At 43.3% G+C, this 71,753-nt stretch overlaps 2 protein-coding genes, 1 long non-coding RNA gene and 3 pseudogenes across 6 annotated transcripts in view; 2 read left to right on the top strand and 4 right to left on the bottom strand.

Annotated features, from left to right (window-relative positions):
• Positions 1–2,728, bottom strand: part of LOC136309404 (GTPase IMAP family member 6-like) — a 5,446-nt gene extending 2,718 nt beyond the window's left edge. Inside the window, 2 exon segments of the mRNA XM_066237560.1 lie at positions 1,936–2,017; positions 2,324–2,728. Coding sequence (XP_066093657.1) covers positions 1,936–2,017; positions 2,324–2,728 — 487 coding nt within the window.
• Positions 2,729–7,436: 4,708 nt separating this feature from the next.
• Positions 7,437–10,110, top strand: LOC136307819 (GTPase IMAP family member 2-like). Of its 4 annotated transcripts, none has more exons than XM_066234715.1 (3): positions 7,437–7,658; positions 8,115–8,174; positions 8,790–10,110. In XM_066234715.1, the coding sequence occupies exons 2-3, from the start codon at positions 8,144–8,146 to the stop codon at positions 9,803–9,805; spliced, it is 1,047 nt and encodes a 348-aa protein (XP_066090812.1). In that variant the 5' UTR covers positions 7,437–7,658; positions 8,115–8,143; the 3' UTR covers positions 9,806–10,110. The 4 variants fall into 4 exon arrangements, with proteins under 4 accessions (XP_066090812.1, XP_066090813.1, XP_066090815.1 ...); XM_066234716.1 differs by lacking the exon at positions 7,437–7,658 and adding an exon at positions 7,902–8,011; XM_066234718.1 differs by lacking the exon at positions 7,437–7,658 and adding an exon at positions 7,944–8,028.
• A 1,722-nt stretch (positions 10,111–11,832) lies between these two features.
• On the bottom strand, positions 11,833–16,403 carry LOC136307823 (GTPase IMAP family member 7-like; annotated as a pseudogene).
• A 4,156-nt stretch (positions 16,404–20,559) lies between these two features.
• On the bottom strand, positions 20,560–22,165 carry LOC136308609 (GTPase IMAP family member 5-like; annotated as a pseudogene).
• A 1,834-nt stretch (positions 22,166–23,999) lies between these two features.
• LOC136309686 (small nucleolar RNA U3) lies at positions 24,000–24,108 on the top strand (annotated as a pseudogene).
• Positions 24,109–50,949: 26,841 nt separating this feature from the next.
• On the bottom strand, positions 50,950–60,465 carry LOC136308756 (uncharacterized). The gene is made up of 5 exons (XR_010726172.1): positions 60,386–60,465; positions 59,075–59,159; positions 56,946–57,230; positions 56,092–56,224; positions 50,950–52,006 (listed from the first exon to the last, which is right to left on the bottom strand). It is a non-coding gene; the product is annotated as an uncharacterized lncRNA (long non-coding RNA).
• Positions 60,466–71,753: the final 11,288 nt, after the last annotated feature.

The raw sequence follows: 71,753 nt of genomic DNA, 5'->3' as shown, positions 1-71,753 counted from the left end.
CTGGCAGGAGGGACAAAGGTCAATATCTGCACCGTGGACCTGCCTGGGGCTCACATTCTTCTCTTTAAACAAATTTTTTTTGTATTGTGGTAAAATATGTACAACATAAAAATCAGTGTTTTAACTGTTTTGAGGTGTACAATTCAGTGACATGAGTGCCTTCACATTGCTGTGTGGTCATCACTCTTATGCATCTCAAGAACTTTTGATCAACCAGAACCGAAACTCTGTCCCCACAAAATAGTAACTCCTCATTCTTTCCTCCACTGAACCCCTCTAACCAGCAGTCTACTTTCCATCTCTATGAATTCTCCTGTTCTAAGGGCCTCAGATAAGTGGATATCTGCACATATGACTTTCTGTCTCTGTTTTGTTTCAATTAGAGGAGTGTTTCCAACATTCAGTTGTACTGTATGTAGCGTGTGTCAGAATTTTCCTCTTTTTCATGGCCAAGTAATATTCCATTCTAACGGATGGACCACATTTTGTTTATTTATATATGGACACTTGAGTTGTTTCCACTTTTGGTATTGTGAATAAGGCTACAGTGAACATGAGTGTACAAATGCCTGTTTGAGTCCCTGTTTTGAATTCTTCATGATGTGGCCCTGTGTACGTCTTGTCCTCAGGTGACTGACCACATCACCTCTGTCATCTTTTCCAACAGAGAACATGGGGATGGTGGGACTTAACAGCCAGATCCCCAGCTCTACAGCACAGGGGCACACTGTGTCCACATTCTTAGGCTACATCCTTGGCGTTTGGGGCTGAATAGTCCCACCCAGCAGAATATAGGATCTGTTGGCCAACAGAAGACTTTTTGCTGCCAACCTAATATTGAAAAACCTAACGGTGAGATTTTAGGAACAAGGGGCTGAAGGAGGGGAAGAGAGTTCCTTCACCTGGCCTTTCAGGTTTCTGACCCAGAGCACATAGATACCCATCAAAGGGCACCTCTGGTTTCCAAGTCTGTGCCTCACTGGCAACATTGATGTGTCTGAGTGACAGCCCTGACCCTCCCAGAGGCAGGACTGGCATCCTCGGCTGGCTGACCCACCAGCCAGTTCTGACTGAGGATGCTGGCTCCCTCCAGTCCCCCAGTAGGCTCTGAGAGAATTGTGAAGGTGGTGTGTTCACTTCTGCCTCCCTGCTAATCGGAAGCTGGCTGAAGACAGAAACCCCCATCCGGGCAAGCCTGAAGCCAATTCACCCCAAATCTACTGCTGCAGCTCAGAAGACGGTTTTAGAAGCAATATTTAACCTCGATTGCCACGAGAAAGGGCAAACCAGGTGTCAGCACCTATGTTGGTAATTTTCCCATGAGGTTTATTAATATAGCTCTCTCCCAATGACTCAGGCCACTGACGTGCATATAGTGAGAAAGTCATTTGTGTTCAAATACATAATAAAGCACAAGTCATTTCTTCTGGCCAGGAAATGGATGGGTTGCCAGCACTCCTAAACTCTCTCTCCCCAGGTTAGACAGAGGATGGAGTTCAACCCATGACTGTTAAGCGCCTGACCCTGATGCAATAGGTATAGGGGGAGAACCCCTGAGAAGGCCCAGCCCTGTCTGAGGCTGCTGCTTGGTCACAGCCCCTGTGACCTTGAACGCTGCCACATCTGAACGTGCTGGGAGCCCCCACAGGGCCTGTTGGCTTGCAAGCCTTGGTCAGGGCATGTCATCTTGTCACATCTCCTTCCTGAGGGCATGACTGATGCCCTCTGTTACCTCCTTTCTCCTACTGTGCCTGCCGGGGGGAGGGGGCCTTTCCCTCTTACTGGGTCAGGGTAGGCCAGGCCCCATGCAAAGGCTCTCTGATGGGGGCATCCTGAGTGCGCAGTGCCCCGCTGCCTATCTAAGCACACCCCTGCACCTCACAAGGCCCTGCCTACATGTCGCTCAGGTCCCCGTACCCTGGGAAGTCGTTTCACCTCCAGACACGTCTTGCTCAGGGCGCTGGGGCAGCACAGCTGTGGGACTGTCCGGGGGAGTCAGCTCATACTCTTCCTCCACCTGGAGAAATAACAGGTCTGCTTGATGGTTCATCTGAGTTTTAAGAGACTCCTGAATTTGCCATTCTCTTGCTAGAAGGAAGTTTCTGCATTGCTTTGGGCTAGGGGTGGACTGAGTGAGGAGTGGGGAGGAAGGCCTGAGACATTCTCTACCTCCTTTAGGGAATGGTCTCTCTCTCTCTCTCTTTCTCTCTCTCTCTGTCTCTCTCTCTCTCTCATTTCTGTGTCTGTCTGTCCCATCCTTCTCTCTCTATTTCTCTCTGTTTGTCTCTCTCTCTCCTCTGTGGTCTCTATCCTCAATTTATACGATTGCACGGGTAAGGTGCAGTCGCCCTGCAGCCTGAGGAACGGATGGTATACAGGTGGACCGCGGGTCCGGGGCTGCCCTGTGAGGAGGAGGAAGGGGCAGAGATGCAGAAGCAGGTCTGCAGTCGTGTCCCGGGGCGCTGGGGAGATGTCCCGGGGCCATGGGGAGATGTGTGGCCAGCAGTGCAGAGGGCATGAGTGGTAGGCAGCAGTGCGGGGCTGGCTGCAGGGTGCTGGGCATGCTGGCGCCGGGGCTGGTCCCTGGGGAAGGCCTGGCAGTGAGGATGGCGGAGGCCCAGGTAGTTGGGAGGGCGCTGTGGTGAGGGGGCCAGTAGCCTCGGAACAGGAACTTCACAGTTTGGAAACACTCCTGCCCGGAGCCAGGAGACTTCAGTCCCATCTCCATGACCATCAATTAGCATGGTCATCCTGCCTGGGTCTCAGTGTCCCCATAAGTGCGAATGCTGGTCCTGAGCTAGATGTCCCTGTGCTCCTTATAAGATACTAACACATTTTCTGACATTTTCTAGAGCAACTCCTAGTCTTGGCAAAGAGGACCGTGTCATCCGACCAGGAGCTCCCATCCTCCTCCTGGTGACAGAGAAATGTACTCTGCTGTGACCCGTACTGCCTCGTAGTTCCCTGCCCCATCCTGTGTGTCTGCTCGAGCTCCTCTGTGGGGTTGGGACGGAAAATACACGGCCCCAGGGCTGTTTGCCAGGACATGCACGCAGGACACTCGGAAAGACACAGCCAGGGACTGTCTCCAGGTGAAGGCTCTAAGGTGTGGGGACACCTGACTCACGGGGTCTCCATAGGTCCTGCCCTGACCCATGCCCCCGCCTTGCTACACTCTGTAGTGCTGTGTCCACCACAGAACACGGAGCACATACGTCTTCCTGTTATGTTTCTCAGGAATTGAAGCTCACTGAAGCTTTGTCCCTGACATTCAGCAGTGACTTTGAGGGAGGGCATAAAGGGTACAAAGTTCTCTTTATTTTTTAGCCACAGCTCTTCCTAATATCACAAACACACACATATATGCAACAAACACACGTACACACAGACATAACACACACAAACCAAAACACACGCCGCTCACACAATGTACTCACAGACACAAGAAAATCTCATAATACATACAATTCACACACATATACTCACAAACACAACATACACAAGTACACACACAACACACACACTCACAAACATATAAAAACAATACACACATACACTCACATACATGATACACACATGCATAGACAACAGACACACAGAAACATAAATACACATATATATATACCCACAAACATGCAAACACATCAACTTAACACATATAAAAACGCAATACACACACACTCACACTCCCAAACGCAACACATACACAAACATACACACAGACACAGGCACACTCACTCACACCCTGGAACTCACCACCCGGACTACTGTTGAACAAGAGGAATGGCCATGTCCCTCGACTCCCAGGACTGTGGGCTTTTGCAAGTTCTCAGTTTCTCCTTTTGGGGCTGACACATCCTAGGCTTCTGGAGGCCTTGACGGGATGAAGTAAGACAAGGTATTGCAGACGTTTGAATATAAAGAAAGCATTGTTTATATTCTTTAGCAAACCATGTTGGAAACCCCTCTCCTGCAGAGCTAGGGACAGAGGGCTGCCTGCTGTGCGGAGAGACAGGAAGTGGGTGGGAACACTGGGCCTGGCTGTTTGCAGAAACCCTGCTGTTTGCATGTCGCCTGCAGCCTCAGTAACAGAAGCAGGAAAAACAAGAGCAGGTCACTGTTATTATTTTGACGTTGAGCTAGCATAACTAGAACTCAGAGGCTGAAGGAAAGGATTTTATGTGAGGGCAATGGTTGTTAACTACTCCCCCACTTTGAAGAAAGGCCAGAGTCTTGTAGCTGTCCTACGCCTTCACTGTCGTGACAAACTCGGTCTCTTTTCTTCCCCCAGCTCCTCCTTCCTTTATATATTTTCTCTCAGAGCAAGACTTTGGACTTGAACTGAAATATCATAAGTCTCAACCAAATATTTTCATATGGGAACAACACCATTGGATCTCCTGAGACTCTGGTTTGCTGACTACTGATCTTCGGACTGTTAACTCCATAGTCACATGAGCCTATTCCTTATAATAAATCATGTGTGCCAATCCTTCATAATAAATAAATATTCTTAATAATAAATCTCTTTATATCAATATATGTGTCTACACACACACACACACATTCAGTGTCTGACCACTCCAAAATCTGTGTCCTATCTGAGTGGTGTCCTATTTGCTTTGTGTCTTCAGGTTGTATTTTTTCTTCTACCTGTTAGCATGCCTTGTGATATCAACAGCTGGATATTGTTGTATCTACTAAGCATGAGAACAAACGTCAGAGACTTTCAGGGGTTTAGATCTTACTTTATTGGCCAAGTTTAACCTGCACAGGGATGAACCCTCAAGGCGTCCAGAGACACCGTACCTACAAGGGGCTGCAAACGAGAGTTACGCCTGGCGCTTACAACTAGGTCCTTATATATCCTAAGTGAGCAAGCATTATACAGAAGCAGATGTGGCAGTTCGCTATTCGCTAGGGGGGGGGGGGGTCACGTGCAACATAGCAACAGGGAAGGGTTTAGCTCAGTGGCGAATTTCAAACATAAACTTCTGATAAGGGTCTCTGACCAATAGAATGCAGGATGTTTGCCCAACTTTGTGCTGATCTCTTTGTTCTTGGCCTCTCAGGGACCCTGTCAGCACTTCCCTGTTCCTGCTCCTCCAAGAGTTAGACTCTGGCAGCCACAGCACACCTCCCCGAACCTAACAGATATGACACGTCAGATCCTAGGAGCTAAAGAAAATAGGTCTACAGTGTTTTGTCTCACCTGATGTCAGTGAGTTTCCCATAGGACCCATGTTTTTGAGATTTAAAAACGTTATTGATTTCTTTAACTTTTTTTTTAAATTTACAGTTGACATTCAATAGTATATTAGTTTCAGATGTATGGCATATTAGTTAGATATTTATATACCTTAGGAAGTGTTTCCCTGATGAGTCTGGTACCCACCTGTCACCTTACACAGTTATGACAATATTAGTGACTATATTCCCGATACTAAACGTTCCATTCCTATGACTGTTTTGTGACCATCAGTCTGTTCTTCTTAATCCCTTCACCTTTTCACGCAGTCCTCACTCTCCCAACCCTCTGTCAACTGGCAGTCTGGTCTCTGATTCTGAGTCTGTTTCTGCTTTGTTTGTTTGTTTTGTTCTTTAGATTCACCTATAAGCAAAACCGTATGGTATCTGTCTTCCTCTGATTTATTTCACTTAGCATAATATCCTGTAGGTCCATCCATGTTGTCTCAAACAGTAAGATTTAATTCTTTTTTAAGGTCGCATGTACTCAATATAGAAAATTTTACTGTCAATTTTACCTCACTAAAGCCAGAAAATAAAATAAAAGAGCTGGAAAATATTTAAAAATGAAAACCAAAAAACAATATAGCCCAAAGTAATTAGGTTAATTATATAAAAGATATGTTTATATTATAAATTATATATAAAAATTAGGTTGCAGTCACACAATGGAATAGCATATAGCACTGAGAATATACAATCTATTGTTACATATTATATATAACGTGAACAAATCTCAAATGTAATGATAAGCCAAAAAAAAAAAAAAGCCAGATACCAAAGAATACAAAGCCCATGATTACATTTATATAAAGAACAATAACAGCTAAAATTAATCTATTCTATTAGAAGTCCAGCCCAGAGGTCACTGCTGGAGGGAACAACGTTCTGTTTCTTTACCTGAGTGCTGACTCCTCAGTTGTGTTCAGTTTGTGACAATTCAGAGAGCTGCAAACTTACACAAGCCCTTCCTTCTGTGTACATTACACTAAAACAAAAACTTAAAATGAAAAAAGGAGATGGAACACACAAGCACATAGATAAGAAAAAGTATGTAATATACGTGAGAAGGAAAACTATCATAAAAATGTCAGTAAATTCATAGTGCACTGAAGAATTTATTCAATGTAGATTATTTTTAAAGCCCCTGTAATTTTTTATTTTATATCAAAGAGGAAACTTGGTTTTAAAATGCAGATATAAATACACCTATAAGTACAGCCAATTTCCAGAAGGACTAACATAATCTAATACAATACAATGAACTTTGGGTTTGACATAGATTGCATTATATTTGTTTTGCATATCAAAATTAGGAAATAGTCCCTGTTAGTACTGTGATAAGGAATGCTGTATTTTTAGGGACAGACTACTGATATTAAGCAGGAGTTGACTATGTTGTGTTGCACTTTAAGCACACTAAAGGGACTGCCCAGTGAAGGACCAGAAGAATTCAAGACAAAGTGATACACTGTGTGACAGAGTGGTGTTCACACACGTCCTGGTCTCCCTGGTAGTGAGGTCAGGACCCTGCGATTTCTCCTCATGGAAGGCTGGAGACAGAGAGCAACACATGTCACTGCTGGTCTGTGAATTTAAAGGCAATCTAGTTTCCTATTCTCTCTCCCCTGCTGCAATGACTCTCAGATAAACAAGGAACAAGAACACTTGAAGGATTTCCACACTGACTCTTTGATTTAATGTTCCTGAGTGTAGACACTCCCGGCTATTACCCAAGACAGTACCTAGATGGTCATGTCCGAAAGGTGTGTTCCCTGGAATGACAGGGCTGGACAGGAAAGGGAGACAGGGCTCCCAGGGAGGCCAAGAGTGAGCCATTTCACATGGCTGTGAGGGTTGGTGACTGTCACTCTCCGTCTGACTGAGACAACACAGCTTCTCTCAGGCTCCCCCTCTGTCTCACTCTGTGCTGTCTCCTATCAGAGGTGTCCCCTGACCCATGCCTTCCCTCCTCCCCCATGTGACTGCTTTCGGAAAACTAGCTGCTAGTGATGAGGTTGGCTTCCTTCTCAGGGCGCCTTGACATTTAGGCACACATGTGCTGGCAAGGACACAGCCCCAGTAGGAAGGAACTGAATGGACCAGCTTCCCGGGGGGCCTTTCAGGCTTCCCTGTTCAGTTGAAGTCATTTTCTCTATTGACAAGAAAAGACAGTGGGTCCACAAGACAGCAAATCACTCCTGATTACACCTCCCACGTGAACTGTTTGTTTTGCTTATGTGGCATAAGTGGGAATGTCAGACTGACACACTGTGGGGCTCTTCTGCAGCGGGGAAGCTCAGCGGAGGTGAAAGGAAGAAGACTGACACGGGTTTCTGTTTTCTTTTTCTCTTGGCGCTGAGCTAGGAGGTCAACAGTTTGAACGGGGAGCCGACTGTGTCTTTTATCAGGTAAGCCCACCTTCTGGGAAAGTAGGGAAAGTTGTGCAGTCTAGTTCCCAGGTTATGCTCAAGTAAAATTATTTTAAAGAACACATTCACCCTATTTTAAGGGAAACAGTTTAGAGTGACTTCCTTCAGTATATGTGAAGCCAGTTTACAGGAACTGTGAGGTTAATATAATTTAGATTACACATTACTGGCAGAGGTTCCTTAGCCAATAACTAGCCCTCACTGGAAAGAGTTTGGGCGTTAACATGTGGCCAGGGTTTCTGTGCCTTTCACTTTGGAGGTGCTGCCGGATCCAAACAAGACACTCGCTGGGTGACTTTGGGGAAGTGACTTGTTTGTTCACCTTGTCAGCTGTGTGTAACAATATCAGGCATGCCAGTGAATGTACTAGAAAAATATAAGGGTCTTGCATGATTCAGAACTAAAAGTTAATAGGTTGTTTTTGCTGTTTTCTAGGTCTCTGGTCTCTCTGTCCCTCAGGATCAATGATGGACCAAAATGAAAGCAGGCACTCCGGTAAGGAAGTGACTTTACCTGTGCATGCTTAATTTCCCTTATTCTGTGCCAATTTTATATGCAGATCATGCTATCCTCTCTAAGCAGAATGCAAGCTATTAGCTGTTTATTCTTAAGGAAGAATCATTTTACACTGCCCTTTCCAATATAACCCCTGTCCAGCCACTGTATTAGCTGTTACGACCACACCCCTGCCCAGCTGAGATAAGGGGAGCGCTCCCTGGCCTTGGAGTAGAGTCAGGGTGCTTAACCCACCTGGGGGTGCAACCCACAGTCTTGTCTCCGAATCTCTCAATAAACCTGGTCTTCCAGAGGGCCAGGAGGAGTGATTCAGGCAAGCCTTGCACGATGACACCCATTTCTAAGTCCCTCTCCTGCCCCACCCCACCCCCAGTATGTTTTCTAGGATCCAACGTGGTAATATGCTGCAGTCTTAGAGAAAGCCAGATGTTCAAAAACCGTGATTATTTTCTTTTATTTGATCATGGAGTTAGTTTCTATTTCCCAAATGCAAAATATCGCGAGAATATCTTTTCCATGAGTGAGGATAACTCCTGATCATTAAAAATATTCCATCGACATGATATGTAGAATAATCACACTTGCGCTTAACAGGGCCATGTATGAAGAACAAGCCTGGCCAGGGGTCAGAGCTGAGGATTATCCTGGTGGGCAGAACAGGAACCGGGAAAAGTGCCACCGGGAACAGCGTCCTCGGAAAGAGAGCCTTTGCGTCCCAGCTGTGCGCCCAGCCCTACACTAAGACCTGCAGCACCAGTCGGGGCAGCTGGGGCAACAGAGACCTGGTCCTGATTGACACGCCAGACATGTTTTCTGGGCCCGGCCACTCTGATGCCCTGCACACAGAGGTGCACAGGTGCTACCTGCTCTCGGCCCCCGGACCCCACGTGCTACTCCTGGTGACACAGCTGGGCCGATTCACCAGCCAGGACCAGCAGGCCACGCAGAGGGTGAGGGAGCTCTTTGGAGAGGATGCCCTGGGACACACAATTGTCCTCTTCACCCACAAGGAAGACCTCGCTGGGGACTCCCTGATGGAGTACATCCACAACTCAGACAACAAAGCCCTACGCACGCTGGTGGCAGTGTGTGGGGGACGAGCTTGTGCCTTTAACAACCGGGCGAGAGAGAGTGAGCGGGCTGACCAAGTGGGGGAGCTAATGGGTGTGATTGAGGGTCTGATGATGGAGAAGAGGGGTGCCCACTACACCAATGGGCTGTACCGCCTAGTGACAGGGCCAGCGTGTGGGCCCCAGCAGTCAGAGGAAAGAGTAGAGGATTTCAGAGGGGCTCTTATACAGCACATGGAAACTCAGAGACGTCACACAACTGTGGCCAAAGAGGATTGCTTAAAAAGAGTCCTAGACAAAATATTAGTGTGGATTCTATTTTATATTCAGTTGTTTGTCAAATTGTTAATTCTCTTATTTTGTGTATTGCTCAGAATATGCTGTTTTTCTTACTGCTTACTCTGTTGCTTGTGCAGTTTGTTCTGTAGCTCACCATTAACTGTGCGCAGAAAATTAATGGTAATTCCTGGACAGAACATTGGTCCGAATGCAAGAGTCCTGGAGGACAGTGATGGACCAGTAACTATCACTGTGATATAGAGGGTGAGTCACCGGACCTCCTCTATATACTGTGGTGCCTGACGTCAGTCAATGCTTCAGATGCTGCAAAGTGTTTAAAACATTAATATCACTTCATTTACTAATGAACAAATTATTATAAAAGTTACTGTTTGTTTTGAAATAAAATACAAAAAATGTTTGAAAGCTGTATACATAAAATTTCTCCCATTTGCAAATATCTAAACCAATTTTATGTCCTTAGAAACTGATTTTTTTATTTAAAATGTTATGATATCCACTGAATTTTAAAAAGATAAAATTTCTACTGAATGTAATAACAATAATGAGTCCTGTAAAGTTCCTGAGATCACATTTTTAATACTGTTCTTTCAACAATGAAAACAATTATGCCCACTAACAACATATATCACACTCACATACCTGGTGACTGTCATGGGCGGACCCAGAGAAACACTGGGTACATAATTAGTATCAAAGAAAGTGGGTATCGTTAACATTTATCTATGAGAATTATAGCAACAGAGATGGCCACTTAATTAGGGACTTGGGAGAAAGTCAAGTGCAGGAACCTCCTACAAGCTGTGGACACAAGACATGGAAATGACAAGAGACACTGCTGGTAACAGTGAGGAAATTGTGCCCTAACCCCAAGGGGGTGGATGAGAACCGGAATCCAGATGGAGAGTTGGGTAGAGAAGGTGTGATGTCTGGCTTAGTGTTGCAGGTGACTTTACAGGGAGAGGGGCGGGAAAACAAACACCAGACCTTGCTCTTGTGCCCAGAAGGAATCTCCTGCTTGAACTTCCATTGGCAGAAGCCAATCAGAAGTCAGACAGCCAGAGATCCCACTGATCTTGTCCAATTGGACAAGGGCCTGAAGGTCTAGACCAGGGATCCCCAAACTTTTTACACAGGGGGCCAGTTCACTGTCCCTCAGACCGTTGGAGGGCCAGACTATAAAAAAAAAAACTATGAGCAAATCCCTATGCACACTGCACATATCTTATTTTAAAGTAAAAAAACAAAACGGGAACAAATACAATATTTAAAATAAAGAACAAGTAAATTTAAATCAACAAACTGACCAGTATTTCAATGGGAACTATGCTCCTCTCACTGACCACCAATGAAAGAGGTGCCCCTTCCAGAAGTGCAGCGGGGGCCGGATAAATGGCCTCAGGGGGCCGCATGTGGCCCGCGGGCCGTAGTTTGGGGACCCCTGGTCTAGACCGTTCTTACTAAATGCTAGTCTTGCTAAATGTTAAAATATAACACAGTATGTTGCAGACCAGCTATAAAAAAGATTGAGGTTGACAAGAACTCATCCTGGGTAAGGACGGCCAACTGAAAAACAAAGACATCAACATGAAATTGACTAAATAGTGTATATAAGCAAGTGCTAAACCTCCCTTCTGAGAGACAAAGCTTGGATATGAATCCTGTCTCTTTACCTTGATGCAAATAAATAAAACTCACTTGTGACAACCATGTATCCATCTTGAATAGAACAACCCAAGTGGCGAACCCCTTGAGTTTGTTAACAATGAGATCCACATAGATCACCCCTTGGGACAAAGAGCTAAGGTGAAGGAGGGTAAAGTGTGGATCTGCATAGGAAAATGAAAAGTATTTGGCACAGAAGAGAGATTTAAGTTATACTCAGGGCCAATTCAAGTTAGGATTGTGCCTTAAGAAAGAAAAGAGAGAAAAATGGTAAGAATATTTAGCGACATCCAGGCCTCCATGGACCACACAGCATCTTGCTGGAGAAGCCGGCTGCTTCCCTAACACAGCGCTCAGAGACGTAGACTGAAACCATGTGAATCACCAGTGGTGCTAATGCTTGGTGTGTGCAGGAGCTCTTATCTGAATCTTCCTAACTGGAGTCTGCGAACTCAGTGAGATACTATTGCCAGTGTATGCCAATATTGTCACTTCTTAAGTTTGCTGGCATTGTGGGGATGAGTGGGAGGAATGAGTTGGGAAGGTGCTTCAGGTTAGCTATCACTGTGTAACAAACAACCCCAAAGCTTCATGGTGAAAACAACAAGCATTTATTTTCACAGGAATCTGAGGGCGGAGTAGGACACGGTAGGTGGCTCCTCCTTGTTCTCTGAGGCTCCATCTGCAGCGCTCAGTTGGCAGCGGGAGAACCAACGTCCATGTTGCTCCCATGCACGGCGGCCATGTAGGCTCTGCTGGCTGATGTAAGAGCAGCGGGGGGGAGTGGGCCAGAGACTCCAAGTCCTCTTCATGCGGCCCCTCCACGGGCCACGTGGGCTTCCTCACAACATGGTGACCAAGGTCCAAGGGCAAGCGCCCCAAGAGAACAAGGAGGCCTTGTCCCTAATCCCCCTCAGAAGCTACAACCTCCCACTGTTTATGAAAACAGTCACAAAGCCCATCAAATTTAAAGGCAGGGATACAGACCACAGAAAGAGTTAAAATCTAAGATTTCAAGAATAATAGATAGAATAGAGGATAGTGTTATGGTCATCTTCAGAAAATACAACCTACCATAATAACAAATTGTAGTAATTTAAGAAGAAAAAAAAATAAAATTTACCCTATTTCCAAAATGCAAGCCATATTTTATAAAGAATAGTGCATAAACCACTTAAATTTTCTTTAAATATATTCCTTCCAGCTTCTTTACATATGTTTTTTAAATTTTTTAATTCTTTTTAGAGAAGAGAGAGAGAAAGGAGGGAGGAGCAGGAAGTATCAACTCCCATATGTGCCTTGACCCGGTAAGCCCAGGGTTTTGAACTGGTGACCTCAGCGTTCCAGGGAGATGCTATATCCACTGCACTACCACAGTTCAGGCCTTTATGTATATTTTTAATGCATTCATCATATCTCATCTTTAGGTATTTTATTTTTTCTTCCTTTTTCTGATCTGATATATTTAGCCCTGAATAGTTTAATTTACTTTGCTAATTCATCAGCATAGATTATCCCCAAGGCCTCTGCCTGACATCTCAGCTTCTCCTCTATGTCCTTGTAGACGGCATCAGAGAAGTGAGTCCCCCCATTCTCCTGCACCATCTTCTCTATCAGCTCCACCAGCTCCTGTACTTGACCTTCCCTCTCAATCTCATCTGCACTTGGGCTGTTATTGAGGCACAGCAGCGGTTCTCACAATCCTGGATGATGTTTCGTAGGTCCATGTCTGCCTCTCCTATAAACTGACTTAGGCACTAACCCACCAACATATCTTTGCGCGTGAACAACACAATCATGTACTTCATGGCTGCCTTCCCAAAGATGTGCTTGATCAATGCAATTGTTTTGTACTCTTCCTCTGTGAAGTGGCCCAGCTGCACAACCAGGTGATGGCATGAGGCCCAGGGTGGGAGAGGACGACACACAGGCTGATCTCCTCACAGGTATTCATCAGTGTCTCCTTAGTGTCAAAGAGCCCTGGGGTGTCCAGGATAAGAAGGTTCCTCCCCTTCCAGCTCTGCGTTGCTGCCTGACACTCCTTGGTAACAGGTTGTGCAGCAATTGTAGAATCAAATTCACTTCTCCCAAGGATGCTTTTGCTGTCGCACTTTTCCCATTCCCTGTTTTTCCCACCAGGACAATCCTCAGAGTGTTGTCCTGAAGGCCAGCCATGTTCTTGTCAAGAGGCTCTGGGGTGTAGGTGCCCACAAGTCCTTAAGGAAGGAAAGGGGGAAAGGGTCAAGTTATGTAAGAGGGCAACATTCCTAAACCTCTTTTCTTCATTCTTTCCTCCCTGAAAATGTGTAATAGTCTATGACATTGACCCCAGTGAGAGCAAAGATGACACAGCTCAGTTACTGTGGAAGAAATAATAAAGTAGTGTTTTCCCACAAAGGAGCACAAGGTCTGGTACTTTCACAGGGGAACTCATCTAACCTTTAAACATCTGATCATCTCAGGGCTAACTAAGCTGATCCTGCTCATATGATATAATAAAGAAGAGAAACTTACAATTATCACAATGAATCAAGTATAATATTCATCCCAAAACCTAACAATGATTTCACCAATAAATAAAGCTATAGACATGTCTCATTTGGAAATATTATTACAAATTCTAAATAATTTATTGGACATTAAAAAACATAATGCACCATGAAAAAGTGTGACTTCTTTTAGAAATACTGGGATGGTTCAAAATGAGAAAATTGGCTGTCACAACACATCCCATGTTAATAGAAGAAGAAGAAAATTAACTAGATGCAGAAAGGACATTTGACAAAATGCAACACTGACTCGTGCTGAAAGCATTTCATAAGATTGAAATCAATGGATACTTTTCTAACATGATTTTATATAACCTAAATTAAAGTTTTCTTGCCATCACTCTTTTTTTCCTGCAGGTGATAAATAGTAGGTTAGAAAGTTAAATAGTGGATCACAAAGTTAAAACAACGGGTTACAAAGATCATTTGGATGAAGAAAAAAGAATGATCTGACACCATCAAGAAAATGAACAAGTAGGTTGGACTAGCTCCACCAGGAGTCACACATCGTAGTTTCTGTAATTACAGCAGAATGATGTTGGCTCATGAATGGAGAGATCAGAGAAATGAAAACTTAAAATTCTAAAATAGACCAAGTTAAACATATGATATTATAATATATGCACTTATAGTCACTTCAATTGCATTATGTTACAGATTCCGAGGGCAGCATCTCACATCCATAAGGAGAAAGATGGTTAGTAGAGCGACTGTGGGGTAACCGTGGAACCACGTAGAAAAGCTAAGACGGCACCTGTGCCTCACGCCACTCAACTGCCCTGCGGATGAGAAGTTTACATGTAAAACCTAATCCATATAAATAATAAAACAAACATGGTTAATCTCTCTGTAAGCTGGTGTTAGGGAAGATATTTCTAAGATTTGAAATAGAATGAGGACCTGTCCAGGCGGTGATGCAGTGGATAGAGCATCAGACTGGGATGCCTAGGACCAAGGTTTGAGAACCTGAGGTCACTAGCTTGAGTGCAGGCTCATCTGGTTTGAGCAAAAGCTCACCAGCTTGGACCCAAGGTTGCTTGCTCAAGCAAGGGGTTACACGGTCTGCTGAAGGCCTGCAGTCAAGGCATATATGAGAAAGCAATCAATGAACAACTAAGGTGTCGCAATGTGCAAAGAAAAACTAATAATTGATGCTTCTCATCTCTCTTTCCCTGTCTATGCCTCTCTCTGACTCTCTCTGTCTCTGTAAAAAAAAACAACAACAAAAAACAAAAAAAGAAATAGAATGAGGAAAGGACTAGTAAGTGTGGTTACATAAAAATATCACACATAAGACAAATAAACGGTGACAGAAAATGATTTGACTTTCAGTGATGGGCACACAACACAATCAATAGTTCAAACACTATAGAACTGTTTTTATTCATCGATGTCACCCTGTTAAGTTTTATTTTCTAAATAAAATAAAATAACCTTTGTTCTTAAGATTGAATAAAAATATTTTCACTTTTTAAATGAGAACATTGATGTGTCCTCAAAATGCTGAGACACTTGCTCAAGGTCACAGTGCTAACAGGTACCAGGCAGAGCAGAAATCCAATTACAAGTCTGTCTGACCAGCACGTCCCCTCCTAACCACTGCACACGGCACCTCTTCCTGGTGTCTTCTCAGACCCGTGATTCTAAAATCCCATCAAATCAGAGGTAGATGGAGAGAGGACAGGGAAGGGGTCCACACTCTTGCTGAGTGGAGAACTGGCAGGAAGCCTGTACCCAGGGAGTTCACAGGAGGGTTTCTCATGCACTGTTTCTCCAGAATGGCCTGTCCTCCCCCAGGGCACCCCTCCCCACCTCATACGTCACACAACTGGGCTCACAGCCTCTCTCTGCTAAATTATGGATAGGATTTCACAAACCACATTCTAGATGTCCTCTGCCATCGGAGATGAGGGTACCCCCTGGGAGTCCATGCTCACGCTGGGATCCAGCTTCTTCTTCAGTCAGAACAGGGGATTAGATTGGGTGGTCTCTGAATTGTCTCTGAGCTGAAAAAACCTGTCTTGGGGACACTAATATCCTACTGAGGTAAAAGGAAGACTTCTCTTGCATCAGTCTATCACAGGAGCAAATGAGTGAAGACTCACCAGTCAGCACACGTGTCCTTTTAAGTATGAGATGTGCTTGGTGGGAGTCCTGTTGGTTAGAGCATTGCCCATATATGCCAATGTTGCGGGTTTGATCCCAGGTCAGGGACATACAAGAATCAACCAATGAGTGCACAAATAAGTGGATCAACAAATGAATGATTTACTCCCTTTAACTATATCTCTTACTCTCTGTCTCTCTCACCTTCTTTATAAAATCAATAAAAATTTATTTATAAGTAAATACACATGAGACCTATGACACTGTGCTAATAACGCTCCTTACTCCCCGCCTGGCCTTTCACCATGGCCACCCTGACCACATGTCCCTGCTGCACTGCAGGCCAGTCCCTGGTCCCTGGTCCCTTCCTGGACCAGACACCCCCCCCACTCCCCGGATTTCCTGCGCTCACAGCTCTGTCCTCAAGGCCCTTCTGATCCAGGCTCACTTTCTATTCTACAGGTTGAGGAGCTCTCAGGTTTTCTCCAAAGTAGTCCTCTGAGCTGGTGCTTATGCTGTAACTGTGAGGGAGGGGAAAGTGCTTGAACCACCCAAAACACTGAGCCACGGAACTCGGAGTAGGTGGGGTCCGTGGGGAATGTTCGCCTTTAAAGAGACAGAAATATTGCCCCATAACCTGCTGGCTGCTTCAGTTTTACCAAAATGAACCCTTTTTTTTCTGTGAGCCTGCTCTGGTACCTAAATTTCCAAAGCTACAGTTGGTGTTTGGGTTATATGGTGGATACATGAAGCCCTTATTAATGATGTAATTCTTCTTTATCTTCTTTTCTTTTTTAGTAAGAGAAAGAGAGAGGGACAGACACTGATAGAGAGACAGGAAGGAAGAGAGATGAAAAGTATCAACTCATACTTGTAGCACCTTAGTTGCTAATTCATTGCTTTCTCATATGTGCCATAACCAAAACAGTGACCCCTTGCTCAAGCCACCAAATTTAGGCTCAAGCCAGCAACCTCAGGGTTTTGCACCTGGGAAATAACCATAGTCTTGCTCAGAAACTCAGGCACAGTGTCTGGTCGTGTTCCCCAGTGCAGTGGGAGACTGCAGGGGATTCTGGGAGAAGAGAGTCGGGAATGCGACTTGGTGTATCCTCGGGGTGCTTGCTAGTGATTATATGATATGAGTTTTGATTGAGGTCTTTCAGGAGGGTCTCAAGATACCCATTTACAAATTAACAAGACTCAGGTACAAAGCCAAAGAGGTCTAAACTATTGGTATCCAGGGGGGAAGAGGAAGAGGAGGCTAAAGAAGAGTCTTCCAGTGACCACACAGTTTCTCTGGTTATTTCCATAGGGCTCTTGCAAGCTTGAAAGTCGGCATGACCGACAAGACAGCAGGCACCTTTCCCTCCCCCCCTTCCTACCGACTCTCACCACAGGGCAGACAGGCAGCTTATCTGAGATTTACCCACGGGGTGGATCAACAGGCTCTCGAGATTGTTTCCAGGTGAGAGGCAGGCTGTCGCAGTGGTCACAGTTGACAGGATGATCTAGTTTTCTTTTGTATCACCATAAAATTATTGAGAGTATTATACATTGTGAACTACTAGATCAAAAGTTTGATCAGCCGGTGCTTAAGCTTGAGGGTGGGCACTAAGAGGACCCTATGTGGCTGGAAGCAGTGGACAGTAGGGTGAGTACTCATGGACGGAAGCAGCTAGCTTTGAAAATGATGGTGTTAATAACCATATCATTGGACCAGTTATTGGCATTAAGAACTTATTTCACTCTGAAGGACCCTAAGTAATAGTTTTTAACTTCCAATAAAGACACAGTCCAGGACTAACTTTGTAATTCACAAGATTGGGCTCGAAAGGAAACTACCAGACACTTTGATCAAAAATAAAGGAGGAGTTCAAGATGATATTACAGAGCATTAAACCAAGAAGGGGCCCCTCCAAGCACAGAGCCCTGTGCCGCCCTGAGACACACAGCCATGAAGCTCACTGTGACCAGGAATCTCACACCACGCCTCTGTCCTCTCCTCCACCTTTTCTCTGGTCTCCTCATGTTCCATCCCCACAACCACCCAGAGGCTGCCCTTCTGCATTCATGCATGTTTACCAGAATACAGCCTTCCCACCCCACCTCACACCTGTCCTGGTGGACCACAGAGGCCTCGGTGATGAGCGAAGGGGGAAGGGTGTCTCAGAGAGACGTTCTGACCCCTGCCTGACCCCGTTCCTCAGCACCCGCTCCCTGCCCTGGGCTCCCAGGACCTCCAACCCCTCCTCCACACACACCGCATCCGCTCTGCCCTGACTCTTTCTGAACTCAGACCCTTTACAGAAGAATTTAGCGGTTGTCAACAACTTACACAACACTACAAGAAAAATTTTAAATTGTGGTTTTTTGAGAGAGACAGAGGACCTGAAGGGCTCCTGAACTCTTCAAAGGAGTGGGCAGACCGCCATGCTGTTGTGAGCTCAGTGGGTCCTGAGACCGCCCCAGCCCTAGAGCGTCCCCAGACCCCTAGGCTAGAACAAGCTCACCCTCCCACAGAAGACCAAACACACACAAAAGAGGGACTAGTTTTACACATGCTCACAGACACAGCCCACAGTGTGCTGGTTACCAGCAGGATGAGGGGAGGGGGCCATAGGGTAAAGGGGGTCAAATATATGGAGACTGCAGGTGACCTGACTGTGGGTGGTGGGCACATGATGCAATATACAGATGATGTATCATACAACTGTACAATCAAAATCTATACAGTGCTATTAATCAATGTCACCTCAATCATTTTAATTTAAAAAGAGATTAAATAATGCTATGTAAAAATTACAGGAGGGTATTATCCTTTAAAAAATAAGACAATACAAGCTTTCATGCATTAAAAGACATAGAACACAGCCCTGGCCAGTTGGCTCAGCAGCAGAGCGTTGGTCAAGTGTGTGGAAGTCCTGGGTTCAATCCCCACTCAGGGCACACTAGAGAAGTGACAGTCTGCTTCTCCTCTGCTCCCTCTCCCCTTTCACCTACCCTCTTCCTTGTCTCTCTTTCTCTCTTCCTCTCTCTCTCTCTATCTCTCTCTCTCTCTCTTTCTCTCTCGTCCCCTCCCACAGCCATGGCTAGAATGGTTTGAGCAATTTGGCTGCAGGTGCTGAGAGTGGCTCCATGGCCTCCACCTCAGGGGCTGAAATAGCTCAGTTGCTGAACAACGGAACAGTGGCTTTAGACGGGCTGAGCATCCCCCTGAGGGGGCTTGCCAGATGGATCCTGGTCGGGGCACATGTGGGAGTCTGTCTGCCTGCCTTCCCACCTCTCACTTCATGAAAAAAGTTATTTAAATTGTAGCCAACCTCAAACACAGGCTCAAGATGACAGGAAGGATGAGGCCAAACGCTGCAGAAAGAGAAGCACCTCAAAAAATGTCTTTTCTCAGCCAACATGCTGAGATGGAGAGAGAGCCTGAAATAATCAAACAACCCAGAGAACAAGCAGCAGCCGCACACAGCTAGGACACCCAGCTGGGGGAACTCGGGGAGACACAGCCCTTTCCTGCCGCCAGAAGATTCTGAACTGAGTCTTTTCAACAGTCACAGATAACAAATTGGATACCAGAGGCCCTGGCCACTGGCTCAGTGGATAGAGCCAGGGCCAGCCACTTGAGTTTTTAAAGTGCCAGATCCCCCCTTCACATGGAGTTGGGACAGTTTCCCTGCTGCTCCTGCTGCCACACAGTGTGGGGTGGCATTAATCACCCGTTGCTAGCGGGGCCGTAGCACCTCCGTGTCCTCCAGAAGGAGGACTTAGAGTGTTTAAAAGACTCATTCTCTCATTTCCCCCCTTTCTGAGTTTCACTGTCTGGGCAGGGAGTAACATCTTTTCCCGTTTGAACCATCAATTTAGATCTTGTCTGAGTGGAATTCTTGCTCTGTAACAGAGTGAAAGCTCATACATAAGAGATCATGTCCCATTTACAAACCTTGGAAAACAATTCTAATCAGTCGTTGGCTTATAGCTGTGAGTTAATAGTCAGCTAAAACATGGACTATTAGACTTTCTGATGAAACTGAGACTGAGCCACCCATGTCAAACAGAAACAAAGTCCAAAGCAAATATCAAGTTCAAACAATCAGGTACTCTCAAACCAAGTCCTCTGGTCTTAGATTCTTACCTCACACTTACTGATTCCATGAAAGACCTCTCCAAGCTTTAAATGGCATAAAGTCTGAGACTGTGTGGTCTGCCCCTTCTCTGTCCCTGCTCCATGCAGCCCGGACCCTTATTTCCCGGTCGCTGCCTCTGCTTTGCCCAAGGTGCCACCCACCCCACTTCTGTGACCCCTTTTCTCTCCTCCCCTCAAGTCCAGGTCCCCTTCTTCCTCCCTCCCAGGACCCTTCAACCTCCAGAATTGTCCCCCAAACATCATCAACCTCTCTGGGGTGGGGGCAGCCATGTGCGTCTTCCCTTATAGCTTACGATGACTCCAGAGTGCGTTTCTGAATAAAGTGAGGAGTTCTTCTACTAGATTTTAATACACCATGTCTTCTCCCTCAACAGTGAATAAACATCACAGTCCGCTCACCCTCCTTCCTGCAAAGCCTACTCTTCCCAAAGATTTCAAGGTGGTGTCCAGTTCATTTATTATATACATTGATAATTTTTAATAAGACAAAAGAAAAGAAACATTTTTTTCCTCTGGGTTTTATTTATCTGGAAGCCCTTGGAGAACATGAATGACATGTCTGACGTAGGAAAATCAATCAGAACTGAGACTAAGTACTAAGCAAATTAGGTCACTTACAAACATAGACAGAGATGGTGAGTCTGGAAAAAAAAAGCTGATGGGAAAAGTCAGCTGAAAATGCTCAGTATCCAGCAGTAATGCCCAAGTGAATTAAAACGGCAAGAAGAATCAAAAGGTATATCACAAGAAAAGCAGTTATCCCAATGTGAGAGAGCATCCACTCTTTGAATCTAAGGAACACCCTGTACACCCAGTGATTCATCTTCTTCACGTCTCGCTTTTGCTTTTCAATGCACCTGTGTACCTTGGCCAGGTAGTGCGTGTGGTTTTCTCCGCCGCCTTCCCGGAGCAGCTGTGCTGCGAAGAAGAGGTCGTTTGTGTAGAAGGCTCCCTGGTGCTGTCGCTCCAGGCTCTTGACCACAGCCATCAGCTCCTCCAGCTGCCTCCTCTGCTCCTCCTTGTGACCCGGTTGTTGAAGCCACAGTACCTCCTGTCACACTCCTGGACCAGGCTCCGCAGGCTAAGGTTGTCCGTGGTGGCTACGTACTCACGCAAGGACCCCCCATGTAAGTCCTCCTTGTGGGTGAAGAGGATCACCACGTGTCTCATGGCTCCTGCCCCAAAGACCTCCTTCACCCTCCTCACGGCCACCGTGTCCTGTGCACGAGAGCATGGTACCGTAGGGGTCAGGTGCGAGTGTGATGTTGGGGGAGAGAAAGAATAAATGAGCATTGTTTTTTCCTTCTTCAGTTTAAAATAACTAGGTTCCTGTCACTGTGTTGGAGGTGAGGGACCGGTGCCCCTTGAGACCCTGGAGGCTTTGTTACCTTCAGCCATAGCTCCATATCTGCTCTTTAGATGTGCTTCCATTCTCTTCTACAATAAAAACAAGAAATGAATAAAATGCAAGTGTCCACATGGAGTCAGGAAGGCCTGAGGGGCACCTCCAGTTTAGAATAAGAAGAATTCTCCATCGAGGAACCACTTCCATTGCTAAGTTCCTAGTTCACATTATACTTGCAAATGTCCATATAGAACTTGAAGCAAAGGAGATGTTAACACAATGCCCTGCTAACACAATGCACATTTACTCATTTTCCCCTTAAGTGTACAAGAAAACACAGAATGTGTTAAATCAGTTGCTTATGTCCCTCCAACCGGAAAAGGCATCAGATGAAGAAAGCATTGTTTATGGAATGAGGAGTGGAACATTATTTTATTTTATTTTTTGTCATCAAAGTAGACAAACTTGCTAGAAAATGTTCTTCCTCTCTTGTCAGACGGTGAAGGAGTCCTGTCCCTACCCCACTGTCCCATGGACGGTACACTGAACTTCCTTTTCGGGCCTGGAAATTCCTAGGACTTCAAACAAGCCAGTCATTTACAACAAGGCAATATTTTCTCTGTCCTAGAAAGTTTGCTGTCAGCCCCTGAGCATTTTGTGGAGAGACAGAGGTGCTAGGACCACAGAGCAAGAACCAGCATGCAGGACAGACTCAAGAGATACTCACTTCCTGCTCAGTGTCGAGCCAGTGCTGTCCCAGCTGCCGCTGAGGTCCCTGTCTCCCAGTCATCACCCTTCTGCATCCCAGTAGGTTTAAACAGAAATTGACACAACCATTGGCATCAATTGGCATAAATGTTTTATTCAAATGAGGCCTAATATTGTGTCACTCATCTTGGTGTTAGAATAGGCAAGGATGTGACATACAGCGATACAATACCTCAGATGTGACTATATTACTCAGTTTTCAATATTATGCAGTTACAAAGCAAAGTGTTTAAGTGAAAAAGTACAGAGTTATGGAACAAAACGCCTATCATTTGCAATGAGTATTTCGGCATTTTCCCTGCAGCTATTCTGTTTGACTGGAAAGTTAGAACATTACACAGAATTCCATTGATGTGTTTTGCCTCCTCAGCCTCTCGCTGCCCCTCCCCCTGCCCTCCGAAATGACCAAAGTTCTGAAGGTGTTCTCTTGTGTGTGTGTTTTTAATTGATGGATTTTAGAGAGACAGAGAGAGGAAAGGAGGGAGAGAGAAGCAATTACTTATTGTTCCTCTTAGTTGTGCATTCACCAGCTGCTTCCACTGTGCCCATACACGGATCAAAACCACAACCTTGGTGTTTGGGACAACGCTCTGTCCCACTGAACTAACCGGCCAGTGACCCTGATGCTTTTATGTATCATCATTCTCATTTGTGTATTTACACTCCTTCAGACACATGTATCTATTTCAGCACTTTAAACTTTTTTTTTTTAATGAGAGGGGAGGCAAGGACAGACTTCCACACGTGCTCTGACCAGGATCCACCCAGCAAGCCACTAGGAGGTGATGCTCTGCCCATTTGGGCTGTTGCTCCATTGCAGTTGGACCCATTTTTTAGCCCCTGAGGCAGAGGCCATGGAGCCATCCTAGTGCCCAGAGCCAACTCACTCTAATTGAGCCATTGCTGTAGGAGGGGAGGAGAAGGAGAGAAAGAGAGAGAGAAGAAAGAGAGGGAAGAAGCAGATGGTTGCTTTCCTGTGTGCTGCAACCCAGGACATCCACATACTGGGCTGATGCTCTACCACTGAGACAACCAGCTAGGGCTCTGCACTTCAAACTTTTTAAAGTATTGTTTCTGCACTTTAAACTTTTACATAAAAGACATTATTTATATAACACTTTATCCAAATATTTATTATAAACATTTAAGCTGTTCCAAAATATGTGCTTGCTGCAAAAGAATCCCCTTGTACTGTACATCTCTGTGCACATGTGCAACACTTTGTCTGGGACAGACAGCTCCCATCTGACTAGACACAGCCAGCAGATATAACCCGAGAGCGCTGTGCTAATTCCTGCTAACACCAGTCACGTGTGAGCTTTCCCCAAATCTTCACGTCGACTTTTAATTTTCTTATCACCCTTATGGGCATAAGTAAGGATGTCTTAACTGGTTTGTGCTTGCAATTTACTGATTACCACTGAATTAAAACATTGTTTTCATACTTTGTTTGCTTTTCAGATTGCTTCCATTATATACAAATAATGTTTGCACCTTTTTCTATTCATTTAGTGGATTTTTCATTTTTGGCCCTCTTCAGGAAATCACCATCTTCACATTATCAGAATATACTAAGACAACTTCCTGCCTTCCTTCCTTTAATTTTTCTTTTCCTCCCCATCCTGCCCTCCCTCCCTCCCTTCCCTTAAGGCCAGAGAAGAGGGTTTCCTCACCACTTTTCCCCATATGGTATCTTTGACTCTGGCTGAAATGTACAAACCTACCCAAATCCTCTGACACCTCTCCTATGTCGATAAGCTTTTCTGAGGTTTCCAAACCTCAGAAAATATGTTGGAATAAATGATGACAGTGGTGATGATGGTGTTGTTGTTTTTTTGTTTTTTTGTTGTTAAGACTATACTTTCAGGGATCATTTCTATAGTTTGTTTTTTTGTCGTTGTTTTTTACAGAGACAGAGAGAGAGTCAGAGAGAAGGATAGACAGGGACAGACAGATAGGAATGGAGAGATGAGAAGCATCAACTATTAGTTTTTTATTGTGCATTGCGACACCTTAGTTGTTCATTGATTGCTTTCTCATATGTGCCTTGACTCAGGGGCCTTCAGCAGACCGAATTAGGGCCCCCTTTAATCTTTCTTTCAGAAACTGGGAACATTTATCTGGGGCTGGAATGAATCAGGGCAACTGGCTCTGCCCACCAGAACCTGGTAGAAGACAGAAAGAAAGTTGCCGAGGAATGTGAGTCTCAACTCTTTCTTTTTTCCCCATTGATTTGAGAGAGACAGAAGAAGGAGGGAGAGAGAGATAGGAGAAAGAGAGAGATAGAGACACATCGTCTCATTGTTCCACTTATTAGTTTCATTTAGTTGTGTACTCATTTACCCATTTTTTTTTGGTTGCTTCTCATATGTGCTCTAACTGGGGATCAAACCCGTGACCTCAGTGCGCCAGGAAGATGCTCTATCTACTGAGCCATTTGGCCAGGGCTGAGTCTCACCTTTTTAAAAATAAATTAATTTCAGAGAGAAAGAGATAGAGATGTGCCCTGACCAAGGATTGAACCTGCAACTTTGCTCTTTCAGGATGATGCTCTAACTGACTGAGCTAACTGGCCTGGGCTGAGTCTCAACTCTTGACTTCCACACATTTCTATTCTTCCGGACTCCTGACCATATGCTGAACTGAGAGCTTACAGTGCTCAAAAGGGATGTGTGACATCCTTGAGATACCAGGACGCTGAGCACCTTACGGGAGTGGGGAAATAACAAAGCTGGTACTCACACACCTGTCCACTCCAGCTCTTTCTGAGGACATAGGGGTTGAAGGTTTCAGATTTGGAGCTAAATAATATTGTGCTTTATAGGGCTATTGTATTAGAATAATTGTGTCAATGCTTAGTAAGTGTTAGCCATCAGTACCATCATCCCTCTCATTGCTTCTCTGAAGCCACTGGACTGAATGAAGATGGTTCTGAAGGGAAGGGAAGAGCTGGGGATGTAGCCCCTGACCCCTTCATAGCCATGCAGCCCTTCCCAGCTTTACTGGACCTCCCCCTGGGCTCAGACATAGTCAAGGCCAGCTGTGGATCCCAGAACACAGCAGTGGTCATGAGTGAGTGGGTCTGGGGGGGCCAGTTCAGGAAGTCAGTACACCCTGCTCTATAGCTGGTGGCTACAGAAAAGGGTGTGGTCCCTAAATCACTACTAATGAAGGCATTCTGGACAGGTGCTGAGAAGCTGCCTCTCAGCAAGTAGAGTCCCAACCTCCCTGGGAGCGCAGCAGTGCCAGTCAGGCCCCAGTGGTTCTTCCTGGGGGCAAGCTAGTGTTGTCCAGCCCCTGTGCACAGGCACAGACATGTCCCCAGCCAGCTCTTCAGCTGAGAGCAGGGCCTGCCCAGTCCAGCTGTTAAGACTCCTAAGCTCAGTAGCTGTCAGATGCACCTGACATATAGGAAGGTGAAGTTTTTTTTATCTGGATCCTTTACCACCCCAAATAAAAAAAGACAGAGAGACTGTGTTGTGTTCTGCCAAGCAAATCTCATGTTTGAATCTTCCAACTTTGTTCTTTCTTAAGACTGTTTTGGCTGTTGGAATCCCTTGCAACTCTATGTCAATTTGAAGATATGCTTTTACATTTCTGGGAGAAAAAAGTGCTTGGGTTTTGATGCCATTGTAAATAAAATTTTAAAATTTTATTTTATAATCATTTATTGCTAACATACAGAAATGTAATAGATTTTTATATTGATTTTATATCCTATAATTTTGCTGAATTTATTAGCCCAAATTGATTTTTTTTTGTAGATTCTTTAGAATTTTCTATATATAAGATCATGTTATCTGTGAGTAAAGATAGTTTTACCTCTTTCTAATGTGGATATATTTTGTTTACTTTTATTGCATAATTACTCTGGTTAGAACTTCAGAGTAATGTTGAATAGAAATAAAAAAGTGAATATCCTTGCCTTTTTCTTGATCTTAGGGGAAAAGCTTTCAGTCTTTAATCATTGACATAATTTTATTTTTATTTTTAGTGAGATAGAGAGACAGACAGAAAAGGAGAAATGTGAGAAGCATCAACTCATACTTTTGTCACTTTAGTTGTTCATTGATTGCTTCTCATACATGCCTAGATCGGGTGGGGAAGGGGCTCCAGCTGAGCCAGTAACCCCTTGCTCAAGCCAGCGACCATGGGATCATATTAATGATCCCACGTTCAAGCCATCTGAGCTTGCACTCAAGACTGAGACCTTAGGATTTCTAACCTGGGACCTCAGTGTCACAGGTCAATGGCCTATGGCAGGCATGGCCAACATACGGCCCATGGGCCGGATCCGGCTCGTGTAATGAGTTTATGCGGCCTGCGATTAAATTTTTAATATTCTCCACACGACACACTGTGGAAATGAAATAAGTGGTACTTTTAAATCATTATACATAAACTACAATATCTTCAATAATCTTCAGCTCAACTTTTATTTGTGAACAAACTTTTTCTTTAATGAATCTAAATAAAAATACAAGATCAAGAGATTTACATTTGGAGATTGTGTTAAGAATAGCTACTATATTGGCCCTGGCCGGTTGGCTCAGTGGTAGAGCGTCGGCCTGGTATGCAGGAGTCCCGGGTTCGATTCCTGGCCAGGGCACACAGGAGAAGTGCCCATCTGCTTCTCCACTCCTCCCCCTCTCCTTCCTCTCTGTCTCTCTCTTCCCCTCCCGCAGCCGAGGCTCCATTGGAGCAAGTTTGCCTGAGCGCTGAGGATGGCTCTGTGGCCTCTGCCTCAAGCGCTAGAATGGCTCTGATTGCAGCAGAGCAAATGCCCCAGATGGGCGGAGCATCGCCCCCTGGTGGGCATGCCGAGTGGATCCTGGTTGGGCTCATGTGGGAGTCTGTCTGACTGCCTCCCCGTTTCCAGCTTCAAAAAAATTAAAAAAAAAAAAAAGAATAACTACTACAAGTATACAGCGAGATATTAAAAAATAATAGGTGATGCAAAGCACCTCAACACATCACATAGTTTCTTTGTTAATTTATTGTACTAAGTTACTTACTTTTATTCATAAACAAATTATATAATAAAATTTTGTTTACTTAAATGAATCATTTTTGTATTTAACATTTTTAAATTTTAATATTTTGTCCAGCCCGTGAAAAAATGTTTTCTTTTTAATCTGGCCTGGGGGCAAAAACTGTTGGCCACACCTGCCCTAGACTTTTTAAAATGACTAACTGAAAACCAAGTGTTCTCAGCTACTCTAATGTTAGCCTGGGACAAGTTCCTCCAGGGGAACTTTCAAGACCATACCTATCAGGAATTGTAGCTATATCATGAAACTGAGAAAACCCAGAAATGAAAACACCTTTACTCATACTTTTACTTACTATTCCCCTCCTTGCACTTTGATTCAGGGATTCTGGTTTTCAAGCAAATGCCTCCGGGGTTATAGTGGCAGGGGAAAATTTAACTCAGTGTGGGATCTGCCATCCCAATCCTGGGACCCCCTCGAGGTACAAGACTCTCCTACAGGCATATCCTATATCCGTAGCTCTCTAATCCCTCAGATACACTTCCTTGACTCTCTCTCTGTCCCAGTTATTTGGTAGTAAAATCGCCCTTTATGCTTTCACTTAACAACATTAACATTTGAGTCCTCTAATTTCTCCAAAACCTCCCTAAAGTGTAACAAATATAAGGGATGCACCCTGTGCTACAGTGGTGTTCATGCTAGGCCCCTGAGCCATTCACTGCTCTAAAAAACCTCCGAACTGTTTCACTCATTAAGAGAAGATATAGCCTGACCAGGCGCTGGTGCAGTGGACAGAGCATCAACCTGAAATACAGAGGACCCAGGCTCTAAACCAGTGGTTCTCAAACTTTTTGAAGTCGAGGCACTTTTAAAATTCTACAAATAATTGTAGGCACACTATATACAAATTTCTGAGAAATATGTTATAATAATTAAGTTAAATATTAAGAAAATATAAAGTCCAAGCATGCTTTTATGGTAATTAAACAAAAAAATATGAAAAAATTAAATTTATTCTAACATTAAAAAACATTTTTTTATGTTACAGTTTTTGAATTATGCTTTTTTTAGAATTTGTAAAAGAAGAGGGGTTTAAAAATGACAAAAAAGTTTATTTTTTATATCTATAGATACATTCTTAGTAAATTCGGCAGGCCCAGTACGAAGTTTTTTCATTCTTGTGTTTATGAGAAACATGAGCCTGATGTGTCCTAAAGATTTCTTCAATATTTGGGCATATATTTGAAGGGCAAACTCTCATTTCCTCATCAATACATTGAAGAATTCCTCTCTTTTTACTCTTAATTGTGTTGAGTGCAGAAAACCCCCACTATACATATCATCTTAACTTTACACCAAACAAAAGATAGAAGAAACTTCCCTCCAGTCTTTCTGGGGAACATGGAGGGTAGTGTAAACAATCCAGCACCACAGCTTAACAGCCTTTTGTAACCTAATCAGGCAAGTGAGGTGGGGGGTTGGACAGACTGTCAGTATACAGCCAATTCCCCACACCTCTGTCCCCAAAAATCTAAACTCCAAAAACTCTGTTGGTTTTTTAGTCCCCAACAGGCACATATTTCTCTGGAATACCATAGGGCGCACTTGGAAATCTTGCGCCTTGGTGCACAATTTGAAAACCACTGCCTTTGACCCTAGAATGGCTCCGGTTGCAATGGAGCAACACCCCAGATAGGCAGAGCATCACTCCTGGTGGGCTTGCCAGGCAGATCCCAGTCGGGCACATGTGGGAGTCTGTAACTTCAGAAAAACTACAAAAAAAATGTGTGTGGATATATTTTATATATATATGGTCTCCCACTCCCTTTTATTAGGTATAATTATTGTATATATAGCCAAATTATATAATTACCTAAAATATATAACTAATCAATGTATTCATAAATTAGCAAAAATAAAAGCTTGTCACCTACTCAATCAAAACCATAAACGTAAATGGTCCTTTTTATTATTTTCATATTTTTCTCTAATTTTTAATTCTAAGAATTTATTTAGGCATTTATCATTGAGCCTTAAAACCACATTTAGGTTTATTCTTTTTTTTCTGAGAAAATAAAACTACATGATATTTTCTTTCCATAGAATATTTTTCTTCCAACAAGTGTAAAAGACATTTGAATTTTTCCCATATGAACATGTTTCAGTGGTAATATATATTCCCCCTGAGTAACTGGGCATTTGTGACCAAACAATGGAACAATAACTCACTCAGTAGCCATTTAAATTAGCAATATTATGTGACAAGGCTAAGCAGCCAAAAAAAAAAAAAAAGAGAGAGAGAGAGAGAGAGAGAGAAAGAGAGACACACATGCAGAGACAGCCTGTGCTGAGTTTTGGTGATGCTAATTCTTTAACTATGTAATATGGGGCAATTTAATGTGGCTCAATTTCTTTATCTCTATAAACAGTATAAAAATATCAATATTGCAGCATTACTCTGAAAATAAAATAGAAAGATGGTTAGTCTCTAACCCACAGTAAAACTATCAAATATTTCCACAAGATTGATGTATTTTAATACAAGCCCCATATACTCTGTATGTTCAGATAATACACCAAAAAAACCACAATGCGTTTCTCACTTTAAGCCACTAGATGCACACGTGTACATAAATAAACCGGGGAATCTGTACAGGGGAGGAAAGGAAATCTAGCCCAGTACACACTGCAATACCCAAGCTGGGTAGCAAGGTTTGGGGCACAGTTCCATCACAGCGCAGCTGTGAGACTCATGGACAAGTCAGAGAACCTGCCTAAGCATCGTGTCTCTATCTTGAGAGCGTTGTTGTGAGGATTGAACAGTCATCTGCAAGGCATTTAGTGCCTGGCACACAGTTAAATGCTCAGTAAATATTAGCTGTTACTATTGTTAGTATTTTTCTTGCTATTCAAAATTGCCAGGGTCCAGCCCCGGGGGTATCCAGGGGTCCCACAGGAGGAGACGGCGTCGGCGAAAATCGAGTGAGAGAGCCGAATTCTTTTCTTTCTCTTTATTCTCTAGTTAGCATTTACTGCCAGGCATCTCTGCCAAATGCTAGTACAGCTCCTTTTTTATACACACACACCAAGTTACAATTACATGGTATTAATCATTGCTTCTGTTTCACTAGGTTTACATGTTTCCAGATAACAGTTTATTTATATCTATAAACTACAAATCAGGTGGCAATTCACTCAAAGTACAACTAAAAAATAACTTGAATAGTGATAACAACATTGGTAAAAGCTTTTAAAGGATTAGTACTAACTAATAACTCAACTTTACTGTTGTTGTGAGTCAAGGGGCAGAGAGAGATTAACAGACGAAATCATTAAGGATTAGCAAAGGACCACCGCTTGCTCAGGCAAATGGCCTTGAGTTTATGCAGTGTCCTAACTTTTCTCACAAGATAACAAAAGGCTTGCCCATTAAGAAATTGACATAACATTAAGAATAACTTTTACTTAAAGATATATAGAGTGCACTTGCAAGATAGCTTAGTAGCAACATAATTTCAGAAGACATTAATTGCTATTGCTTCTATGGATGTCCCCACATTCCTCTCATTATCTGTCTGAAGAAAAAATCTTGGAAAATACACAAACCTCATGAGAGTGTCTCACTGAGAAAGCCCAGCAACTGCCTTCAGTCATAAAACAAGTCTTTTTAGCAAAACATTCTTTTCTTGCTGACTGCATTCCCATCCCAGGCCACGCAACGGGCCATTCCATTACACCTTACCTAAGATTCTATTGTCTAGTCAAATTTTATTTATTTACTATATTCACACACTAGTTAAGTTCTAACTATATACTTCTTAGAGTGTTCCACCATCTGCAGGTCAGGTAAGCAAGAAGAAAGGAAAGTTTCTTTACTCTATCACATGAAAAGGCTAGGGAGGAAAAATGTTGAATTAAGTGAAGGCCGAAAAGTGCTCTGTGCACAGCCACTGCCTCCTACCCATACACAAGTCACAATCTATTCTTTCTAACATGATTAAGAAGAAATTCTCCTACAAACTTAACCCTTTACGAGGGATATCATAGCCAGCCTCTTATGTTTACGAGCCCAGTTCAAGGGGCTTACAGGCTTTTCTGTGGAACTCACACCCTCTGTCTCATTTCCAAAGAAATTACTATGAATCTACAGGGAAAGCACGGTACTATTATCCCTGTGCCATAAATAATAGCACACACCCAGAAAAGGGGGGATATAAGGCCAGATTAATTCAAAAAGTCAAAGGGGGAAGTATCGTTGTGCCTTTCCTTTGCGGTGACTTTGTCAACCCGCAGCCATTGGTCTTCACTGCGGTGACTCTGTCAACCAGCAGCCGTTGGTCTTCTCTGCTGTGACCTTGTCAGCAGCAGTTGTGGGTCTTCTTCTGCTGTGACCTTGTCAGCCAGCAGCTGTGAGTCTTCTCCTGCTGTGACCTTGTCAGCCAGCAGTTGTTGATCGTCTCCCGACACAAAATCAGAGCCTCTTACCTTGCCTGAAATAAGGGGCTCTCTGGTCTATCTGACAAAATGATGAAGAGGGCAGAGTGTCTTCTGAGAGGCCCAGCCTTGTGTCTGCACTGTCTCCCACCAGGAAAAGGCCCCTGAGCTCCTGTGTCTTGATGTTTTATAACATGTTCATTGCTTTTACTGGGTCAACTTTCCAAAACAGTTTCGTGGTGGCAATGTTCTTGTGTCCTCCCCCACCTCCTCAGACTCTAAACATGTTCAGGCTAGCTCTGCATCTGGAAGAGCTCAGGACTCCACAGCATCTCAGTAAAGGGATGACTGGGGAGAGACAGGATGCAGTCAGTTCTCTAACCTGGAGCAGAACCAGCTGGGGACAGGCAGGCAAGTGCGATCTGAGCATGCAGAAGGGCAGACAGTCTGGCCTGCGCCAGACAGCAGAGGTTGTGACAACATAATCAAAGCCAGACATGGATCTCATGGATGAACATGATGCTCCTGAAGGAGCCCTCCCAGGCACTCAGGAGGGAAGTAGCATGAGGAAGGAGAAAGGCTTTCGTGCAGAAGTTGGCACCAAAGAAGCAGAAGGCAAGAAGGAAATGTGTCATTCCAGAGCACCAGCCTCAGTGGAGACACAGAATCTAAGAACCGCCACCAAGACACCCCCTGGGCACCTCAAATCTATACTCTGAAAGCAAAACTGTCATTCTGACTGGACATCTATTCTTGCTTCCACATTCTTGTTCTCAGAGAAGGCCCCAGGCTCACCAGCCAAAATCTGGGGTTATTCTGGAGCCCTCCCTTGCTTCTGTGGCCAATGTCCCGCAAGCTCAATAACTTCAGAATCACATGAACCGCTGCCCTCTGCCTCAGTCTCTCACCGGTACCTGCAGAATGAAGTCTTTGGCATGGAACCCAGGCCTTCATCGCCTGAGCCCCAACTGTTCTTTCAGTCTCCACTGCTGGGTCCTTCAGAGACACCTAGATGCCCTCTTTGATGAACATAAGGTATTGCTGAATGAATATAGGATAAATAAATGCATCACCACAAACAGGGTGAGGTTTGGAGTTTCCAAAAGGGTAAAGTTTTTACGCAAATATTTTGCTGTCAAAGTCTACCTTTTCATAAAACACTCTGGGGTTTTCTGGTTAGATTGACAGTTTGTTGTGGTTTTAAAGGAACCCTATCGATTGCAAAAGTAGAAATTACATCTTCCTCAGTCCTAATGTAGCACCTCATACAATATTTGCTGAATGGCAAGATCTAAATTTCCAGGCCCCAGGACTTTCAAGTTTGGGTTTTCTCCCAAGGTCGGGTCTGTGACACCGATCCTAACAATCTGTCTCACATATGGCAGAAGCAGAAATGCCTGATATGAATCACTGGGAGAGAACCAAGGCCATATATAAAGCAATATGTGGAAGGAGACAGGACAAGACTACAGTTGACTTGTGGGTAGAATGTGTTGTTAAACCCAAGAGGTGAATTCCAGAATGGATTAAGTCACATGACACATGAAGACATCTGCTGGAGCTCACAAGGCAGGGACAGAAATCAATTCATATGGTTGTTCCACATAGGTCTTTTTATGAACTGAGTTGTGTACCCCCATAATCCATGTATTAAAACCCTAACCCCCAGTGTGATGATATTTAAAGTTAGGACCTTTAACAAGGTAATTAAGGTTTAATAAGGTTATAAGTACAGAGTTATATGTTGCTACAAGGGCAGGTTATATGTCTGCTACAAGTGCCCTTTGAAGAAGAAGAAGAAGAAGAAGAAGAAATATCAGAACATTCTCTCTCCTCTCTCTCTCCCTCTCTCTCTCTTCTTATAGGCATAAGAGGTGGGCCATGTGAGGACACAGAAGGAAGGCATCTGTCTGCAAGCCAGAAAGGGAGCTCTCACCAGGAACTAAATTTGCTGGCACCTTGGTATTGGACTTTATCTTAGTGAGTTTGGACTGTTATAACAAAGTGCCATAGACGGAGTGTCTTATACAACACAGAAATTTATCTCTGGGGGCTAGAAGGCTGAGATCAGTGGGCCACCAGGTTAAATAAAGATTCTCTTCCAGGTTGGTTGCAGCTTGCTTACTTCTTATTGTGTCCTTATGATGGGGCCGGAGCTAGCTAGTTCTCTGGTCTCTTATAAGGACTCTAATCCCACACCTGAGGCCTCCACCATCATGTCCTAATTACCTCCAAAAGGCCCCACCTCCAAATGCCATCGCATTAGGATTTGGATTTAAACATATAAATTTGGAGTGACACAATCATTCAGCCACTGCAGACTTCTTCGACCAGAATTGTAAGAAAGCAATTTCTGCTGTTCCAGCCACTCGGGCTGTGGTGTTTCATTACGGCAGCCTGAGCAGATTAAGACAGGTCTCCTTTGAAGGAGCAGGCCTTACCCTGTGGAAAGCAGCATTCTTGTCTTTCTGTAGAAGACACACAGGGTGGTGGCTGCAGAAGTCCATTCCTGACAAACACACATACATGAAACAATGAAATGAATCGATCACCATGGAGTTCGATGTATAAACCAAGCAAAGCAAAGGGAGACATCCTGAAAGTAAGTCTATGCAAGCCCCCCACTGGCCAAGTCTCTTTCCAGGGAAGAATGATCTAGGGACATCATAGAGTGGGGCATTAAAGCAATTACTCCTGTAGTTCTGGAACTTAAAAACCCCAATATGGCCAGTCACACTGTCCCTAAAGAATTGGCTCTCCAGCGTCTATCTAGGCTCCTTGTTCCTCATTCACAGCAAAACCAGACATCTCTGGATCTCTCGTATGTCTGATAAATGTATAAACTCCTTCTATGTTTTCCTTTTTGCAGAAAAATCTTAACGCAATTATTGCTCATATTCCATGAAGATGCAGTTATGAAAATTGTTTTCTCTAATCAATTTTTTTGACTATCCCCTACCACCATAATCCAATAAAGAATTTGTTTATATGTCTGCTACAAGTTAGTAAACTAGATATCAAAACATTTTTAAAAACTGTTTAGCCATTAAACACACATGTGGGTGTCTGTCCCAACAGGTTCCCTAACAAAGGACAAATATAAAGTGGTCCCCTGGTCAAACCCTGTGTGTTAGAAGGTTGGAACTGTCTCCCCTCCATCTATGAATATTGTACTTCACTTTTTCTTTTTTTTTTTTTTTTTTTTTTTTTCCTGAAGCTGGAAACAGGGAGAGACAGTCAGACAGACTCACGCATGCGCCCGACCGGGATCCACCCGGCACGCCCACCAGGGGGCGACGCTCTGCCCACCAGGGGGCGATGCTCAGCCCATCCTGCGCATCGCCATGTTGCGACCAGAGCCACTCTAGTGCTTGGGGCAGAGGTCACAGAGCCATCCCCAGCGCCCGGGCCATCTTTGCTCCAATGGAGCCTTGGCTGCGGGAGGGGAAGAGAGAGACAGAGAGGAAGGCACGGTGGAGGGGTGGAGAAGCAAATGGGTGCTTCTCCTGTGTGCCCTGGCTGGGAATCGAACCTGGGTCCTCCGCACGCTAGGCCGACGCTCTACTGCCGAGCCAACCGGGCAGGGCTTGTACTTCACTTTTTCACCAACTCTAAAAGCAAGTATATTTCCTATAGAAATGCAATGGAACCAGCATGTTTATTCCTGCATCATTTCAGAAATTTTACATTTTTTAAAAAAGGAGTATTTTAACAATTGATTTACATGTTCCAGATAGTTTTGCACCAAAATAATTAGTGTACTATTACATAAACTTTAAAGAATGCCACCTGGTGCCTTGTGCTTACTGTAGAGGTCTGTTACACTCAAGCACAGTCTGGGGTACACTTACCATACAGTTAAACCACCAAATTAGGGGGTTGGGGATCAGGATAATTTGGGGGAGCTTCATGATGTACAGTAGTGCATCTGTGAGGCCCAGTGTGGTGTGGAGCTTTCTGGCCAGGGCTTAGAATCTGGCCCTCCCTAGCCACTGATGGATCCAGCTGGATGACCTCAGGCAAAGAAGGCTCAGTTTTCAAAGCTACAAAGTTTTTGAATAAGTAATTAAAGTAATCAAATAAATGTTGCATTACCAGTTTGCCATTCACAACAAACTAATTACAGTGGTACCTTGAGATACAAATTTAATTTGTTCTATAACCAAGCTCATAAGTCAGTCAATTCATATATCAAACTGCACACACTGGACCTGTGCTCCAGCGTGCCAACTAGCGGCCACTTCCCAAATCACAACTCATATCTCGGAAATTTGCTCAGATCTCTAACAAAAATACAGACAGAGTTGCAGCTCATATCTTAAAAAATTCATATGTTGGTCTGTTCGTATCTCAAGGAACCACTGTAAAGTTATGCTAAAAATCTTGTTTCTGAACATTTTTCTTCAGGATTTAAAACATAAAAACAGGCCCTGGCCGGCTTGGTGTGCAAGAGTCCTGGGTTCAATTCCCGGCCAGTGCACACAGGAGAAGTGCCCATCTGCTTCTCCACTCCTCCCCCTCTCCTTCCTCTCTGTCTCTCTCTTCCCCTCCTGCAGCCAAGGCTCCATTGGAGCAAAGTTTGCCCGGGCGCTGAGGATGGCTCTGTGGCCTCTGCCTCAGGCGTTAGAATGGCTCTGCTTGCAACAGAGCAATGCCCCAGATGGCAGAGCATTGCTCCCTGGTGGGCATGCCGGGTGGATCCCGGTCAAGCGCATACGGGAGTCTGTCTGACTGCCTCCTCGTTTCTGGCTTCAGAAAAATACAAAAAAAACCACAACTTTTTAAAGAAAAATTTAGCTCTTTATACAGTAATATAAAGTTTAAATAAAACTGGATATATTTGCTCATTAAAACTAAAATCTATACCTTTGAACTACAGTGTATGCTAGCAATCTCAGTGAGATTCTGGACTGTATTTCTCTGCTTGAACCACCAGGGGTCATGATTTGAGCGCTTGGCTCACAGAGCACATTGGCTGTGTTACAGAATGTCAAGTGGGATTTTTCTTGGTGTCCTAGAATTGTGGCAAAGGCCTAGAGCCAAGAACAAAGCCACTAAAGACTCCTTCTTAGTTCAGAGAGCTGACAACATCTGCTTGCAGCTGGAGCTAGTGGTGGGGTCGCAGGCTTACACGGAGTGCCCAGAACCAACCTGACATTCAGGGGCATACCACACCCCACTCAGATTATAGAGGAAGAGGGAAAGAGTCTGCCATGTGGAGGAGAACAGCATCTATAGAGAGAAGCCACACTTTCCCTTTGGGGAGACAGGCAATGCTTACTGTCCCCAACGTCAAGTAAGGAGCCCCAAGAGACTCTCATTATGATGAGGTGTCTGCAAGAATGAGGGAGAGCAGCTCATTCCCTGGCCAGTGTCTGCTTAGCCCCACCTTGCTGATCTGCCCCTAGAAGAGGACAAGGGATGTGAGGTCTGGAATGAGACGGGAACAAGAATGAGGGGCCCATATTCCCCAGATAGTTATGGCAAAGTGCCAGATGGTGTCTGAGCTCATACTGCCTAGGCAATTCTTCACCCAATGTCTGCGAGCCAGGTAGGGAACTCAGCAGGTGGGGCTATGAGCAGCAGTCAGTAGAGGGGCAGAGGGGTGTAGTTACGAAGGCCAAGGCAAGAGCGCTGTGTTGGGAGACCTGCAGCCACAGTGCCTGCAGGAGAGATACCTGGACCCCTGTGGGCCACAGGGAGAACCTCGCAGGCAGCCTGTGTCAGCAAGAGAGCAAGAAGGAGGGAACTACAACCTGCCCAGGGAAGGCCTGACACCTTTGCTCTTTGACTGTTTCTCACTCTCTCCAAAGCACCAGAAGGGCTTGGCTTAGAAGAAACATGGAGGCTTATAAAAGACAGACCACACTCCCCACCCTCTCCCTGCCACACACACCCCAGGAAAATCACAAACAGGAGTGGCCTCCAGGGCAAGTTTAAAATTGAAATTTGGCCCTGGCCAGTTGGCTCAGCGGTAGAGCGTCGGCCTGGCATGCAGGGGACCCGGGTTTGATTCCCGGCCAGGGCACACAGGAGAAGCGCCCATCTGCTTCTCCACCCCTCCCCCTCTCCTTCCTCTCTGTCTCTCTCTTCCCCTCCTGCAGCCAAGGTTCCATTGGAGCAAAGATGACCCAGGCGCTGGAGTGGCTGTGGTTGCGGCAGAGTGACGCCCCGGAGGGGCAGAGCATTGCCCCCTGGTGGGCAGAGCTTCACCCCTGGTAGGCGTGCCGGGTGGATCCTGATCAGGTGCATGCGGGAGTCTGTCTGTCTCTCCCCGTTTCCAGCTTCGGAAAAATACAAAAAAAAAAAAAAATTTGAAATTTAAGAATGAATGAAACGAAGTCAACTAGAAGTAAGATTGTGATAAGGCAAAGTGACTGTCTGCTCTGTTCCCTAAACTGGGACTGCAACTGGGTGAACAAAACCCACAAATATGAATGCACGCACACACACATACACGCACATGAACACACACGGATCAACAGTTCATGGAGCTAGTACAGCAAGCCTTCAATATTATGAGAAAACTTGTAGTCTTTTTTAATAAACAGACATATATGAATTCCACTTTATGAATAAATGATACACACTAATTACAGATTATACTGGCAGTCACAGTGGGTGTGGGGACAGTTGAAGAACAAGCCAGCTCTTATAGGTGTGGGTAAGACTGGGCACATTATTGGAGCCTGCTTCCTCACCTATATATAGAATGTGGAGCTTGGCACTTGGATTAAGTGGTGTCTAGGACTCCTTGCCACTCTCTGATTTTATAGTCTGTTATCTTCATGAAAGCACATTCTTTATTTCTCCGCTCTTTTTAAAAGCATATAAAATTACACTACACTGAAACTTCCCACCCCAGAAGGAAGGCCAAGTAGATTTCCTGTTCCCAGTGTCTTGAGCAGAAGGCAGCCTCTTACTCCAGACAGATAGGTTCACTCCTACTTCCTGCCTCCAACGTGCTAATAGTCTGTTTCCAGAGGCTGTTTCCCTGAGAACTGCTTCAAATTTGGAGCCCCAGAATACTGCTGTGACTTGCCAGTCTTTCATGGCTAGTTAATGAGCTTAGACAACAGACTGGTCCTCCTAAGTGCCTTTTCAGAGCTGAAACTTAATCAAATTCACTCATATATTACAGAGCGGTGAGGACATCACCTCCCCAGAGAGGATCCCTCTGCTATAGTGTCATCCAGGTACCAAGAGATCAAGGGCTGCCATTCATGGCAACTGCCCTCCCTGGGCCATCTCATTCGGTCTCTCCTTGCCTCCCCTCCTTCTCCAACTCTCCCCAGCTCCTTCCAAATATAATAATAACATTCTCTGTAGCAATTTCTAGTGGACAAAATGTTTTTGTCTGAGAGTACATCATCTAAATTCTATCTTGTGATTAGCTACTGACCCATTTTACAAATGAGGGTACTGAGAGGGTATAAAGGGACCTTCCAAAGGCAGAGAGCTTACTGTTACTAACAAGACAGCAAGCCCAAAATGGAGTCCCTTGAGCAAAATGAGATGTAATTTCAGTCTTTTGAATCTTCCAGATGTGGAAGCTTAAACCAGTCAATCAGGAATTGCTTGGTCAGCACTAGTTAGGCAATCTGCCTCAAAGACCCCTGCCATCCCCTAAATAGAAGAAATATCCACTCTGTTTTTTTTCCTTGTTCCTACTACCTTCTGCCTATAAAAGCCTTTTTTTTTTTTTTTTTTTTTTTTTTTATAAAAGCCTTTTATATTGTATAGCTTTTTGGAGCTCCTTGATATCTGCAGGATTGTGTGCTGCCTGATTCTAATAGATTTTTGTTCAAACTCTTCAAATTGTTAATATGCTTCAGTTTCTCTTTTGAAACTAGTAAACAGTAGATATGAGAATGCGTTCTCAGTCTTTGCTCACCTGTCTTTGCCCTTCCCCATTGTTTAAAACTGTGATTTTTTTAAAATAAGAAACTGTGTTTGTTCCTGAAAATAACATTAGTGCACATAAAATGCAAATCATGTTAGTCATGGATGTTTGCTCTTAACACCTACACAATGATAATTTGCCCCCTAATGACAACCTCACTGTTCTTATTCTAATTCACTTACATCCACCAGAAAGGTGGGTGTTTCTGTCTTTTGTTGTTCTGCTCCCATTATAGGAACAGTACCTGACTGTTCCATTGAAGAGGTTCAAGAACTATTAACTGAATGAGTGAACAAGCCAACTAGTATAAAGTGCCAGTATAGACACTTAGAGTTAAAAACATAGCCAAACACATTTCTCCTTGTGAAAATTATTGTTAAGTAAAACAGAACGATTCTAAAAGATTAACTTTAAATCTGATTAAGAATTGTAATTTGGTGATCTGACTTTGGGTGATGGGTATACAACATAATCAACAGTTCAAATGCTATAGAAATGTTTACCTGAAACCTATATACATTTTTGTTTGTTTATTTAAAATTAATTAATTAATTTAATTAATTGTGTTTACATAGATTTTAGGGTCACCCCAAATGCATCCCATCCCCCTGCCCCATATTCACCTCAACATCTCCCTTGCCCCCCTCCCTACAGCGCCCTCCCCTCTTCCCTTCAGTTTTATCCCATCCTGTCACCCCCTTTCCCTCTGTCCTCTTTTCCTCTGGTCCCTTTGATTCCTCCTCTGTCTCAATTTCATTTCTCAGTTCTCATTGTTCCTTGGATTCCTCAAATGAGTGAGGTTATATGATATTTTTCTTTCTCTGCTTGGCTTATACTCTTATTAATCAATGTCACCCGCTTAAATTTAATTTTCTAAATAAAATTAAAATAAATACATAAGTAAATAAACATTTTTTAAAAGGGAATTGTAATTTTGGATGAGGAAGTGTTATCTTTTCTTTCTTTTTCCCCCTCCCCAAGCCATTACTAGCAGTGACGAGACAGTCCTTCCCAGTACTGGTCTGGAGGGGAAATGAGAATCTACTAATTTGTGAATGCTGGAGTGAGTGTGCTTGAGTAAGTGAGTGTGTGTGGGTACACATGTGCACGTGTTATAAAGGGGAGGGAGAGAAACAGGTGATAGACAAATAAAAATGAGAAGAGAGAACGCCTGGAAGCAGCCTTCCACCTCTTTGCCACTTAAAGAAGTTCATATGAAAGCAAATACATTCAGGAAAAAAGAGGTTTGCTCCCACTTCTAGCGGGACAGACTCCAGGATGACAAAGAAGGACCTGGGAAAGCAGAAGTACTAGAAGCCATTTGGTGGATGGTCTTGGTGCTCGCATTGTATAAAATCCCATCTGGACCACTGCCTCACCTGTCTTTCTCTGCGTATCACCTAAGCAATTCTGCTACCATTGTCACATAAATTGATTCAGAGGGCAAAACTTCTCAGAGAATTGCTGGCTGTTTATGAAGCCTAACAAAAAGCCTTTATGCCTGAGAGTTGTTTACAAAATCATTTCATAGCAGAGGGTTCACTGGACTGAAAATAAATGAAACAGACTGGATTTTAAAATCATTTGATAAAAATAAATGGATTTGAATACAACCATGATATTCACCCTGTTTTTTTTTCTCAGTACAATACTACTTGGTACTAGTCCATTTGTTTCCCATTCTTTCCCCCGTGAATCCTACCTCTGGGTTGAAGAACAGTGATATGCAAATGGAGAGAACACGTCGTTCCTGCCACCATCTAAAGAAGGGCATGCTGGTCTGGTGGCTTACTGCACAGTGACTACTGCTTCAGGAATTCAATGCCACCACCTACTCATGGCAGTCAGCAAAGGCCACCTTGGAGAAGTGAGCTGCACTTTGGGAGAATGGGATGAGGTTATCCTTTTTTAGATTACTGAAGTGCACAGTTATTTTAGACCATTGTACAGAAAATCTTGAAGTGACATTCATCACATCCATCATCGTAACATCTAATATTAGCATAGCACTTTCTCAGAAGTGGTAGACTATTGGTCCAAATACCAACCAGGCTTTGTTTGAGTTCAGCCAGTATGCATTTTTAAAACTATTTTTTTATTTATTGCTTTTTAGAGGGAAAGGAAGGGAAAAAGAGCACGAGAGGAAGAGAAAGAGACATCGATTTGTTGTTCCACTTATTTATGCATTCATTAGCTGATTCTTGTATGTGCCCTGACCAGGGATAGAACCCACAACCTTGATGTATCAGGACAATGTTCTAACCAACTGAGCTACCTATTATGCATTTTGATTAAATTAGTTGCCATCATTTAAAATTTGCAATACTTTTACTGTTTTTTTAACAGATTTCCAGTTTCTTTTAAAAAATAATAAGACCTTCCCCCATGTTTTTTCAGAAAACAAAATCTCTGGGATTGAGTGACAGCTGCCCTTTTTCCAGGACACAATATCTCTATTTCACAGTGGTCCCCAGTGCTCTCCTGTTTTACTCAACAAGGTATTTTTGAAAATATTCTTTGAATGCTTCAGAATGACTTCTAAAAAGTCATTTTTGCTGCAGTATAAAATTTGAAATGGAGGAAGGCAAGAATAAAACGGATTCTCTTTCCTATCAAGAAAGCCTTTCTACATTTGAAAGTGAAATCTTGGCCTTTATCACAGGCTTAGTACTTATACCAAAGCTTGAAGCAGTTAAGAAATGAAGGCAAATATTTTCCTGGCATCGTCAAACATCTCTAAATACCACTGACATGCTTTCAACCTATTAAAACCATTATTCTGAAAACTGTGCTGTCAACATGAATACAATTTCCCATGTGAAGAGCACTTAAAATAGATGTGTGTCAGAACCCAGAGCCACAAAAGTTTGACATGTTTTCAAAAAATAAATAAATATCTCAGCTTGTATCTGCACCTAAGTACATACACATTTGCACAGTCTCACACCCTCACATGCATGTTCATGCACTGACGTGCACTTATACTCACACTCATGATCACACACTCATACATACATCCACACACAGACTCATGAAATCACATATACTAACACACAGTTATGTGCAAGTCACATTCTACTGTACGCACAGTCATACCTATGTTCATCCAGTCACTCACACACACTCTTCCTCACAGACACGCTTACCCTGTGAGGGCCAATGTGAAGGGCACTAGGTCACTCTGCAAGACGCTGAGTGGAAGAAATAAAATGATGAACATTTATCTGGGTTCAATTTTTGGACTCTTACTTGTTTATTTTTATATTTCAAGGAGAGAGAGGAGACCAGTCTCTCCTTGAAATATAAAATATAGAATAATTTAATTAAGTGCCTCCTGGGTTTTATGGTAATCACCTACTCTCTGGGACAGTGGTCATACTGCCAGGACCTCCATTGCCTTATAGCATTTGTTAATTCTAATATTAATAAAATGCATGAAAGTGTTCATTCAGTAAATATGCATAGGTACTGAGTAGTGACAGAGCTGGGCCAAGGATCCCTTGCTCAATGGATCTTGCTCTTATCTTGAGGCAGCACATGAGAGTGCTGACTCTGAGCAATGCGCTATTCTAGAAATATAATAGCAATGTTTGCACTCTGTAAGCTTATTTGGTTGCTTAAAGTTTCATTTATTTTTTCAAACAGCATCCTCACAACCCTCCCTAGGAGTTGTACTTGCCACCACCATCACCTGGCAACCCCACCACCACCACCATTACCACCACCACCTCCTTCATGACCACCACCACCACATCACCACCACTGTCACCACCACCACCATCACCACCAGCACATAACCGCCACCACCACCGCCACCACCATCACCACTACCACCGCCACCACCATCACCACTACCACCGCCATCACCACCACCGCCGCCACCACATCACTGCCACCACCACCACCATCACCACCAGCACATAACCTCCAACACCGCCACCACCACTGCCACCACTATCACCACCACCGCCACCATCACCACCACAGCTGGCACCACCACCACCACCATCACCACCACATCACTGCCACCACCACCATCACCACCACCACATCACTGCCACCACCGCCACCACCATACATGCACCTACACCTCTATTAGCTTTCTATTTCTATATGCTTAGCTTTTTTTTTTTTTTGAGGGCTTAGCTCTCAAAGCTTTCCTTCTGAGAGAATGTTTTCAGCAATTGCTACCTACTTTGAATTTGTTTCCTTAAGCCTTCAGCCTTTCTCTCTTCCCCACTGTGAAATTGACTAAAAACAGCATGAAGCTAAAGGATTTTTGTATGGAGACTTAACACACCATTTAAAAAGTCTGAGAGATTTCTTTTTTCTCTTTTAACACTAGGTATCTTTTAGTACATCTTTATTTATTATTATTATTATTCACCAAAAGCTTTTGTTATCCAAAAAGATAATTCAGAACTAGGGACTTTATTCAATCAGTTCTCAAGTAGAGTTCTCTTGGGGAATAACTTACATCCTAAATTCAACATTAAAACCCTTTGTTGCCTGATCGGGTGGTGGCGCAGTGGATAGAGCATTGTACGGGGATGCAGAGGACCCAGGTTTGAGACCCCAAAGTTGCCAGTTTGAGCGCGGGCTCATCTGGTTTGAGCTCACCAGCTTGGACCCAAGGTCACTGGCTCAAACAAGGGGTTACTTGGTCTGCTGAAGACCCACGGTCAAGGCACATATGAGAAAGCAATCAATGAACTGAGGTGTCACAACAAAAAACTGATGATTGATGCTTCTCATCTCTCTCTGTTCCTATCTGTCTGTCCTTATCTGTCCCTCTCTCTGACTCTCTCTCTCTGTCTCTGTAAAAAATAAAATAAAAATAAAATAAAACTCTTTGTTGAATAGAGTAAGTAAAAAAAAGAAAAAGAAAATAATATAGATTATTCTAATTTTCTTTGCTCATTTGGATTTATTCAACCATAGGACATTTTGTTGGTAAGACACTCATATCAGGGAGTTGTGTCTTACTGAATCTCATATTTATCAAGCAGAGCACAGTGCTTGCACACAGCCAGTGCTCAATAAGTATTTGCAAAATAAATGAGTGAGTAATATTGTGCCCTGGCACCAGCTCTTTCCTGCACAAATGGCTGGGTAGAGGCACTCAGTCAGTAGCCTCGCCACATTCTTGGCCCTGGCCAGCTAGAGATAGCAGAAGGTGTCATTAAAAAGGTATCTCCCCCTAAAACTTGCAGCCACTTCAGAGTCATCCTCAAAAGGATGATCTGGACATGAGAATCCTCTAAAAGCTGTGTCTGAAGAAGGCTCCTGGGTTCCCTCTGGAGTTTCAGAGGCCTGGGGTTCTCGGGGCTACCGCTGGGCCCAGACCTGAGCCCCCTGCTACTCTCACAGCTGTCCCCAGGCTGCTGCACAGATGCTCGACAGCATCCTCGCTAACCATGTGCTTTGGTGCCCAAAACTATGTCTCCAGTGAGACAGATTTCCTGGCTGTCAAGCATATTTCATATTTCTCTTGAACAACCTTCTGGGGCATCTTATAGAATCTCCAAACACAAGCCATTGACTTTCCCCTGAGACATGAGCTATCTCTTATGGGCCTCAATATCTGACTCATTGCATGTGTATCCCAGAAGCACCCTATTCTCTGAAAACTGAGCTCCCCATCATTCCCTAAACACCTCCAAGCTTTTATGAGTGCTGTTTGTAGGGGTTAGAATCTCTTTGCACCAATATCTTGTTTGAAAAACTACTCATCTTTCAAGAACCCGCTCCTCTGGTGACCTTTCCCCTCTCCATTAGAGTGGACTAAGATTCCAAAGAACTTTGTTCAAGAGTTCCAATAGCATTGTAATTTATCTGTCAGCTTATCTGTCACCTCCTGACTGCGGCTGCCTCCCGGTAAGTGGTTCTTAAACTGACTGAACATCAGAATCACCCGTGGATCTTTTAAAGCAAACATTTCAAAATCTGCCTCATACCTGAAAATTCAGAATTGGTTTGGGCTGGAACCTCAGACACTGAATTTTTAAAAGCTCCTGAGAGGATTCAGAAGACCAGCCACAAGTGGGAGCTTCATCCTAGACAATAGCTCCTGTTTCATTCAACTTTTCACATCTGTGCCATGGAATCAGCATGTCGTAAAAGACCCATTTTTGCTGGTTGGGTGGGCATGTGGGTGAGTGGACAGACATATCCAGCAGAAGTGAAGGGAAAGTGAGACAGTCTGAACAACCACTCAATCAGAGGAGCCTGAGAGAGAGTCTCACTTTCATTTAGGTTCTAGGAATGGGCTGCAGAGCTGAGACTCATTCCTAGCTCGAAAGAGCCCTGGTTACTCTGAGGAGCAAATTGTCTGCACTTAATTTCTATAGAGTCTGTCTTCTTCTTCTGTGCATGTCTTCCCATCTGCCCCCACCTTCTCAGAGGCTTTTATTTATTTTTTTTCTGAAGTTGGAAACGGGGAGTCAGTCAGACAGACTCCTGCATGCGCCCGACTGGGATCCACCCAGCATGCCCATCAGGGAGTGATGCTCTGCCCATCTGGGGCGTTGCTTTGTTGCAACCAGAGCCATTCTAGCGCCTGAGGCAGAGACCACAGAGCCATCCTCAGCGCCCGGGACAACCCTCCTCCTATGGAGCGTTGACTGTGGGAGGGGAAGAGAGAGACAGAGAGGAAGGAGAGAGGGAGGGGTGGAGAAGCAGATAGGCGCTTCTCCTGTGTGCCATGGCCGGGAATCAAACCCAGAACTCCCACATGCAAGGCCAACGCTCTACCACTGAGCCAACCAGCCAGGGCCTCAGAGGCTTTTATATAGACCTAGCTTCTCCTGTCTTCTCCAAACCCCAGATCACGTGTCTCTGAGCGCAAGGTTCTACAGACCTGAATAACCTGACTGAACACCAGCGTCCTGCTATGTGTCCCATAATTGGGGTCCAGGTGTCCAAAAGGCATATTGAGATCACTGAGTCAACGCTGCAGGGAATGCAACCAAACACGAAAACTAAGTGCGGGAAGGTGAGGAAGACCTTAAGTTGGAACGTGTGTGGCTGGTTTCTGCTGTAGAGGAAAGAGAAGGGACCCTCCGGACCTGTCATCCCTCTGAGGCAGCCTTGCTGTCTCGGGTCCCATGCCAGCTGGCAGCACTTGGAGCCCCTCAGGGGCTCTCTTTAAGAGCCATGTGAATCCACAATTTAAACTCAAGGGCATTTTCAATATAAAAATGAGTAATGCGTGATTTAATTTTATTAAATGTGAAGCTCTGTGCTTCACTAGGAAAAGGTAATTGGGGAGGAGAGGAGAGGCTATACTCTGCAAGCAGTAATCTGCTGCTGCTGGGGAGATGCCCAGGGTGTCGCCTTGCCATACAATTACTCCTGCACATGGAAATAAAACAGCCCCTTTTCTCTCCCCAGTCCTCCAGCCAGCTCACATCCCTGGAAACAAGCTACCCGCCACAGGCTGCCCTGCGACAAACCTCGGCTATCTCAGGCACAGAGCGAGAAGGGAAAGCTCCAGGGCCAAGCAGAGAAGAGTTTAGGACAGCCACCAAAGGGATGCCCCGACAAGCATGAGATGACATCAGGGTAGACTGGGGTCTGGCAGATGGCTTTCCGGAACCTGTCTGTGTTTCCAGGTCTATTTTCACTTGGAGAATTCATGGGTGATTTCTACAAACAAATCTCACCTCCTTGGGAAAACAATGATAAGATTAAAGCAAAAATAGACTCATCTAAACCTATATCATTGAGATTCTTAATGAACAGAGAGTTGTAAAAGTTCCAGCACCTTCCCAATGTTCCCAGATGGTAGGTTTCCCACACTCAGGTTGAGCCAAAAGGAGGAAGCAGGTCTCTTGTAGGTGGAGAGCCAGGCGACTTATCCTGTTCCCTGCCACCTGCAAACCATAAAATTGTCTGGCCAGGGTCATATGGCTCGCTGGTACCTTGGTCTATAAAGATCAGTGTCCCCTGGAAAGATTAGCAGCGTGGGTTATTTTGGACTTCACTGAGTGTTATCACATTTCAAAGTGAAAGATTTAATCGTGCTGTAGCATGTGGCAGTAAGCAAGCGCTCCAGTGGTTTGTATAGATATAAGTGTGAACAGCAACGCAATCTGTCTGCCAGCCCCATCGCCCCTGCTGGGATGCCAGCCATCCAGTCAGCTATTTGGTACCACAGAACCCTGCCACCTTGCTTACAGCTGGTTGGACTGAGTAGATATGCCTGACTGAAAAGCAACCTGGCTCAGGGACTCTGCCAAACAGGCACAACTGTGACCTAATTGAACTATTCAGATCTCATTGCTTGGACAGTGTGAGAGCCTAGCATTTAAAACAAGAATTAAAAGTTGGTAGAGAGAATAGAAAAAATCTTGCTCACTGAGTAGGCAGATAAAGTTCATATCTAATTACCAGAGTGCCAACAAAAATTGTTTTGAAAAGAATTGAATTTTTTTTAATTGTGTAAAGCATTAAAGTAATCATTGGGGGTGGAGGGTGGGGAGGATCTGAACTTCATCTAGACTTACTTATATTTACCTTAGAACTTCCTATGGCATTTACTTTAAAATCTAAGGAGAGAGTAGCCTGCACATTTTCTGATCTAAATGTGAAGCTGACAAAATACACAGAGAATGAGCAGGAAGAAGCAATGGAAGCCAGGGGTAGAAGAGAAATGAGTATCAAACAGCCAGAAGGCAGGAGCAGCACATGCCAAGTCAAGGACTTGCTGAGCCCCCGTGCTGACTAGGCAGCAGAGAGGGAGCTCAGGCCCCTGCTGACGGGACACATCCGACATTCCTGTGGTGCCCAGAGCTGCGGTGGCACCTCAGCATGGCCTATGACTCTCTCATTACCCCAGTGAGCCTTGCTACAAATGTTTATGTCCAAGTCTGAGTTGATCTTTGCTTTTTGAAGCCTAAAAGGGCCCAACTATTGTATTATGTTAGCAAGTAAAAGAAATATATTTAGATATTATTACCAAAGCCAAAGGTAAAGTACTTTAAAGGGAGTGGACAAAATATCATAATTTCTGTGGCTCAATTGAGAGGTTTAATTCAAGAAAAGCTTGAAGTCGAAAGACAACCTTTGCAGAACATGGAATACCTTCAGAAGACAGAGGCCAGGATGAACACACATGAAACCAGGTCTTAAACGCACCGCCGCCAAGAAGCCAGGGATGTGAGCCCTGAAGAGGACACTCAGGAGGTTCATGGTAGGTGGTGGCCTGTGTCACAAGGACTGTAAGCTGCAGGAATTGTGTCATGCGCCCAAGGGAAGAAATAAGAACATGGAGAGTAAAGGCCTTAGTTAAATATTAGGAAAAGCTTTTCAAAAATCTGGACTTTGTCAGAGGATGGCCTACTTTATGAAATAGTGGGTTGTTTGTCTCTGAAAGTATGAAAGGAGAAACATGACAGTGTTTTGGCAGCAATGTTTACAAAGGAATTTAAGGACGATCTCAATTCCAAGAATATTTGAGAGACACCTTCTGTCCATAAGCTTTCCTGTGTCAGAAGCACTGATTCTAGAACCTAAGTGCCCAGGCTTATATCCTGGGTGACCCAAAGTGAATGCCATAGCCTTTCTACACAAATGTTCCGATCTAGAACAGGAGAAAACAGTAGCACCTGTACCACAGAGATGTTGTGAAGATTAAATGAGATCATTCTAATAAGGGGCTAAGAAAAATTTCTGGCACTTAAGAAATAATATATATATATATATTATTACATATAATATGGTTGTTATTAAGAATTTGTCCTCTAAGACTCACTTCAAAGTGCTTTTGGTCAAATTAATTCCTGTGAATGGAATATCCGTTCTTTATTGAAGGAAGCAAATATGAGAGCTGTTTTGGTTTATGTGTCATTGAATCAGTAAATAAATGGTAAAAAAAAATGACTCTGGGTATTGGGATAGATATTTCCTTTCCTCCTTTATAAAACCATGCATGACATTAAAAAGAAAAAAAGAAAGGCTGGCTCAAGGTGTAATTGTACTCACCATTGATTCAGTCAATATTTGGGGTGCATACCATGTGCCTGGCACTGTAATAGAGGCAACAAACACAGTGGAAGACATCATTTGCTCTCAAGGAGCTTACTGCAGGTAGGGACACGACTAAACAATCCAGATTGGAACAGATGGATGCAAGGAACCAAAGATGCTGTTGTGGGTGTTAGAGGCAGAGGGAGGATGGGATAGCTGCATGGCCCGACTCCTCAAAGAGACAGACAGCATCCTCATTCCACGGGAAGGAGATCCCAACTACTAAAGCAAACCCTTATCACCACCAAAAGGAGTAGAAGGATGGGGAAGGGTTCTGTTTAATGTCCAGTTTTTTTTTTTACTTCAAATAAAAGCAGGTCAGCCATCTCTGCAGACAAGGGAAGCCTCTGCAATGTTTCAGTCATGTAGCTCCATTTTCATTATCTAGTTAATTGCTCTGCAACTTCCTCAAAAATTCAATTTCTTGCTTTTCTGATAGTCAATTCTGCTTCAAGGTAATAAGATCACATTAATAACTGAAACTAATACATAAGCCAAAAATTTCATTGTAGGAACAAAATTATCCAATGTTCTTATCAAACCTTTAGTAACCAGAATATCTCCCAATGGGCTGGACTAAACAAAAACTAGAAATTGAAAAAGACACAAAGAGGTCTAAATCATGACCCTCTTGGGCTTTCAGGTCCTGCATAATAGTCTTCTGGTTGAGTGGTTTACCAATTTGGTTAAGCTGGACTATTCTAACAAATTATAACTCCCAAATCTCAGTAGCTTAGCATGATAGCAGTTTTCTTTGTTTACTTAGAATCTAATAAGGACATCCAGTGCCCTTATGCAACTTTCCCTTCCCATGGTGACTAAGAAAGGCAGGCTTCCTCCATCATGGTTTTTAGTTGTTTGCAGCAGAGCAAGAGTGTGCAAAAAGCTCACGCTTTTTTAAATCACTTCTGATTAAAGAAACACATATCTTTCTTTTTACTGACCAACACTAGATACATGGTTTCACTCCCTCTGCAAAGAGGCTAGGAAGAGTAAGGGAGTGCACCAAATATTTGGAAAGCATTACTGACTCTTCTACAGATGGTACACACAGTTCTCACCAAAATTAAATGTAGGCTGAGGGTGGTCAGATGCCTCAGAAATTTGACTTCAGGCAGATGCAGGTACCCTAGCCTTGACATAGTACAGTTTAAATAATATCTACTCATCTATGGTTAAAACACATGTAAGGCTTCTTTATAGGAGACAACACCTGGGCACTTGAATCAAGTGTTAGAGAAAACAGCAAAGACAGCCCCAGTTTTTGCAGAAGATGAACTTGAAGGATAGAAGCAAAACAATGTCCCAGTCAGACTTGGTCCAAGATCTGAGTATCGTGCATCACGGATTGGACATCATGCAAACCAGCACCTTTTGGGGCACAGATTACATAACTGACCAACTTTATTTTCAAAATGATATTTAGAACAAAACTTGGAGCCTTTCTATCGCTCTGTGATTCTCTTCCCCTCCACCACCCCAAACAATGTAGTCTTTAAAAATGCTCACTGCCTTGTGAAACTAAGATAAGTCTATCTTTCTGTAGGAGTAGGGGGTTTTGGTTTTCTTGTTGTTTGTTCATTCACTTGTTTGTTTTTAGTGTTTTATTCCCCTGGGGGCTGAGTTCATAGAACTTCTGAGTTAATCAACTCTCACTAATCAACTGTTTTGCTTCCAAGTCTATGTAAGAAAGGTGTGTCATGACTTTTTTCTGGTAGTGCTACACCTGGTTTTTCTTGGGAAAGCTTGTAGTTCTTGGAGTTAATATAGGAGAACATTCAGGAAAGAGACTCACAGCAATAATCCTGATATAGGAAACATGACTGAGAAACATGAAATCACTTTAAAAGTACCTACATTGGCAACTTTTCCCTTTCCCCTCCCCCCATTTTAATGGCAATTACTGACCATTCAGGGTCTGCTTGTTTTTTTCAGTATGCATTGTTTGGCATCTTTCTTCCCCAACTCTTTCTGCTATCACCTGCAAAACCTGAGTCCAGTCAGGAGACTTATCCACCAGGGAGGATCCCATCTCCAAGTGTTCCTGAACCCTAGTTACCTTGTTAGGCTCTGTTCAAATTCCACCTCCTATACATGTGTGGCCCAAATCCTTGTGAATATACAGAACAGTTCTATTGTTCTAATTGTACCCTTGGAAATCCCAGTCTTTAAGCATAATTTCCTGTTCTTATCACACACTCAGCCCATCAATGTCACACCCACTTGTCCACGTGTGTAGCACCCAGTCTTTTGGTGCCGGGCTCGGAAGGCAGGGGCTTCTGTCTCTGTGGATGCTCGGGAGGCCGGGGGCTCTGTCTCTGTGGATGCTCGGAAGGCCGGGGCTTCCGTCTCTGTGGATGCTCGGAAGGCCGGGGCTCTGTCTCTGTGGATGCTCGGAAGGCCGGGCTTTCCGTCTCTGTGGATGCTCAGGAAGAGGAAGGACGATCACCTGTCAGGGATGCCACACAGGGACATCCTGGCCTTCTGAGAGTTACGGTGCCCTGGAAGGTGGAGAGATAGAGAATTCAAAACATATTGCAAATGTGACTTAAATTCTTGAGTCTAGTAGCTTCAGGGGCCTGACTTTCCAGTAAGCATTTCCTGTCTAAATGACCAAGGTTCTCAATTAGGCTCTAAACAATCACAAAATAAGAGAAATTAAAAATACTGGGGGAAAAATGTAGCATTGGATTAAGAGAACATTGTGCCAAATTAAATAGCTGAGTAATATTATAGTTAATGCCTTATAAAATGTAAGACATAAAACTACATATAAGAGACAGTGATTAATGTAATACCTTTCTATGCAAAGAAAATGGAGCTGCTCAAGAATCATATACAGTGTTTAGGTAAAGACTTTTAGGGCCACAGCATCAACCTCAAATCAAAAATGCTGAGGTCAATTGGAATGTGCCTCAATTTTAAACTCCAATTTGGATCGGACTCTTATTAGCTATAATAAGAGAAGATAATACAGGATGAACAATCCTAAGGTTGAAAACTGAATGACAGCAACAACAAATCAAATATATTGAATAGACTTGCAACCAATCTGAAATATGTAAATAGTAATCTCCAGATGAAAATACTGGGATGAAAATACCTTGCGTAGAAATTCTGCATTTATTGGACTTGGATACTATCTTATTATCTTTACATTATCATCATGGAAGACAATCATTGACTGTTTATCTTTAATTAGACTTAAAAAGTCAAAGAAGAGGATGCTTTATGCATCAAAGAATGTCTCAGACATCACTGGGGAACAATTTTATTTTCATTTTCTGTTGCATGAGGTTTTAGAATTTTTTCCATATATTTCTGCATCGCTGATTCCAAATCTGAAATCTGGTTTTTGGTGCATGCCACACTCATTCCACTCCACATTCCCGCTCCAGAGACCTTGGACCCCAACACAAGGAAAGCCAGGCTTAACATCTTTTGTCCTTATTCTTGCAAAATCATCATAGGACTCCATCTCCAACAATGTCCTATCACTCTGTGGGTTAAAAAGAGACCGCCAACAGACAAGGCTTAGTAAAGGCAGCTTCACACCCACCACAGACAACCTTTTACCCCATGACTAGAATATTCTTCCACCAATAATGGGTGCCCTGTTAAGATTTATCAACTCCAGCCCTGGCCAGTGGGATCAGTCATAGAGCATGAACCTAGCATGTGGAAGACTTGGGCTTGATTCCTGGTCAGGGCAAACAAGAGAAAAATCCCTCTGCTTCTCTAACCCTCACCCTCCTTTCCTATCTCTCTTCCTTTTTTTCCCACAGCCATGGCTCAATTAGAGGGAGTTGGTTCTGAGAATTGAGGTTGGCCCCATAGCCTCCACCTCAGACACTGAGAAGAGCTTGATTGCTGAACAATTGAGCAAATTGCCCAATAGGCAGAGTATCGCCCCCAAGGGGGCTTGCTGGGTGTATCCTGGTTGGGGCACATGTGGGTGTGTCTCTGCCTCTGTTCCTGTCACTGAATTAAAACAAACAAACAAAAACAACAATATAAAACTTATTAAGGCCCTGGCCGGTTGGCTCAGCGGTAGAGCGTCGGCCTAGCGTGCGGAGGACCCGGGTTTGATTCCCGGCCAGGACACATAGGAGAAGCGCCCATTTGCTTCTCCACCCCTCCGCCGCGCCTTCCTCTCTGTCTCTCTCTTCCCCTCCCGCAGCCAAGGCTCCATTGGAGCAAAAGATGGCCCGGGCGCTGGGGATGGCTCTGTGGCCTCTGCCCCGGGCGCTGGAGTGGCTCTGGTCGCAATATGGCGACACCCAGGAGGGTCGCAGCATGGCGACGCCCAGGATGGGCAGAGCATCGCCCCCTGGTGGGCAGAGCGTCGCCCCCTGGTGGGCGTGCCGGGTGGATCCCGGTTGGGCGCATGCGGGAGTCTGTCTGACTGTCTCTCCCTGTTTCCAGCTTCAGAAAAATGAAAAAAATAAAAATAAATAAATAAATAAAACTTATTAAACTTCATTTGACTCCAGGCAGTCCCTGGGTTACCAAAGAGATAGGTTCTGTATGTTTGAAAAGGTGTAAGTATTCATTGGCACAGAAAAGTAAAAATAAGTACTATGTTAATACAGCCATTTAAGTTGCATTTAATACATAAATGCACCTGTTCCAATGAACATACAATTTCAACTTTGAATCAAAGCCACTTAAGCTCTCTTGTTCGTATCCTGGAAACTCTCTGTAGTTTTTGTGTGCACCATTTAAATTAAAATGTCGGTAGGCACTTGGTGGTTGGCTTAGTAGATAGAGTGTCGGCTTGATCTATGGACATCCTGGGTGTGATTTCCGGTCAAGGCACACAGTAGAAGCTACCATCTGCTTCTTCTCCCCTCCCTCCCCCTTTATTCTCTCTATTCTCCTCTTGAAGCTGTTGTAAAGTACCCAGTCCACAATTCCATGGGTTTTCATAGAGACACCAAGTCCAGATGAATTTTGAAGAGTTTTATTAAAGGAGGAAATTTATTAAATATGCCAGCCACATATGGCTGACAGGGAGCTTCAGACCCAAATTGTGCAGTCCTCAAAAATAGTTCAGGGGCTGCTTATATACCCTTGATCACACACAGGCGGGGGAGAGCATGATATTATGGCACAAACTGACATTTGTTTAGGGGATACATTAAGACTTTCAAGTTAACACAATCAAAGATGTTTACAAATCTTTTAGGGTTCATCTTCCCTTACTATCTTAGAGGTATTTCACTTTCAGGATTCCAGGGAGGGGGAGGAACTACAGTCAATGTAAGGTGGTATGTAAATTCTGCCTCCTATTGAAAGAGAAGTTTCTAGGTTAACCTTTATTTTAGATTTAAAACTAAATGACCCATTGTTCTTGCAAGCCATAAACTTCTACATTCTTCTCCCTTCCCTCCCAAAAGAGGGGTGGGACAGGGCCTGACAGGAAAGCCTGACTTTTCCTCCCAGAATACCAATATTAATTTTCAGCTTTTTGGTATCTTATAGCAAAGCCAGTGGCTTAACTGATTCAAGTGTGGCCCTGGGTGCTGAGGATAGCCTGGTTGGTCTGTCAACCTCAGGCACTAAAAATAGCTCAGCTAATTGGAGCATCAGCCCCAGACAGGGGTTGCCACAGGGGTTCCGGTTGGGGCATATGTGGGAGTCTGTCTAACACTCTCCCCCTGCTCTCACTTAAAAAAATAAATACCATAGGAAAAGTTACAACGAGGCTAGTTTTCTGAGCTTTGGACAATGTGTCTGCGAGGAGAAAAGAGTTTGTGAGGAAATGATGGAAAAGGCAGAAACACTCATAGAGAAAAATCAAAACAAGTTAGAAAGAAGGCATGTACCATGTGTACACACATAACCCTGCTGACGCAACTTCTTGAGCACTCAGCAACAGAGCCCTTATGATGCGCGCCACCCGGGGCCCCTCACGGCAGTCCCTGTGTTCCCCTGTTTGCGGTCAGGGAGCCAGCCTGTGCTTATGTTCGAATCCTGCGAGGTCACGTTACTGGGGCCGTCCTGTCCCCCTTCCCGGATACAGTGTTGCAGCACGAGCTGAGTGGAGACCTTGCTTCTGTTCTCACTGAGGATCCATATCTGAGCCGCGGAGTCTCCAGAGAGTAGCACACAATACTCAATCTTCCTTTCACCCCCTGTTTTTATTTTCTCCTTTCTCTGTTTGTAACCCGAGGCTGCAGCCCACAGGGCAGAGGCCAGACTGTGGCCCAAGGCAGTCTGCTCTGGCGTGGGGACATAGGAGACCTGAGGGGAGAGACCAGCCATAAACCCAAACCCACGCATGCTACATTTATTTCCTCATTGAGTTTTCTCCTCCCCATTTCTGCTGCACCGTGTCACTTTAAACGTCAGCATTAGTCCCCACCCCAGAGAGAAAACAGCATGGCCCCAGGTCTTCTGAACTATCTGACCACTATTGGCGGCACTCGTAGGTGGGCCATGCACGCGGGCTCCCCACCGTGGTCCGCACACCCAGGACTATGCCCAGGCAGGCCATGGAGCACGTGCTCTGCAGCTGGCAATCTGGACAAGAGAGAGCAGCACAGAGCACCGCGCCTGGAGCGCCCCACACTGATGCACTAACCCGGAAACCAGGATGTCACTGATGGGTTTTCAGGCACAAATAAGCACTTCAAACTCATGTCCTTGGAGGACCGTGTCCTTGCTGGATGGTATCTCCATGTCACCATCTATCTTCACCACTTTCAAGTGATTATCTGTCATAGGAAACAGGGGAACGTCATTGTCCAGGCACCTGAGTCTTACAAACATGTTTTATTTAATAGAACATCACCTCTGATAATTATACAACCAAACTGTCATTGGGTAATTTAGTAAATACATTACATTTATTTAAATACAGGGTGGGGCCAAAGAGGTCTACTGTTGTGGAAGTTTATTCTTGTATTATTAATTAATTGTATTATTATTTGTTGTATATGAACAACTGTAGACCTACTTTGCGAACTCCCCCACTGTGTGTTATAATTATTATGAATTTGACAGAGGGATAGCATTAGTTACTCCTTATACGTAAGTGCCAGGCAATGTCTGACAGCCACCAGCAGTAGAAGAGGCAAAGGGGACAATAGCTCATGGTCACCTGCACACAGTCCCCAGGTCTCTGTTTGCCTGAGGGAATGAGGCGTTTTATCTCAAGCAGCCTTCTAAGGGGTCACCTCTTCATCTGGGTAGCTTTGGAGGTTGGATGTCCCCATGCACTCAGAATGCCTGCCAACCTCTACCCCCACATTCACACATCCTTGTTTCCTTGGGACACAAACACACACAATGTTTATGCACCCCTACACCTGCATACATTCCCGTGTGCATGACACACGTTGACACAAGCAGTGGACAGACCCAGGGGAGCCTTTGGCACTAAGATGCTGTGAGAAACCACTGTAAGCCCTCCCAGGCCCGAGAGGCCACACTCACTTATCGCGTGGGTTCTGTTCTCCCTTTCCACCTTGGCCTCTTCCGTCTTAGTCGGGTTGGGCTGGGAAACAGCTGCTGTGTTCTCTTAGGTCACCAAGGTCCCCGTGGTCCCCATGGCTGCCATTGTTGTTGCTGTCATCGCTGCTGCCACTGCTGCCGCATTGCTGGCCTGTTGCTGAACGAGCTTCTCCCGGGAGGCCTGCTGCTGCGTCTGCACCATGGCGGGCATCACTGTGTTGATGAGGGAACAGAATCTATGGGGCGGCCGTCAAAGACCGTGCCGTCCTGAGGAGAGAGCCACGGGGCAGTCATTAGCCCTTTGGCCCCTCAAGGAATGTTTGCACCACAGGCAGACAGGTGGGGAGGATGGCACAAAACTCACGGCAGTACCCAGGGCATCTGCGGTCGGCTGGGCAGTGGGCACGTTGGGCAGGGGCTGGTGGGGGCAGCATTGGTGCAGGACAGATGTGTAATGGCTATGCTCAGCGCGGGACCAACACCACACTGGATGCGTCACAAACTCAGAACTCTGGCACCATATTCTATAGAAAAAGTGCTGTCTGATATCAAATTACTTCCATTACCAGGAGAGGGGGACTGTGCCATTCCAGGGAACTCTGGCAATGCCTGGAGAATGTTCTGGTTGTCACCACTGGGAAAGGTGAGACTGTTAAAATTTATCTGGTGGGTGTAGACAAGAGACACTGCTCACACCCTAGTGTGAACAAGACGCCACCCCTCACACAGAATGTTCCGGCTCCCAATGTCAAGAGCAACGAGGCTGAGAAAACTGCTTAGATGCCAGGACAATTGTGGGAAGTACCTGAGAATAACTACCCCTCAGTGAGAAAGGATGTGTCTTCAGAAACATCCATCCTGCACAAAAGTGGGGGAGAAAGAGAGAGATGGAAGGAGAGAACTGCATCACAAAGAGAGAGGGAGAATGAGAGAGGGGGGAGAGGGAGAATGAGAGAGAGAGGGATAATGAGAGAGAGAGGGAGAATGAGAGAGAGAGAGAGAATGAGGGAGAGAGAGGGAGAATGAGAGAGAGAGAGAGGGAGAATGAAAGAGAGAGAAAGAGAGAGAGAGGGAGAGAGAGGGAGAATGAGAGAGAGAGAGAAAAGGAGAATGAGAGAGAGAGAGGGAGAATGAGAGAGGGAGGGAGAATGAGAGAGGGAGAAATAGAGAGAATGAGAGAGAGAGAGGGAGGGAGAATGAGAGAGAGGGGGAGGGAGAATGAGAGAGGGAGAATGAGAGAGAGAGAGGGAGAATGAAAGAGAGAGAAAGAGAGAGAGAGGGAGAGAGAGGGAGAATGAGAGAGAGAGAGAAAAGGAGAATGAGAGAGAGAGAGGGAGAATGAGAGAGGGAGGGAGAATGAGAGAGGGAGAAATAGAGAGAATGAGAGAGAGAGAGGGAGGGAGAATGAGAGAGAGGGGGAGGGAGAATGAGAGAGGGAGAATGAGAGAGAGAGAGGGAGGGAGAATGAGAGAGAGGGGGAGGGAGAATGAGAGAGAGGGGGAGGGAGAATGAGAGAGAATGAGAGGGAGAATGAGAGAGAATGAGAGAGAGAGAGAGGGAAGGAGAATGAGAGAGAGAGAGAATGAGAGAGACCTGCGCCATGGAGAGCTTACTGCTAGGACACCTCTCTGTCTCACTGGATAAAATACACCCTGACTGCCTTACGTTAGAAATAACAAACAATAAAAAGATGTTACTCCCAGCTAAAGGGAAACCCAACAAACCATCATCCCAACTGGCAGCTGGTCAAAATTATGTGGAATAAAAGACAATCTTACATCAACACTAAACTTGTAAAGAAGAAGCAGGTCACCTGTGAGCCACCCTCAAACCTGGTTCCAGCCAATGGTGACCAACTGCTGAGCATGCCTGCCTCCACCAAATATTCACGCCCCAAATGGGTGACTACTTTGCAAAGAGCAGGGACTGTCCACAGTCATCAAAACAAGTCCTAGTTTAAAAACTAAAAGCACATGTCTCACTTGTAAGGACAGCAAACCTAACCAACAGGGTCTCTCATTGTCCTCTGCATGGACAGAAAAGGTATGAAGGTTGCGCAACATGCAAGGGACAGAAACCACAAGGGCAGAGAAAACGAGTTGCGGCCTCACAAGCACAAAGCGCTGGTGGGACTCTGGGAGGAGGTGGCTCTTGTCCTTGTATCCGTTGTTTGTTCTGCGGAAGACCTTCGGACATCTAAGGTAAGAAAAGAAGAAGTTTACATGGTCAGGGAAGTATTTGGCAGGAAGTCAGGTGCCTTCCAAAGACGTGGGTTTTTTGAAGATATCACAAAAACGCATGTGACAGAACATAGGATCCATTACTCTTGTGAATTCAAAAGCTGAAGAGAAAGTGGAGGAAATGGGACACAGAAGACAGGATGAGAGGAAAGTCTGGGATGTACGAGGAGATGGGCTCTCAGCAGGTGAGACCTGTGGAACAGGTCACTTGTGGGCAGGGCCCTTGGACAAGCGGTGCCGTGAGCACACTCGGAAGGGCATCAGCCATGGGAGAGGAGTCGTGATTGGATAAGGGGAAGCCAGAGGTACAGCTATGTGCTGGGTCGCGGTGGGAGAAAGCATGGAATACATAAAAGAGACTTGGACAAAAATGCCAAGGATGGTGTAAAGGTCACCAGAGGTCCTGGACACCTTCCTGGAGAATGGCAGGGAGCAAAGCCAAAGGCGTGGATGGAGAAGTGCACAGGGAGTACTTAAAGAAAACGTTATAAATCAAAATTGAAAAAAGAACCCCTGGTATATAACTTGCCCAACAACACACTGAGTTCCAACCTAAAAAAGAGTTCCCAAAATGCTCAGTAAGTGAGGATGTTCCTCTCATGAGGAGGGACCTGGCTTCTCCCTACTGTCCTCGCCTTCCCTCCCTCCTCCTCCCCAGTACACACTTTTCTGTTCCCACTGCCAAATTAACAAAAATATATAAAACTTGTAATTTGTTTATTTCGCAGGGAGCAAGGTAACCGCTCTTCCTGTAATGCTTGACTGCACTCTGAGGCTCCTCCCCACAGCTCTCTGCCCCTGCTTACCAAGAATATAACTAAAGGCCCTTTTTGAACACCAGGCCATGCTTACTTAGTTATCTCTCTCTGTTCATCCCAGGACCTCCTATCTTCACCATACTTCTCTAATTCCCACAATACACTATGCACCCACAATTCTTAAAGTGGCTGTAATCGTTATCTCTACCACAATACTCTGTGTTTTCCAGAATTTCTTTTTCTGTACACTCTGTGCCCCACCTGTGATAGAATCCGCAACCTTGTTGCTTTCAGATGACTCTAACTGCGGTAACCGGCCAGGGCTGTTCGTTCTCTTCTTTAGAGTCATCGGTCTCCATGACCCACGGTTATGGTTTCAGGCTGTGTCCAGTGGATGATAAGCCACACACCAGGCTGTACTTACCCACTCAACACATGTTCTTGAGCATCTTCCATGTGCTAGGTGTCCCGTGAGTCACTACACACACTGAGACTCTTCATTCTGCTGAGATACAGAGGAAAAAACAAGTAATTATGTGCTATGCCACGTTCTGGGGAGGCTATGAAAAACAAACAGTCAGGAATGTTCAGGAGAGTGCTTTTAGGTACAATGTTCCAGGTGAATTCCTAAGGACAAAATCACATTTGAATTGAGAACTGCCAGAAGTGTAGCACGGAGCCATTAGAATAATCTGGATTAACAGAGACATACAATGGCCTTTGGCAGGTGAGCATGAGGTGTAAAACAGAAAGAGGCTGGAGTAACTGGGAGATGCTAGAGGTGAACTCAGTTGTCAGCCAGGCCCCTTAATGGGGGAATATGAAGTGCTGGCTCTATCCACAGAGGGCAGTCACTTGCTACTGGCATGGTTTCAAAGTTCACTGTGCACTGTAGTTTCTGTCTCTCCATTCTTTACACGCAGCCTAGAATCTGGCACCCAGCAAGGTGTTTACAAATGAAGGAATGAGTCTGACTCTTGTTTCAAAGGACTCACAAAGATTCTGAAGAAAAACGTTTTCTTAGAACGAATAATCCATTCTTCAGGGTATGTCTTAGCAGGGAGAGTTTTGCTTTAATTCTACTGATAATCCGCTCACCACACCCTCTGGAAATCATGTGGCTCGTTTGTGAAAAGACAATTTGGAAGTGTCTTAATTAGACAGGGGTGTTGTCATTCTCTCTGAGAAAATTCTGAAGTTGAATAAAGGAGGCCAGGCAACCGCAAAAATTCATGGTGATATTGTGTCTAAATGTGACCTTCCTGAAGCTTGTGAGACACCTACCAGTACATTAACACCATCACAACCCTACCTCATTTTCTTATCAGGTTCCGATGTCAGCACAATCTAAATTTATATTGCAAATGGCTCCTACCACCTCAATGAATTTGACTCTGTTCCAAATATCCAGGAAAACCTGTGAATGGTCTGTGTCATGGCCATGATCCATAGCTCCTGACTGTACCTTTCTCATTCTTTAGACGTGTTTTCTTGCCTTTCCACCTTCTCTCTGCCAGGATGTAGCAGTCCACAATCTCACACTCATCAGCATGTTACAGCATCTTTCTGAGGGTCATTCTGTGATTAGAAAAGTGGCCCAAGTGTGTGCTCTTGGGAATGCAAGTATTTTTTCTAGACCACTGATTTTCAAACACTGTGCCACAAACCTTTTAAAACATGTAATATTTATTTAGTGAGGGACAATGACCTATTTTCTCTTAGATAGTCAAAGTAAAAAATGAGAAGAGCCAACACAACAATAGTAATTTGCTGTGAATAAATCAAAACTATACTTATTTTTTTAAATTAGTGTTCTCCAGAATTTTAATAATTAGTTTGTGTGCCATAAGTGTCAAAAGGTTGAAAATTGCTGTTGTATACAAATGCTCAGCAACTTCTTTCTGTAGACACTGTAATGTAATGCCTGGTTCTGGTCCTTTGTGTGGTTAATAAAGTTGTTATAACCAATCTCCCTCCTGGGTTTGAATTTTGTCTGAATAAGACTGTCCATATATTTCTGCTCTCAGGTAAGGTTATTGTTGCATAAAGATGAACAGTCAAACAAGCTTCAGGTGAGCAGGTTTCCGGGAGCTGCTGTGCTGCAATGTTTCTCTAGCACCACAAAATGGCACAAGAAGCAGTTACCACTAAGAAGTATTGAGCCTTTGGTCCTGAAGGGCTGCAGCAATGTTCCCATTGCACCCACAGGAGAGCAGCTTTGATAGGAACTTCAACATTTAGCCCACATTTTGTGTTGATCAGAGACAGTCTAATCTATCCTTGAAATTGATACATGTTCATATCACTGCCTGGATCTCAATCATTTCATCATTTAAAAAATATACATGTATATTTGTACAGAGACATACTGTAATACACACTGGAGATAAAGTTTAGTCAGGTTTCTGCAGCAAGAACGGATAGTATTTTCAGCGGACACTGAAGATAGTTCTGCAATGGGACAGCTTTCACAGCAAATGCTCCCCGGTAAAGGTACTGATTATGCTAGAAGGCCGACAAGTGGAGAAGTCGCAGGCTAGCCGGGCACAAGGAGCTGGTGTTGCTCATGGGATGGTGAAAAAAGCAGCTACCATTAAGAATTCAGCCTTTTGTGCCCAAGGGGCCCTGCAATGTTCCCATTGTACCACCAGAGGGCGCAGAAGGGCAGCTTCTATAGGAATTCAGCCTTTATCCCCATGTTGTGTTGAGCAGTGACACTCAGGAATCCGTGAAATTGATTCATGCTCACATCACTGCCTAGATTTCTACAACCCCTTCAGTTGTCAAAACAAATAGTGTTTGTGTGTGTATTTGTGTTGACAGAAATACAGTAATATGCATTTGAATTGCAGACGAGCTAAGTCTCTGAAGCAAAGCAGGATATTTAAAAATATCTTAAATATTGATTTTATAAAGACAAGAAGGGGTAGAGAGAAAGTGGGACTGGAACATATAGCTGTTGTTGTATGTGCCTTGATTGGGGAGAGAACCAGCAACCTCTGGGCCATGAGATAAAACTCTAACCAACCCAGCCTTCCAGCCAGGGCTACAGGATCTTATTTTCAGAAGACACTGCAGACAGCTGTTCCTTTTGACATATTTTAGAGGAAATGTTCCCGAGTAAAGTCACAATGATATCAGAAATAGCAAACTTGGAGGAGGAGCAGGTGAGTAGAGCACACGGAGTGGAAGTGCCCGCAATGTTGTTGGTACAACACGAGAGGATGCCAAAGAGCAGCTTCCTTTAAGAATTCAATCTTGGGTACAGACACAGTGTTGCAATGTTTATATTGCACCACAGGAGGGCGCAGAAGAGCAGCTTTAACTGAAATTCAACCTTTGGTCCCCGTGATGTTTTGAGCTGTGACAGTCTCAGAAATTTCTGGAAAATGATTTATTCTCACATCACTGGCTAGATTTCCACCTTGCCATCAGTTGGTAAAAAGGATTTATGTGTGTGTGTGTGTGTGTGTGTGTGTGTGTGTGTGTGCTCGCACACAGCAGTTAGAGAGAGAGAGAGAGAGGGAGAGAGAGAGAGAGCTCTGTGCTGTGATCATCATGTTGTGCCCTAACTCTAATGTGTTTTTTTGGCTCTTAGGAAATTATTCAAATCCCTTTCCAAACTGCATTCGAAAATCGGAGAAAAAGAGTTCACGCCCTAGTGTGTTGGTAACCAAATACTAATATACCCAAGCCTACCAACCCATTAACGTGTCCACCAGGGTAGCTCGTGATGGGAGCTCAGAGTAACGTTCACCCACCGTCTTCATGTAGATGAAGACTATTCCGGGATGGCAAGAAGAGCTACCATTATATCAGCTCCTTAACCATTTAACGAACAAATTCCTTTGATATAGTGCAATCAAATCAGAAAGCAAAAAGTTAGGTGTTTAAGTCAATGGAGACTTTTTGGAGACCTACAATTTTATATTCACTCAAAAAGCTGTAATGGTTATAACTACATTTGTTTTCTTCTTCTTTTTCTTCTTTTTTTCCATACAGTCCACATTGTAATTATATATTCCAAATTGTGCCCCCCAAAAAACTGTCTTTTGTTTGTTTGAGGGTTGTAAGCTTTAGTCTTCTCAAAACATATTTCTCATGAAAAGAAAAGGTTTAAAAGTCACTCTGATTACAGTCGCTGTCACGGTTTCTCTGAGCTGATGATTTGATATGTGTCAGCAAAGTGATCCTTGAGAGAGGCGTTGTTGCAGATACACAAGTTAATGGGATCCCACTGGTGCTCTGTGAGAGAAGATTTGGGAAGCTTAGAGAGTTAAAGTGGCAAGCACCGAAGAGTGTCTGTCTCCAGAGTGTCGTGGACTGCTTCTCTCCCCTCACCTGGCACGAAGATTGGGTATAGCAGGACCTGAGTTCTGTTCAACCCTCTCTCACCCACTATATCTGCAGTCACAGTGGGTCCTCATCTCACCACTCTATGTATTTAGAAGTTGGTGATTTTAAAAATGATTTTTATTCATTTTTTAAAGAGAGAGAGAGAGCAATATATTAATTTGTTGCTCCCCTTATTTAGGCATACTTTGGTTGCTTCTTGTACATGTCCTGACTGGGGATCAAACCAGCAGTCTTGGCCCATTGTGGAGATGCTCTGCCTAACTGATTCGCTTTTCCAGGGTTGAGCTGGGTGGTTCCTTGGTCTGAGGTGTCCTGTGCCCTGCTGTGTATTGACCAACAACTTTGGTCACCACTCACCAGCTGCCAGTAACTCTGCTCCCAGTTGTTGTTACAACTGAACCATGATGATCAAATTGTTTCCAGTAGTAAACAGCATCCCCTGGAAGCACCGTAATTCATTCTCAGTACTGGTGTTTAAAAATAAATAGGCTTTACAAAACTCCGATCCAAAATTGGCTTTTGGATGTTATCTGATATACCAACATGCACACACAGAGAGCCAAAGCAATATTCAACACAATCTAAACTCCACACTACCTACATAAATCCCAGTGCGCTTTCCTGAGTTTGAACCCAAAACCTTGGTGTTTCCTGATGCTGTTCTAACTTAGGTAACTGGCAAGGGCTGTTTCTGTCCTTTTTTCTACTCATTAGTTTCCATGGCCCTCAGTTATGGGTTCAGGCCGTGTCCAGTGTATGTGAAGCCATGCATCAAGCTGTACTTACCTACTCAGCTCTTAGGAAATGTGTTCTTGAGCATTTTCTGTGTACCTGGTGTGGGGTCCCATGAATCACTACACACACTGAGACTCTCTGTTCTGTTGAGAGATAGAGAAAAAATTGCAAGGAATTCTGTTTTATTCCACATTCTGAGGTTATAAAGAAAAACACTCAGGAGTGTGCAGGAGGACGGTTTTAGGTAGGGTACCCTGGACACCTCCGTGAGGACAATGTCATATTTGAATTGAAAACAACAGTGCCATGAGAATAATCTTGAGGAATAGAAATGTACAATGGCATGAGGAAGGTTGAACTTCCTGTGTAAATCAGAAAAAGGCCAATGTGGCCTGGGAACACAAGAGAGTCTTCAGAAGTGCCAGGCCCCTTAGTGAAAAGAGTAGAAATGCTGGTGATTTTCATGGAGGGCAGTCACTTGCCCCATGCATCCCTTCATAGTTCACTGTGCTTTTTGGTTTTCATATATAAGTTCTTGACATGAAGCCTAGAACCTGGCACCCAGAAGGGTGTTTGTGAATGAATAAACAATATTCATACTTGTTTCAAAGGACTCACACAAACCTCTATGCAAAGGCATGTTCTTGGAAAAAACTACACAGTCCTTCCGATGTCACAAAACAGAAAAAATGTTTGCTTTTATTTTATTGATAAACCACTCCCACAACTCTTGCAAAGCATGTGACATTGTTTGTGTAAAGACAACTTGGAGGTATTCTGTTCGACAGGGGGGTGATTGTCCCCTCTTTGGGAACCTCCTGGACTTGAATACAGGTGGCCAGGCAACTACAAATTCATTGTGAGCTTGTTCTTTTTTTTAATTTTTATTAATTTTAATGGGTGACATCAATAAATCAGGGTACATATGTTCAAAGAAAATATCTCCAGGTTATCTTGTCATTCAGTTATGTTGCATACCCAACACCCAAAGTCAGATTGTCCTACAAGACCTTCTATCTGCTTTTTTTTGTGACCCTGCACCTCCCCCTTCCCCTTTCCCTCCCTCTCCTCCCTTCCCATAACCACCACACATTTGTCCATGTCTCTTAGTCTTATTTTTATGACCCACCTATGTATGAAATCATACAGTTCTTAGTTTTTTCTGATTTACTTATTTCACTCCAATATAGATGCCTTTTATTTCTTTATCTTGTCTGAGTGCTCGGGCTAGAACTTCTAACACCACGTTAAATAAGAGTGGAGAGAGTAGACAACCCTGTCTTGTTCCTGATTTAAGGGGGGAAGTCCTCAGTTTTATGCCATTTAATATGATGTTAGCTGATGGTTTATCATATATGGCCTTTATCATGTTGAGATATTTTCCTTCTATACCCATTTTGTTGAGTGTTTTAAACATAAAATTGTGTTGTATTTTATCGAATGCCTTTTCTGCATCTATTGATAAGATCATGTGGTTTTTGTTCTTTGTTTTGTTGATATGGTGTATTACGTTAACCGTTTTACATATGTTGAACCATCCTTGAGATTCTGGAATGAATCCCACTTGATGATGATGTATTATTTTTTAATATGTTGTTGTATTCGATTTGCTAGTATTTTGTTTAGTATTTTAGCATCTGTATTCATTAGAGATATTGGTCTGTAGTTTTCTTTTTTTGTGCCGTCCTTGCCAGGTTTTGGTGTGAGGGTTATGTTGGCCTCATAAAATGTGTTTGGAAGTATCGCTTCTTCTTCAATTTTTTGGAAGACTTTGAGTAGAATAGGAACCAAGTCTTCTTTGAATGTCTGATATAATTTACTAGTATAGCCATCTGGGCCTGGATTTTTATTTTTGGGGAGATTTTTAATAGTTTTTTCTATTTCCTCCCTGCTAATTGGTCTGTTTAGGCTTTCTGCTTCTTCATGACTCAGTCTAGGAAGGTTGTATTGTTCTAGGAATTTATCTATTTCTTCTAGATTGTTGAATTTGGTAAGATATAGTTTCTCATAGTATTCTACAATACTTCTTTGTATATCTATGATGTCTGTGGTGATTTCTCCTCTTTCATTTTGGATTTTCTTTATATTAGTCCTTTCTCTTCTTTCCGTGGTGAGTTTTGCCAAGGGTTTGTCAATTTTGTTGATCTTTTCAAAGAACCAACTCCTTGTTCTATTAATTTTTTCTATTGTTTTTCTGTTCTCTATTTCATTTATTTCTGCTCTGATTTTTATTATCTCCTTTCTTCGGCTGGTTTTGGCTTGTCTTTGTTCTTCTTTTTCAAGTTCTTAAGGTGTGAGGTTAAATAGTTTACTTGGGCTCTCTCTTGTTTGTTCATATAGGTCTGAAATGATATAAACTTCCCTCTTATTACTGCTTTTGCTGCATCCCAGAGATTCTGATGTCATATTGTCATTTTCATTTGTCTGTATATATCTTTTGATCTCTGCACTTATTTCTTCTTTAACTCATTCATTTTTTAAAAGTATGTTGTTTAGTTTCCACATTTTTGTGGAGTTTTTTCACTCTTTTTTGCAGTTGAATTCTAGTTTCAAGGTTTATGATCAGAAAATATGCTTGGTACAATTTCAATTTTTCTGAACTTGCTGATATTATTTTTGTGGCCCAACATATGGTCAATTCTTGAGAATGTTCCATGTACACTAGAGAAAAATGTATACTCTGTCGCTTTGGGATGAAATGTCCTGTAGATGTTTATCATATCCAATTGCTCTAGTGTTTCATTTAAGGCCAATATATCTTTATTGATTTTCTGTTTGAATGAACAATCTAAAGCTGTCAGTGGAGTATTGAGGTCTCCAAGTATGATTGTATCTTTGTCAGTTTTTGTTTTAAGGTCAATAAGTAGCTGTCTTATATATTTTGGTGCTCCTTGGTTTGGTGCAAATATATTAAGAATTGTTATATCTTCTTGATTCAGTGTCCCCTTAGCCATTATAAAATAACCATTTTTGTCTCTGATTACTTTTGCTGTCTTGTAGTCAGCATTATTAGATATGAGTATTGCTACACCTGCTTTTTTTTGGATGTAATCTGCTTGGAGTATTGTTTTCTAGCCTTTCACTATGAATTTGTTTTTATCCTTGTTGCTTAGATGTGTTTCTTGTAGGCAGCATACAGTTGGATTTTCTTTTTTAATCCATTCTGCTACTCTGTGTCTTTTTATTGGTGAGTTTAATCTATTTACATTTAGTGTAATTATTGACACTTGTGAGTTCTCTATTGCCATTTTATAAATTGCTTTCTGTTAGTTCTGTATCTTGTTTGATTTTTCTCTTTTGTATTTCTGTCATTTGTCTTTGTTTGGTTGTAATCCATTCTTCTTTTCTATGTTGCTACCTTTTTTAAGTCATGTGTTTCTGTGGTGGTTTTTTCAGGGGTGGTAAACATTAAGTAATGAAAAGGGTACCTACCATGTTCATTGTAGTACCCTATCTTATGAGTGCTTCTGCATTTCATTGTCCTTTGCTACTGTTAATATCCGTTCTTTCCCCCTTTTTTTGGTTTTTGTTGTCACAGTTTAAATTTGATTTTATTGTATTCTTGGTGGAGCTTTTACTTGTGATTTTATTTTGTTTTCTTCTTTGTATCTGGTTGGAAAACCTCCTTTAGTATTTCCTGGAGTGGACGTTTTTTGGTGATAAATTCTCTCATCTTTTCTGTAGCTGCATGGATAAGAAAACAGGACCTATACATATGCTGTCTACAAAAGACACACCTTAAAACAAAAGATGAACATAGACTAAAGGTAAAAGGATGGAAAAAAACATTTCATGCAAATGGAAATGAAAAAATAGCTGGAGTAGCAATACATATATCAGACAAAATGGATTTTAAAACAAAAAATAGAGTAAGAGATAAAGAAGGCCACTACATAATGATAAAGGGAGCAATCCAACAGGAAGAAATAACTATTAGAAATATCTACACACCTAATATTGGAGCACCTAAATATATAAAGCACACTTTGATGAATATAAAGGGAGAGATCAACAGCAATATTATAATAGTAGGGGATTTTAATACCCCACTAACATCACTAAATAGATCCTCAAGAAAGAAAATTAACAAAGAAATGGCAGAATTAAAGGATATACTATATCAACTCGATTTAATAGATATCTTCAGAACCTTTCACCCTAAAGCAGAAGAATATACATTCTTTTCAAGTGCTCATGGTACATTCTCTAGGATAGACCACATGTTAGGGCACAAACATGGTCTCAACCAATTTAAGAAGATTGAAATCATATCAAGCACTTTCTCTGATCACAATGGCATGAAACTAGAAATCAACCACAACAGAAAAGCTCAAAAATTCTCAAACACATGGAAATTAAATATCAGATTGTTAAATAACAATTATATTAAGAATGAGATCAAATAAAAAATAAAAAAATCCTAGAAATGAATGATAATAAGCATACAACAACTCAAAATTTATGGGACACAGCAAAAGTAGTACTGAGAGGGAGGTTCATAGCACTACAGGCACACTTTAAGAAACTACAAAAAGTTCAAATTAACAACTTAATCCTGTGTCTAAAATAAATAGAGAAAGAACAGCAAGTAAAGCCCAATGTAGTAGAAGAAAAAAAAACAATAAAGATCAGAGCAGAAATAAATGACATAGAGGCTAAAGAAACAATACAGAGGATCAATGAAACTAGGACCTGGTTCTTTGAAAATGTAAACAAGAGTGATGAACCTTTAACTAGAATCACCAAGAAAAAAAGAGAGAGGACTGAAATAAATAAAATTAGAAATGACAGTGGAAAAATAACAACTGACACAACAGAAATGCAAAATATTGTAAAAAATACTATGAAGAACTGTATGTCAAAAAACTAGAAAACCTAGATGAAATGGACAGATTCCTAGAAACATACAATCTTCCAAAAATCAATCTGGAAGAATCAGAAAACCTAAACAGACCGATTACACCAAATGAGATCAAAACAGTTATCAAAAAATTCCCAACAAAGAAACGTCCTGGGCCAGATGGCTTCACAAGTGAATTCTACCAAATATTCAGAGAAGAACTAACTCCTGTCTTTCTCAAGCTATTTCAAAAAGTTCAAGAGGAAGGAAGACTTCCAAGCTGCTTTTACGAGGTGAGCATAATTCTGATTCCAAAACCAGGCAAAGATAACACAAAGAAAGAAAATTATAGGACAATATCCCTGATGAACTTAGATGATAAAATCCTCAACAAAATATTAGCAAACCAGATCCAACAATATATAGAAAAAATCATACAGCCTGATCAAGTGGGATTTATTCTGGGAAGACAAGGCTGGTACAATATTCACAAATCAATCAATGTGATTCATCATATAAACAAAAAGAAAGAGAAAAACCACATGATAATTTCAATAGATACAGAAAAAGCATTTGATAAAATCCAGCACCCATTCATAATCAAAACTCTCAACAAAGTGGAAATACAGGGAACATACCTCAACATGATAAAAAGCCATCTATGACAAACCCACAGCCAACATCATACTCAATGGGAAAAAATTAAAGGCAATCCCCTTAAGATCAGGAACAAGGCAAGGGTGCCCCTTTTCACCACTCTTATTCAACATAGTTCTGAAAATCCTAGCCTCAGCAATCAGACAAGAAAAAGAAATAAAAGGCATTCAAGTTGGAAAAGAAGAAGTAAAACTATCATTATTTGCAGATGATATGATATTGTATATAGAAAACCCTAAAGTCTCAGTCAAAAAACTACTGGACTTGAGAAATGAATTCAGCAAAGTGGCAACATATAAAATTAATAGTCAGAAACCAGAGGCATTTTTATACACAAGCAGTGAACAGTCAGAAAGAATAATTAAGAAAACAATCCCCGCCTGACCTGTGGTGGCGCAGTGGATAAAGCATCGACCTGGAAATGCTGAGGTCGCTGGTTCGAAACCCTGGGCTTGCCTGGTCAAGGCACATATGGGAGTTGATGCTTCCAGCTCCTCCCCCCTTCTCTCTCTCTCTGTCTTTCTCTCCTCTCTCTCGGTTTCTCTCTCTCCTCTCTAAAAATGAATAAATAAAAAAATTTTAAAAAAATTAAAAAAAAAAAAAGAAAACAATCCCCTTCGCTATTACAACCAAAAAAAAATAAAGTACCTAGAAGTAAATTTAACCAAGGAGACTAAAGACGTGTACTCAGAAAATTATAAAACATTGATAAAAGAAATCAAGGAAAATATAAACAAGTGGAAGCATATACCGTATTCATGGTTAGGAAGAATAAACATCATTAAAATGTCTGTATTACCCAAAGCAATTTATAAATTCAATGCAATATCAATGAAAATACCAATGACATACTTTAAAGATATAGATCATATATTCCAAAAATTTATATGGAACCAAAAGAGAACATGAATAGCCTCAGCAATCTTAAAAATGAAGAATAAAGGGGGAGGTATCATACTTCCTGATATCAAGTTATACTACAAGGCCATTGTACTCAAAACAGCCTGGTATTGGCATAAGAACAGGCATATAGATCAATGGAACAGAACGAATAACCCAGAAATAAACTACAGCTCTATGGACAACTGATATTTGACAAAGGAGGTGAAGGCATACAATGGAGTAAAGACAGCCTCTTTAATAAATGGTGTTGGGAAAATTGGACAGCTACCTGCAGAAAAATGAAACTAGACCACCAACTTAC

Source organism: Saccopteryx bilineata, chromosome 6, assembly GCF_036850765.1.
Source record: "Saccopteryx bilineata isolate mSacBil1 chromosome 6, mSacBil1_pri_phased_curated, whole genome shotgun sequence".
Taxonomy (NCBI): domain Eukaryota; kingdom Metazoa; phylum Chordata; class Mammalia; order Chiroptera; family Emballonuridae; genus Saccopteryx; species Saccopteryx bilineata.
The sequence above is the reverse complement of the archived record's forward strand: the minus strand, read 5'-3'. Positions and strand labels throughout refer to the sequence as shown.

What these genes read in the sequence shown, in the direction of transcription:
- LOC136307819 (XM_066234715.1), top strand. Translation starts at nt 8,144, where the DNA reads ATGATGGACCAAAATGAAAGCAGGCACTCCG. An exon ending in AAATGAAAGCAGGCACTCCG is followed by an intron (nt 8,175 to 8,789) that starts GTAAGGAAGTGA and finishes TGCGCTTAACAG; the next exon opens with GGCCATGTATGAAGAACAAG.